The 72,089-nt window shown below is 41.0% G+C and overlaps 1 pseudogene; it reads right to left on the bottom strand.

The window, feature by feature from the left end:
- Positions 1 to 38,239: 38,239 nt before the first annotated feature.
- On the bottom strand, positions 38,240 to 39,364 carry LOC147888045 (uncharacterized; annotated as a pseudogene).
- Between the last annotated feature and the right edge of the window lie 32,725 nt (positions 39,365 to 72,089).

Below are 72,089 nucleotides of genomic sequence, written 5' to 3' on the forward strand. Positions count from 1 at the left end.
GCCATGTTGTGTTGCATGTGCTTAGGTTAAGTTTGATGTTGCTCTGAGTAGGTGATGATGTTGCCTTTTGTTAGGTTTGTTTGATGATGTTGCCTTGCTTAGGTTAAGTTTGATGTTGCTTTGAGTATGTGATGATGTCGCCTTGCTTAGGTTAAGTTTGATGTTGCCTTTTGTTAGGTTTGTTTACTCCCCATTCGGTCTCAAGCGGGAACATTGGAGAATCCCACATAGGGGGCCCGTATTTCCTAAGGTTTGTGAGGGTGTTTCAATCCAAGATTGTAATTGGACTAATGACGTGAAGACTTGGCACTTAATTGGGTGTTTTATGTGGTGTTATGGCTACCACTGCATGGCGGTTAATGTGAGTGACGACATGGTAGTCAACAGTGTAAGATTCTAGATTGGTGATCTATCTCCTATATATCCAAAAGAATGGCGGTTTTGTTCCCTCTTCTTTGGTTGCACACCTAAGTAGGATAGTAATGAAGGTAGTTGTGATGAGAGTCATGCTTATTTCCTTGGGACTAAGAGGGGAGGGCTGAGGGCAAAGGCTGAGAGGGTAGGGGATAGGAGTGGAGATTAGAGGCGAGGGGCAGAGAGGTGAGGTGGGGGTTCAGAAAGCTAAGGCAAGGCAAAGGGAGAGAAGCAGGGAGTAGGGGGGGTAGAGGAGATAAAGTCTACTAATGATCGATGGTTCTATGAGACTGATAGAAAACCTGGAACACAGAACCAAAGAGGGAGTGGGAGAGGGCAGAGCATGGACAGGGAGAGAGGGAAGCTAGAGGGAGGGGGTGATGGGGAGGAGCATTAATTCTCCCTTGCTTATTGAACCATGCATACTATTTTTCATTATCTCTACCATGGAATTCCTTTATTTGTGATTGTAACTTCTTTGTGTATCCTTTATATAAGTTTGTCATCAATAATGGTTGTTTAATAGTTGTTTTATATGTGTTGTGAATAGTAGCTCTTAAAATACCCTTATGAATCCAATTCATAGAAAAGGAAGTTTGATACCAAATTAAACACCCCTACTAGGCTACTTCGACTAACCTAGAGATACACTTTTTGATCTCTATCTCCAAGCTATTTGCAAGACGGACATAAACTCAAGGATACGCATGGTATTGATTACCCAATCATGGATCCTCCCACAATCACCTGTGAGCTAGAGGTCAAACAATTCCCGCCGACCAATGTTCTCCTAGGTAAGAAAGACTATGCATCCCATAATGCACAACTCCTACGCACATATATCTGTAGGGTGACATAGGCCTTACCATCTTAGCTAAGGAGACATTATCTAAATGGATCTACTTTTGTGATCTATGTGGATAACTCATTTAACCAAAGGATTAGGAAGGCCGAGTGGTCAAAGATAATGTAAGAACTTGACTTTAAGAATCATTAAGTATCTACCAATAACATAGCTAATGCCTTAAGTAATATTGTTATTGTGAATCAACTTACTTCACATTCAAACTTGTATGAATCTCTTATGGGACGTCATCTTGAATCTCTTATGGGATGTCATCTTATGGGCAGCAAAATTAGTAAGTATTACATTAAAAATAGTTAGCCCTAAGGGTAAGGTCTGTGTACCCAGGGTAAGGGATATAAGATGTCGCATCTTCGTTAAATGTCATGACGGTCTCAGTGTTGGATACTTGGGGATACAAAGAATTAAGAATCTAGTTGAAAGAACTTTATTTTAGCCTAAGATGTCAAATATAATGCTCGTAACTTTCAAAAGCTAAGTTAACAAGGCTGAATACTTGTGATCCAAATGTCTATGCACCACAACCTATTGGTAGCAGAGGGCCACCTTTTGGAGTGGGCTCAAAGAGTTCCTCCTTGACATAAACTCATGGACTTCAACAATCTAGAGTTTGAGGAGGACAAGCGTAATGATGCTCCCATTAGATCGTAATACATGGAGTAGTTCATCTTCATAGTTAGCGGCCACCAAGATTTGTGGGGCTAGAGGTAGAGTTGTCCAAACTCTTTAGAAGTGTCTATTGTTCATTTGTAGCTAGAGGTGGCATGAATCATGATGGCCTATTTAAGAGCATCTTGACATATTCTAAATTGGAGATTGGTCTATACACAAAGGAGGAACCACGTGTATCCTAGCCAAGATGATGATGTCGGATAATTCCCTCATAGTGCTTCATTTAGAGCAGCCCCGTCATAGACTCCCTGACAAGGCAATGCAGATCTCTGATGCCTTGTCTTATAAGAGGAGGGGCCTTAGCAGGCCATAGAAAAGATCTAGAAACAACCCATTTTGACCCCCTAGGATGAATGGTCTAGTTGGGTAGTAGGAACGATCCCAAGGAATAGCAGAGTTGCAATCAAAGACACTGCAAAGGTGGCATCCCCTTCATGAGAGAGAGAGAGAGAGAGAGAGAGAGAGAGAGAACTAATATGTGACTTGGCTTCAATAGATAAAATCAGGGAGCGAGATCCAACCTCCTATTGGCTTGCGGTTAGGTATGAGAGCACATTCCTTGACCTTCACCCACAGAGATCCATAGAATAGAGTTATATTACTACTCCTTCAAGGCATGTTGGGTCCAGTAAGGGGATACCATGACCAAATGGTTCTTTCCGACCATTGGCCATGATTAGAAGGGACCCAATTGCCAAGGGTGGCCAAATCCACTTGGACCCTTGAGAGATTTTGGACATGACCATGTCCCTTTACCACAATTGTTACAATCAGAGGAGGAGACCCTACACGTTCTCACAACCCGAGCTTTCATGTGGGCACATGACCTTTTACTCGTGTACTCAGGCATGAGTAGGTAGTTGGATACCTCGTTCACACAGATGAGGAGGTCATGGAGGCCCAAGGCCCTCCCGTTGTGCACAAGAAGAGATGACGTAACCCCGGCTTTCTTCAGGTGCTTTTGGGAGTACATTCATGCTCCCTTGTGGATGGCCTTCCAAAACAATGTTTATTCTAGTTTACTCCTCCCCAGTCACTCAGTCAAGGCTAGATTCGCCTAATCGCAAGAGTTGGAAATCATTGGTGTCACCTCCAAGTAGAGGCAGCTACCTAGACAACAACATCAGATTGAGCAACAAGTGCCCCAGAAGGTCATGTCCAATAGGCATTGGTTGTTGTCACCTCCAAGTAGAGATAGATGCCTAATCAGAAACTTTGGATTGAGCAATATGTGTTCCAGGAGGTTAGCTCTAGATTTCTATCATGATTGTGCCATCGGCCTGGAGATTACGGCGTGGAGATTACTTGCTTTTTCTAGATGGTTGCCCATGGGGGTCTACACAACCGCCCCTAGCTAGAGTAGATGCACATTGCTAGGAGGTGCTACCAATGCCCAGATAGTGACCTTGAGACCATCCCAGGATTGTCTATGGAGATGCTCTATAGCACAAAGGATTTGGAAAGGGGACCTCCAGATAGGGCCTAGGATGTAGAGGATGCACTTGGACTTCACCTAGGTTATGGCAGCTTGGTTGATGTACGGGTGTCATGCCTTCTCCATTGGCATGGTCACTCCAGCTTACATGATCCAGGTAATCTTCTAGATCAATGTCATTTCTTGACACATTTGGTTCACCCGCTACATCTTGGTCATGGGAGGCCACCAGGTGTCCCACGGTGGCTACCCGTCATTCTCATGTGGCAGGATATCATCTACACCGTGCACACCATATGGGAACGTGGAATGTCGAGATCTCATACAACCATTAAGAGGTGGACATATTTTGGCAACCTTGGCTTGCAATTGTCTTTTATGTATTCATGGAAAGGTATTTGTTGCTAGATGTATAGTCCCCCCCCCTTGTTGTTGGCTCCTATTTCAAAGATTTCTAGGCAATGAGAGGGATTCTCTAAACACAAAATGGTTTTTCTCCCTTTGGTTTTCCTAATGATTAGCATCATATAGTTTATTGGTTTGTCCAAGAATTAATAAAATGTATTTCCCCTAGAAAAAAAAGATGCAACTACACAAGGAACCTCACATATAGCAAAGCATAAGGTAAGGAGGTGAGAAGGAGAAGCTTCCTGGTGGCTTCTCATAGTGTCTTGGGCTTCACCCCCATCTTATGTGGCATATTGACACACTGTGCCAATCAAATCATTAAACACATGCCATAGATGCAATACTCACATCTGATTGGCTACCCTAGAGTGAGTGACACAGTGATTACATGCCTATGTGACATGTGGCAAGGCCACATGAGATAGACTAGTTGATTGGTGCAATCACTCATCCCCTTCATCCATGATGGATGTATGTGGGGCCTTGCCACATCAAGTGGCCCCTTGCAATTCTATAACCCATATTCATGACATACCATCATGGATGTCCTAACCTAGGACCTAAGGCTAGTAATTTTGTGAACTAACTACATAGTTCATGACTTTTCCCACCACTCCCCCTTGATAAATAATGGATCAGGCTTCACATCCATCCGGTTGGAAAGATTGTCTTGCTTAATGATGGCAAGAGGGTTGATTAGCATACTAGCCAATTGATCTTATATCAACTAATAGGTAAGTTAAATTTCATTGCTCAATACCATTTGATGTATACTGTGATGTTGCACCTTCATGTGCTTTGTCCCAGCATGAACTACCAGATCCTTGTTTGATTTGATATAGCTTTGATTATTGGTCAATAATAGAGTTGGATCTATCTGAATAATAATATCATTTAAGATCCTCATCAATCTGATAGCCTCACCATAAGCTCAATAATTGGATGATCTATATTTGTCTTCTGTGGAGGATAAAGCAATAGTACTTTGCTTCTTTTTGCGCCACAATATCTCTCTTAAGAACCCAACCCAATCACTATCAGTAAACCTTGATAGTTTTAGGTCATAGCTTCTTTCATGTTCAATTCAATGAGTCAAGGTTCCCTTGACATACCTGAGAATCCTCTTGGGAGCCTCTTGGATAACTTCTAATGGATTTCTTTTGAATTAGCTATATATTGAAATAGTTCACTAACTAGATACACTATGTCCGATGTATTGGTTGTCAAATATATCAATCTACCTACACATCGCATGTATAGGGTGCCATCTCTCCAAGGCTATCTTGAATTTTTTATCTTCTTAGACCCTTGGTTGATTTCAGGTTTCTTTTTCAGATCCAAAGACTACTCTCCAAAGACCCTTTTCCATCATGGATGCTTTTATTAAAGCTATACTTTTATATTTATATAAAATTTTGAGGAAAGTTTATCATGCTTATATTTTTAGTTTCATGATATTAAAAAAACATAGTATAATTTTATAGATTTTCTTTTGAATTTCTAAGTAAAATATGCAACTCTTGGCAAAACTTTTAAAATTTTTGCATAAATGTTTCAAATCTTGGCGAATGTTTCAAGGTTTTATTTGTATTAGTGCATATAAACTTTCAATGAGAAAGGGTTTAGGCTCGAAAAAGGAAATCCCCCCATGAATTAGGATGGTCAAACTATAGAGGTCTAATGAAAATGGGGGCCATAGTGATGCCAAACCATAGGAGATCAAGTTTCTAGTTCAATTGTAAATGGTTGATTTATCATTGATATAGGAAACGAGGAGAGGATGTAATCTGCCAGATGCTTTGAGCCCTTAAAATGAGCATGGTCTTTACAAACTATGCAATTGCTCAAAATGTAAGTAAGTAGACAATCATCCATCGACAAGAAAATAAAATGGCTATGAATTCAATATGCACAGAGCGAGTAAATAACAAGATAAACTCAAAGTTTCCTATATGAGGCCAAGAATTTACAAGCAAGATCTATGCAATTTTGACATGCGACATAGGTTATGAGCTAAGAAAAATCACATCAATGACATGTATGACTCACACACAATAAGTCACAAGAAAATATTTACTCATTTGTATGTAAGGCTAAAATTTGATAATCTAAGACAATTTTTTGAAAAAATGAGATCAACAATTGATGCAACCTGGCAATTGCATGAAACAGTAATGAAGGATGGCCATGTTTCTTAATAAAAAAGTACAATTTGATCCTCATTTGATCTTTAAAGTGGACATGGTTTAAACTCTTCTACTTCATCACTAAGTTGCCAACCCATACGCAAATTGAGAGAACAAACAAGTGATAATGAGCATGATTCATAATAGATGGCCTAATTAAACAAAATAAGAAATGAAGTGCAATACCTAGTGGTGAGAGTGTTCATAAAGCCATTTGTAATGTCACATAAAAGGTGACCAAAGATAAACAAGTGTTGCCTTGCCTATTAACTCTATTATAGACTCATTATGTGTTGCGTCTATCTTAGAGATGTGTTTTATTGGCAAAAGGTCTGATCATGCAAACTCAAAAAGGGTATTTTGTATTGCAAATGTTAAAGGAACTAGACAATAGCAAGGCCTAGGTTTCCAAACTTTTGGCACATAGGTAAATATCTGGAGTTCACTCACCTCACTTTAGTTTGGTTGCTAAATAACCCCATCTTGATAGCTATATCCCATTTGTCACATTCTTCATTTGTTGCCTTAGTTTCCTCATCATCTCCATTTGGTAGGTTTGACATTTCTATTTCCTTATCTTTCATCATGACCCATTGATGGATCACCCTCAACTATTATGCCTGCATGCATCCCCACCAAAGATTGTCCCAACACCTCAACATGAAGATCGGAGAGCAATTATGTTGGATCTGAATGGTCTACTAGTGAAGATCGTAGTGTCCTTTCATGGAGAATCACCCCCAGCATATGCATCCCTCATGAATCATTGTCAAATGTCCAAGGGACGAGCTATCTATATTAGAAAAGATGCTCTCGTGTTTTTAGATTTTTGCCTTACTTGGTTCGAAGTTTTTCTTTGGGGCACTTCTAAAGAATTAAAGTTGATAGAATTCTTTGTGCTTGTTTAGCATGCCACAAGGAAATTAAACTATTGGCTTAGGAACAGTGTCATCAAGCAAACGTTTCATTGGGAGACAATACAATTTTCTTCAACGACCTATATGGGTCAATGTTTGATTGGGTGTAGCCAATCACGAAACAATTTTTGGGGCCATTTTGGGGTCGTGACGCGATGCACTTCTAGGTGAATATTTGAATTTTGTGTGGACTTGCGCTCTCACTAAAAATTTTCCCAATGTCATGAAGGCGCACTAGCGTAATAATGGGATGCAATGTATTTTTTTTGAACACCTCATAGCTCAACACACGGCATCTTTGCACTACTTCCTATAGCATAGTCTCTGGCCTAAGCCTCCTGACTATTTATCATCGCGCAGCCTTTTGCTGCAGCTTTGCCACCTATCACTGGGCACCGCACCCATGCATATCATTAAAAGTGAAGGTTGGCTTGGAGAGACCATTGCGCTTGTTCTTGGCATAATAATTAGACACAATCTATCATTCTGAACACCGCTACAGCGCAGTCTCTGGCCTGACCACCTATCATCATGCAACCTTTTGCCGCATCTTTGCCCATAGTCCATGCAAATCATGGGTTGTCTTGGAGAGACCACCGCATTGACTTTTAGTTAGCGTAATAATGAGATGCAATCTATCATTCTGAGCATTGCCTTAGTGTAGTCTCTAGCCTAACGATCTATCATCGCCTAGAATTCAAGGTTGTCTTGGCGAGACCACTGCATTGATTCTTGGAGTTATAGCTCCGTTACCTATTTTTATGTATTACAGGAGGAGGTCTATGATGACCAGCATGCCGACAAACAGGAGGAGATCTATGATAGCCACCGCATTGGTTCTTGGAGTTATATATTTGTGTACCAAGGAAAATGTATTTCGTTGTGCAACCAAGCAGAATGCAATTGACGATATGGCCCTTGAGGGGTCCCCTTTAGGGGCAAGGGCCATATCGACATGCCATTTTTGTCCAGTGGCATCCTGGATATTGTAAAATGCATGTCGATATGGCCCTTTTCCTTGGAGGGGACGCCTCAAGGGCCATATTGTCAATTGCATTTTTTTAAAGTTTAATTGTATTTTTCTAGATGTATCTCCATGCAACCACAACGGTGGGTCATTGGAGTTATTTTAGCGCTATTTTGGTCATAAACCAAGGAAATTGTAATCCTTTTTTGGCATTTTAGTCCTCATTGCAGTAAATATAAATGAGGGCAAAAGTACAATTTATCGCATGAAAATAGAGCAAAAGAGATTACAATGTACATCTACGTCCGATAGCAGGTTATATTAAAATTAACAACTTATACCGAGCAAAAATTGAAGAGAGGATCTTACATTTATAAAAACTCGGCAATTGTTGAGAGCCTTAAAGGCCAAAAGAATACAGCTAGCAACCATAACCATTCAAAATATTAAAGTTAACAACAGTGCATACTGAGAGCCTCAAATTGAAAAAAAAAGAGATTACATAAATCTAATAAAAACTCAGCAATTGCTGAGAGCCTTAGAGACCAAAACATTGCATCCAGTGAGCCAAAAGATCATTGAGAGCCTTGTCTGAGCAAGAGGGAATTTGTACAACTCAGTTTTTTGTCAGTTTATCTTGTTGCATTAAAAATTTTTAGGGAGCCAAGGAGGATACAATGGAGAGATGGAAGACCATGCACATTGCCACAAGACTCAGATTACGGCCCCCCCAACAAGTCAAGAGTACTCTACTCTGAAAATATTGAGGCCTTCGTCGACATCTAGGGGGAACCCATACATCACAGCCATAAAGAGGCCCTCTATGAGCATGTCATCTAAGGTGGTGACATGCAGATGTGTGGGGAATCGACTGTGGGAATGAAGGGTCTCCACTAGTGCTAGCATTTCTACTCCATGTGAGTGCAATGCATTCACCTTATATGAGAAGGAAGATAACATTGGGACTCCATTGGGATCACAAAGCATTGAGGGGGGGGGGGGGTAAAATACACATGGTGAAGATGAGTGGGTGAGCAGAAGATGACCAGGGGGGCAGCTGAGTGCCAAGAGTTGGAGGAGGGAGCATGGAGCGAAGTAGAGCAGGGGCGGAAAAGAGCTGGAGGAGGGGTGTGGAGCAAAGTAGCAGAGTGTGTGGAGAAAAGTGGTAGAGAGGGGTGGATCAGAGCAATGTAGTAAAATGCCAATGGATCTTTTATATATTATAAAGTTCCAGCCACCGTGGTGGCTAGAGCCTGGGGTTCCATCCATATTAATTGTAGGCCACCATGATGGAATCTTAGGCGCCACCCCAGATGGGCTGGTAATCATGAAGTAGATGCCATGTGGTGGGTGAGAAGGCCACTCCGGTGGCTGGTAATGAATTGCCAACCCGATGGAATCTTAGCCACGACAAACGTGGCTGATGAGAGCCACCACCACCGGGCAGTAATTCCCACAAAAGGTAAATCATGAAGCTCTAATCACTCATTACCATGCACTCTAGTTCTCTACTGAGCATGCGAGCTCGGTGACTGGTAATTTTTACTGCACTTGTAGTAATCATGCATGCTTAAGCCATGTGGTGGGTGAGCAATGGCTGGTAATTTTAACTGCCAGCATGGTGGATCGTAGCCATGATAGATGTAGTTGTAATCACTCATTACCATGCACTTTAGTACTCTACTGAGCATGTGAGCCCGGTGACTAGTAATTTTTACTACACTCATAGTGATCATGCATGCTTAAGCTTGGTGGTGGGTGAGTGGTGGCTAGTAATTTTAGCTACCATCCCGGTGGAATCATAGCCACAACAAACATGGTTGATGATAGCCACCACCACTAGGCAGTAATTCCCACAAAAGTAAATCATGAAGCCTAATCACCTCTAATCCCTCATTACCATGCACTCTAGTACTCTCCTGAGCATGCAAGCCTGGTGACTGGTAACTTGCTACACTCATAGTAATCATGCACTCTAGTACTCTCCTGAGCATGCAAGCTTGGTGACTGGTAGTTTACTACACTCGTAGTAATCATGCATGCAAGCCCAATGGTGATAACTGGAAGGCGAGTAATTGCGAGCCACTATGGTGGCTCATAATTAACTGCCAACCCAGTGGGTCTTAGCCACCACCACAGACGTGGCTACGAATCTTAGATGCCACCACCTCTAATCACTCATTACCATGCCACCTTGAATGAATCAAAATTCAGGCTGACCACCGCGGTGGCTCTCACCTTGACAGTGTAGTTGGGCTACAACCACCACGGTGGCTCTCACCTTGATAGTGTAGTCGGGCTACAAATCACTATTCCATTCCCTTAACCATTTTGTCTTCTATCCCTCTTGACCGTTTTGTTCTCCCTTGCAATCGGACTGCAAACTCAATCCTCCATTGTTCCATTTCCTTCATTGTTTCATCTTCTATCCCTCTCAACCATTTCTTTCTCCCTTTCAATCCGACTGCAAACTCTAGCCTCCACTATTCCATTTCCTTCATTGTTTCACCTTCTATCCCTCTCGACCATTTCTATCTCCCTTGCACTCTTCCTGCAACGACCCTGCACAATCTGGGAGCTCCTCACACAATCTTTCCTCCCCCTCTGCAACACAATGCGAGAGCCCCTCCTCCCCTGATCTTGAAATCATGACATATGGGAGCTCCTCTCTCGCTTTTCAAAAGTCCAATTTAGATGCTCTCCAAAACTTCACCAGGTTGGTACAAGAGGTGAACGTGAAGGAGGGGCAACTAGTCTGTCAAGGTCAGAAGATTACCATCAATGAAAGCGTGTTTGAAAATTCTCTAGGAATTTCTGGAGGCAGTTTGCAAGGCTCACACTTTTTTGAGAAGTAGTGGAAGAGATAGGATATTCTAGATGTATACCCCAATGCTAAGATTAGTAAAGATGGTGAAGTCAAGATTTTGAGCTTGCCAACAGACCTCCAAGATGTGTTGAAGAAGACCATTTACTTCTTTCTTGATACGAGAGGAACCTGCAAGTTCTTGCAAGTTCAAGCAGCAGTAGAGCAACTGAAAGGACGTGATGTATCTTTCTCAAGGGAGGTCTCCAAGAATGTGTTAACCAACCTGAAGAATTACATGGATGGCAAATCCCAATTGTCATCTCAGTCTGCTGGAGTTGCAATGCACCTGATGGCATCTACCCTCAAAGGAATTTTCTAGCAATACGATAAGCAAATGTCTCAAAAGGTGACTTTTCTACAAGAGAAAGCCACCGATGTAGCAAAGGCAGTGCAACTTGAGAAAAGTCTCAAGGAAGGCACAAAAGCCAAGGTAGAGGAGGCACAAGCAAAGGCCTTGCAGGCACAAGAGCAAGCTGAGGCCGCTACAAAAATGGTTGACATGGAAAGGAATAGAAGATAAGAAGCAGAGAAGCGCATGAAGGAGCTCTGAGATAGGCTCGAAGAAGTGAGAAGTGACGGGGACATGGCGGACAAGGAGCTAGAAAAGATGTGAAAGGGAGCTTGAAGATCAGAGATCCAAAAAGGAGGGTCTTTACAAACGGCTCTGCAACATGCAAAATGCATTGAACACTGAAAAAGACCAAATGATGGAGGAGCTGAAAAGGGAGAATGCAGAAACTGGAAAGGTGATGCAGGAACTGCGAGAGAGCTTCAAGGCCAGGAAGGATGGGGAAGATACCAACCAGGTGGAGAAGATAATGAGGCAGCTCTCTAGGCCACAAAGGATGCAGAGAGAAGCCACGGCGCAGCAAGTTGTAGCAGCCACGGTGGAGCAATTTGCAGCAGCCACAGTGAGGGTTGTTTTTTTGAAACGCTGCTGGAAGTCCAAAGAGTAAGCTACAAGACCCTACAACAAGATTATGATAGGGTTGTGCATGATTTTGCCGTGGCTTTTGACCGTTATGAAAACCAGTCTATCGTCTTGAGAGATTTCCAAACTAGAGTGGAAGTCTTGGAAATAGACCATGAAGATGTTTTAAAGCAATTTAAGTAGCTTCAACATATGCTGAGGGATTCAGATGAAGCTATTACACACAGAGTGAGAAAAAAGTGGAGGAGATGAAGGAGAACATCTGCAGCCTTAGGGTGAGGGAGGAAGGAATCAAGAAGAAACTTTGTCATGTACAGAGCAAGACTGTGGTATTGATGGCTGCAATAGTTAAATCGGATGCCTATCCTGCTATGCAGTAGGGTCCAAAATGCATGGTCTACCATAACCCCATCATAGATGACTGATGTATCCAATGGCTTGCGTGCTACCACCTTGTGCACTTGTTTTTCTTTGGGGTGTTTGTGCATACAAAATCTCTATGTAGAGAATGCCATTTGCCATTACACAAGTCATGGATAGATCAAATGTGTTTGCCTGGTATAGCTATCTACGATGAGAAATAGATGCTGCAGCTCAACTTGCCATGGGAAAAAGATACAAAGACAAGGAGCTCAAATTGAATAAGGCCAAGACCGAGCCTAACTGCAAGGAAAAGGAGCCTGAAGGGGGAAACCATCCCCCTTTAGGAAAGGAGCAAGAAGGCCTAGCCTGCAACCAGGAAGCTCAAATCAAGGAAAGAGGAAGCGGCATGAAGGGGGGGGCAGGGCCCCTACAGGAAGGAACTAGCCCCATTCTGGAAAGGAGCAAGGAGGGCCGAGTCTGCAATCAAGGAGCTCAACAAGGACTCCTTGAGATGTAATCTGAAGGAAAGGAGTCTTTGAGATGTAATCTATGTAATATGTGTGTGATCTATTGAATTGTAAATCTTCTCGAGAGTTTACTTGGGCAATGTTTTCTCAGCTATGTGACTAGATAGTGTCCTTTGATCCATGCCAAGGACCATAATGTGAGATGAAATATTTCAATTTGACAAGTAATGTGAGACAAAAGATTTTGATTAGATCACTAATGTGAGACTGAAAGATTTAGATTAGTCAACTAATGTGAGATGAAAGATTTTGATTAGACAACTAATGTGAGATGAAAGATTTCGATTAGACAACTAACATGAGACTGAAGAATGAGAAGGTCGGGCTCAATGAACTCAAAGATTTCGATTACCAAACTAACATGAGATTGAAGATTGAGAAGGTCGGGCTCAATGAACTCTCTCCCTATTTAAGTGCAGTGCAGACACAACTAAGATACCATTATGAAATCTAGCCCCAAAACTCTGTACACCGATCCACCTATGTAGAACAAATATATCGCATACCCAAAAAACTTTGGAATGCTTTTGTTCTATCTGAAAATGATGTTGGATGACATCCTCGTAGAAATAGACCCAGAGAAGAAGGAGGAAAATAGCTACAAGGATTACATGCTTTGGTGGTGGGTGTATTACTTGGAGTCCACAGAGACAGTGAATATTAATTTCCCTAGCTATTGTTTTTCCTTCTCCTTTAAGGTACTTGTCAAGCTCATGATGTAGGTTTCTTTTGGTAGGACATGATAGAGGTGCAAAGATGTATAGAGCACAAAGACCAAGATGAAGAGGACCCCCAGTGAAAGGAGGAGTTACTAGGGAGAAGTCGGCAGAGTCAAGCAAGCCCGGTGGTTGAAATCTGATGGTTAATGATAACCCGGTTTTAAGTAGCCCAGTGGTTGAAATCGGATGGTTAACGATAACCAGTCTAAAGGGCATTGTTTTAGTATAGCACTCTGCAATAAATTTTAGGATAGCATGGCAGTAGTGTAGGGATCTAGCATGGTAGTAGTGCAGGATCAGTTATCACCAGCACGGTGGTTGGTTGCACTAGGATATTAACAGCCACCAGCACGATGGTTTGCTTCTATTATCACAAGATTAATGGATTTGTAGGATGTGTGGATTTGTTATGGAAAACTAGCACAGTGGTTGTTGGGATATACTAAAAGTAAGTATGGGATGAAATCTGATGGTTAACGAAACAATAACCAATGTAAAGGGGGCTGTTTTAGTATAACAATGTACAACAAATTTTAGGATAGCATAGTAGTAGTGCAAGATAAGTTATTGCTAGCATGGTACTAGGATATTAACAGCCACCAACGTGGTGGTTTGCTTCTATTATTACAAGATGAATGGATTTGTAGGATGTGTGGATTCGTTATGGGAAACCAGCTCAGTGGTTGTTGGGATCTACTAAAAACAAGCATGGGATGAAATCTGATGGTGGTTAATGAAATGATAAACAATCTAAAGGGGACTGTTTTAGTATAGCACTGTGCAACAAATTCTAGGATAGCACAGCAATAGTGTACGGATAGCACAGTAATAGTGTTGGATAAGTTATCACCAGCGTGGTACTAGGATATTAACATCCACGAGCACGGTGGTTTGCTTCTATTATTACAAGATGAATGGGGATTTGTAGGATGTGTGGATTTGTTATGGGAAACCAGTGCGGTGGTTGTTGGGATATACTAAAAACAAGCATGGGATTTACCATTTGGGATATACAAAAACAATTTAATAAAACTAGCACGATGGTTGTTTGGGATATACTAAAAAGAAGCATAGTCTCAAATACAAATTCCATTTTCTAGGACAAGTTAGTACTATCTCAGTCGTCCTCGTCCACCACTCCAAGATACCCCAAGATGTGCTCATGTGTGTCTAAATCCAATTTTAAGTCACTCTTGCCCTTCTTTCGTTGTGGCAAAGGTTGCATCTAGAACTTAATAGCTCTTACTAGATGAGAGTACACACATGTTTGTGGACTCTTATGTAGCAGTTTGTAATTGCGGCCTCTCTTGTATGTTTTTTTGTGCCAAAAAGCTCCGACTACTACATCCCACTTCTCATAGGTTGTTCCCCAATTATCCTTAAATGTTTGCTCAACCTTGTGCTTAGGTTTTGTGCACTGCAATAGAAAGTATGGGTCATCTTCCTCGTTCTCCCCAGATGCTGTGATAACTGCAAAGTTATCCCCCTCTTCCGAACAGTCAGTGAGGTTATCGGAACTCTCCCCAAACTAGGGCGAGTCATTTGTCTCTCCATTGTTTTTCACTCGATTTGAACGTAGAGGGAAAATTTGAACTCACTCCCATGTCTTCACAGTTGCAATGTTCTCACAATCGTCATGATCCCCTATGATGCATGCACTGCAAAAACAAGAAAGTTTTCTTGTTTTAAGCAGTTGGTTGTTTAAAAAGACCCATATGCTATGGAGACCATGAACTCCTTTAATTTTCTCACAATCATGCCGGCTTCTCCTTTGCACTTCATGGAACACTCTGCATACTGTAGTATTCTTAAGGCTTTGTTTACTGTATCTTGAATGCACACTTGTGGAGAGGTTGGTTGTAAGCCATGTTACAGCATCATGGGCATCATTGAGTTTTTCTTCAGGGCATGCTAATTTGTGTTTAAACAGAGCTTGCTTAATAACAACACCGCATCCATCATGTTCACCCTTGCCATGGCTAGACCCAAAGAAATTCCACATCATGTCTAGACCGGTCAAGGATTTGAACCTTGAGGCGAAGTAGAATCCATAGGCTGATTTAAATTGAGAGGCAGCAACATCTGAATTTCACCATTAGAAAATAGCAATATATTGCTTTTCATTTCTGAATTTCATAATTTCAATCACAATTTATGTTAGTAACTGCTCATTGTTTGTCGTGAACCAGCATTGGGCTGGTTTATGACAATCACATTAAGTCCAAGCCATCCCAGTCTATAAATAGTGATACGTGACCCGAATGGCAGGAAATTTTATGTACTAAGAAACACAATGATTCCAACCACTGGGCTGGTCAATAACTAATGTCTGGTCAACCACGTTGGTTCAAGACAATCACATAACTGGTGATGGAGCTGAAGCAGCCATGGTTACATGATGTTCCAACCACCGGGCTACTTTAATAAAATAACAATATATTGCTATTAATTTCTACCCAACCACGCCATCGGGCTGGACAACAACTAATGTCTTCTCAACCATGCTAATCACAGAGCTGGCGATTGAGTTGAACCAGCCTAGGGTTGCATGATGTTCCAACCACTGGCTTGTTTAGGAAAATCACATTTAGTCCAAGCCTAGTTTAAGAAATGAAACAAGTAAACTATCCCAAAGCTCAATCACAAACAACCATCGAGCTAGTTTAGGCACCACTGACCTGCATTGTATCTAGCATGTGTGTGATGTGCTCCTAAAACACTTTACATCCCGTCCGCTTCTTATAGATGTCCTTTATATTTGGAGAAACTCTCATATTTTCGTGCCAAAACGTCGTCATTGTAGCAATGCCTTCCGCACTTAGGTTGTCTCTCCTTTTCTTGTGTTTTATTGAAGCCCACAGACTTCTCAGATCGAGATGATCGTGCATTGCTTGTGCTCTACGTTCAACCACTAAGGCCATGTTGGTCCTTCTGATTGACAACATCTTTGACATTGTACGGCCAAGCCATTTCTCATTTGTTTCAAGGGACACCAACATAGCTAATGTCACCCTCTTTGTAGCCAGTAGATCTAAGCTGTGCACCCCTTTCACTTTCTGCAGACCATTTCTCAAGTTAGAGAGCATCGCCTCTTGGGCGTGCATCTCCCAAGGTGTTGGTAGGATTGTTACTCTATGAACTTTAGGGTGCAGGCTAAAGCTTGTGAAGACTTGAGACTGGTAATCATCTGAATAGCCTGATGTTCCTACCTCAAATGCTCCCACCATTCAAGACAGCACAACTCGTGTTCTTCACTCCAATGGCAATGATCAAATGTGTGCATTTGCAACCGCTTCTTGTTGCTGCTCTACAAGGAGTCTTCTTTCTTCTCGTTGTTTCTCCCTTTGCAGATGTTAGAAAAGTGTCTTTCGTTGCTGATTTGATACTGTGCCAGCACTTTCCTCGACTTGCACTCTGTTCCTTGTGCCTTGACCTAGCTTTTCAACTTTCCTGTCACAGTCTCTGTCTACTTCTCTTGCAAGCCATGGCGAGCTGCATGTTGCCATTGATGCCATGGCCACGATCAATCCAGAATAGACCCAGAGAACCTAGCTGGTGAGGCAAGCAAAGAATAGAAGACACTTACCCGAAAGAAGACAATGGCAAATCAAAGTCTGTGCAAGGTCACGTCAAGGTGTGTGCGAGTTGCAGGGCGTTTGTAGGGCAGGGGCAGGTTGCAGGTACTTAATCTTCCAAGATGTGATGGGCGGGAGGTGTGAAAATTCAAAATTTGTGGGAGTAACCGCCAGTTTTTCCCCCTCTGAGGATACACGCAGTAGAATTGGATATCCCAAACAAGTGCAATGTGGCCTAAAATGCGTCAAAACACAAATAGGCCAAAGGGCACACTATCGGGTTTGATGTGTATTATTAAATGCAATGACCTTTGGCATGCTTATGAGCCATATAGCAAGAAAGTGCATGGAAATATAAACAATTCAAAATTGTAAATAGTTTTGGATTTATTAAAATATCTTTTCACATGCACAAATTGCACTTTTCCAACTCCTTTCATTTTAGGGTGAATCTAGATACAATTACGAACAACTATCAATGTTTTAAGACCACCATGCAGTTGTCCCACTACTTTGGATTCCAAATTTTCAATCCGTTTTGGTTTTCAATAAATCCAAAAAAAGTTATGGAGCATGCCCTCAAATGGGTATGCATCACTTTAGCACAATATTGGAGGCCCATTGGTTGCATGTATGTATAGAACAAAATTTTGATGTTTTTGAATAAATTGCTATATCCTATAGTCTTCAGGATGCATGCTTCACATGCAGCATAGCACTTGTAATGCTTTAACGGTTTGTTACAAATCCTTATTCCATAATTTTTTGCTCTCATGTTCAAGTTTGGAATGTGTACTACAACTTGAAGACAAAGTTTGCCGAATTTCATTGAGCAATGCATAAATTATGGGTCATGCAAAATACCTATATACAGAAAAGTCCCTGAACCTCACCAAAAATGGCTACACCCAAGCAAACAATGACCCATATACAATATGGGATCTGCACAAGAACTTCAATGCAGCCAACACCATTATTTTGGATGATTCTTTGTATGAGGTTCACTAAAATCCGCCCAGTACATGGTGCATACTTTCCAAGTTTGAGCTGTAGGGTTCTAAATAAATGCATTCGTATTTGATGGAGGATGTACAACCATGGCTATTTGTTTGGCTTCAATTCCAAGAATGCTAGGCATACACAGCTCGGTTCAAGCATGACCTATTCAATGATGACAAGTCTATATCAAAATTTTGGAATTCATCATTAAGATGAAGGAAAGGATGCAAAGGAATAGACATAATATTATTTTGTGTACCATTTTTGTATTATCTTTCAAGCAAAAAACTTGCATTTCCACATGGATTATTTGTCATCTATGCTTATACCCACCATGGTGATGTTTATATCGGCATCTACCAATCTTTATATTTAATATTTTTACTACAAGTGTTATTGGAGTATTTGCATTTGTTCTTGGATGAAAGGATGAGGCTAGGCATAAATGCAGCACCAAATGGATGCTCTTCCGAAGGTAGCATGGCCGAGGGTTGGTTGGTACGAGAGTCACTTTTATATATTTTTGAGTTTCTTGTTGATGTGGATAGCTCTCTCCCACGACTATGGAGAGATGATGAAGACCTAAGGATGACCTCTATAGTGCCTCAAGGGAAAGGATGGAGCAAAGTAATAGACACGGAGTTGCTTAATAATATCAACCTCTATTGCATGCTTAATAGTGATGTGATGAAAAGATGGGTGACAAGATACGAGGATGCAAAGGCAAGAAGACAAGGAGAAAGGGCCCTCTTTCGTACACACCACGGATCTCGAGTGCCATACCCTCAGCATCTAAGAGCACTTCCAAAGGATATTCATGTGGATTGGCTACTTGACAAAATGGAGAGAGTAGAGAGAGATGAGGGGATGCATATCGTTCATAACTAACATCTCTATTTATCTAAAATACTAGCTTGCACTTCGATACTTATGTTGAATAAATTCTAGACTTAAATTCAAGAAATTCAATAACTTCCAAAATTGAAATGAAAATTTGGCGAACTGGTGTTGTGCAATTTTTGATGGTGCTGAAGATTCATAAGGTAGCACAAGGGGTATTGAGAATTGCTAAGGAAAGAGCCAATGTGAAGAATCCGACTATGCATGCCATGTGATTTTGAAAGGAAAATGATAGGCTTCGACACAGTATGATAAATAATATCTAGGAAAAAAGGATGCAGGCTAAAACAACTTTGCAATATATAGAATACAACTTTGCATCGAGGGGTTCCCTTTCATGTTAATATGGTCCCCTTTAGGGGCAAGGGCCATATAGATATATCACATATGTCTAGACAATGGCATGCCGATATGGCCCTTGCCCCTAAAGGGAACCCCTCAAGGGACATATCAATAACTTATGTTTGCATACTTATGTTAGCATACTTGTTAGCACACTTGTTATCATACTTGTGTTAGCATACTTGTTAGCATAATTATGTCAAGATACTGATGTTAGCATACCTACTAGCATAGTGATGTTAGCATCCTTAATAGCGTGTATATGTTAGCATACTTATGTTACCATACTGATGCTAGCATGCTTATGTTAGGATATTGATGTTAGCATGCTTATGTTAACATAATTATGTTAGCATACTTATACAGATATCATATATTTGTTAGTATACTTATGCTAGCATACTTATATTAGGATATTGAAGATAGCAACTTGCTAGCATACTTATGTTAGTGTACATATGTTAGCATGCATACATGTTGACACAGACTACCTTTTGAATGTTTCCAAACACTTCATATTGCAAAAATTCCAAACACTTCATATTGCAACTATTCCTTAAAGAATAGATTGTTACATGTCAACATCAAAGGTCATGTTGTTATATATGTCCTCATAGGTCCCTGGAGTGATTGAGAAAAGGTTTCTTTGTTTTGGGAGACTCTCCATAGGTATCTTGATGCACCATACAAGGCTCATACAAGGTGTGAGAGTATGTGGACTGTCATCTGAGTCATGAGGAGTTTAAAGGAATAGTGATCTATTTGTTTGTAGAAGAGACCATTATTGACATAACCCCTCACTATGACATAAGAACCCCAATCATCAAGATAGTCTTGATTAGATTGCTATTTTTCTGTAGTGCATTTAAGCAGATAAAAATCTGCACCCTCATTATTATTGGTCCTGTTGACTGCAAAAGTGTCACCAACATGGACAGCATTGCTTAAGCCTTCAAAAGTGTGTCTTTCTCATTTGCAGTAGGCTCTATATCTGGCAAAGATACCAAACATGTGAAAACCCCAAGGTTTCACATGTGCTTTGTTGGTACATCTGCTACAAAGCCCATGCATGCATGCATCACAAAATCATACAAGGCCTAATGGATCTTGTGGGTCACTGACCACGAAAAACATGACATAAACAATGTGAATTAGGAACAGCTTCACAATTCCATGTATTTTCCCTGTTCACATCTCCTACCTTTATCTCCCAAAATACATGAGCACACTCCCTTTGTTTATATGAATAAAAGGCTACAGCTCCCTTAGATAAGTTGGCCTGCAAGAAAGCAACAACATCGCTTGCACACTTTAAAATAGCATCATCTTTCTTTAGTTGTTCATGTGTTAAGGTGCTTTTAATAACACCCCCTGCTCCATCGTGCTCTCCTTTGTAATGCCCACTTCTAAAGAAGTTCCAAGTCATTTTCATGCGTGTCATTTTGCCATACCTAGCAACAAAATAGAAGGGCATGCAAGCCTTGAACGGGGAGGCAGCCCCATCAAACCAAATACAATGACGTTTCACTGCCACTCCTTGTTCTTTCAACCACATCTCGTGTAGCATGAAACAATGTTGTACAAATAATGTGTCATGCTTCCTATCTCCTAAAATGAAGAAGTGAATTGTTTTAATAGCTTTTCCTGCCTAATTACAAAAGTGAGTTATATGCACAAAAATTGAGAGTTTTATTGAATTCCAGTGCATTGATTGAATCTCATTTTGTTCTTTGAAAGCATAATTTTCTGAGATGTCTACAATTGAGACAACCATATCATCAAGGAATTTGAGCATACATGCCTTTGAGTTGAAGCACTAGTCAATTGAGCTATGTAGTTGTGTTTGATAAAGTGCTTCATTTTACTTTTCAAGAACTACAAAACTCCCAACATTGCATGTCTTTGTTCATGAGATCTTTCCTCTTCCATGCTTGTCTACAGTATCCACATATTCAAATACTTTCACAATGATGGTTTTCCCTTCCTTCATTCTGTCCAAGGGATAGTAGGCCAACTTCTTTATGCCACAATCCTTGCATTCACACATTACGATGGGAGGTTACATCACTACTACACACGGGCCTTATTCTGACAGTTAAGCACCGACGTTTAAGGAGCACGGGGCGCTAATCGTCGGTATGCAAAGCGGGCTTAAAAAGTGTCGCTATATAGCGACACTTGCCAGACTTGTATAAGGTCATTATATAGCGACGTTTTATAGAGATTGTTTTTCCCCATACCGACCTTTAAAGATAGTTTTACCCAATGACAAAAAAAATTCTTTTCATACATGTTTGATCCTTTGAAAGAATAAAAGTACAAGAGCATGTACATCAAGTTTGAAGCTCACATATTCATGTCCACGTTTGAGATGAAAAAAATCAATGAAGAGCATTTACATCAACGGCTCCATCCTAAGCCAAGTCTAGTGTGCCAAACAACTCTATCTCCAACTCTATACCGAGTTGATCTCTCATATCATCATCGTACTCTGGCATTGTATGTTCACCATAGACTTGATCATCTTTTTCAATAAAGTCAGGTCATTCTTGATGATCGTCATCTTCTTTCTCAATATCGTGATCTCCATCTTCCTCCCGTATGATGTCATTATGCACATCTTCCTCTTGGCTCATATTGTGATCTTCATCTTCTTTGCTAGATCCATCTGGATCAATTGGATCTGGCATTGGTAGTGGCATCTCCATATCCACATCTCTATCTTCAAAAATTTGTTTACTTCGTGGTGCAACTTGGATCACGTACCACCATCTTGGATCAGAACGATCTGGATGAAAAACCACCTATATTGGAAATGGGTGCCAAATGCCATCAATTATATGAAACTATGCTTAAGTACATGTACCAATTGATATTTAAAAACGAAAGATTCAATTAATTAAATCATTAGTATGCACCTGCTCACAATGCTCGGGAAGAACAAAGACCGTCGTAAATAGTTCTAAACCATTTTACATCAAGAATGAAAATACTAAATTGTCTGAAATCAATTTCATAGATTTTGTGCATGGTCCCACAATAATCCAACTGCGAGGAGAGAAGATTGGTATCCGAAGCACTTGCTCGGCTATCTTGTGTGAAGTTAGCCATGACTCCACAATCATACGTGACTCTCTTTCAATCAATGTGTTCCACATAAAAATGTCATTGGTATGTCTAGGAGCTCTAGAAACATCAAAGACCCGCACTCCTGTCCATAAGATCTGTAACTCCTCTATCAAATGTACCATGTACACGGCCTCAGACTCGCACATCACACCAGCTATGCCATAGCTTTATAGAGCAAAAAAACACACTACATTTGATGCACTAGGAAAACATATGAGGATTCATACATAAACTATCTCCACACCCAAAAGTCTTTGGCGTCATCTACTCAATTGAAGTTGGTTGTCTCCTACCCCCTAGAGCTTGAAATAACTCAACCTTTGTCAAAGCTGCCTGGTGCATAAATTGATGCACTTTGTCACTCAATCCCAATACTACAGTGAACACAAAGTAAATGTGCTTGCAAGGCATGTAAGGTTTTTTACTTGCCTCCCTCTGTGTGAAGTTAAGGCATGTGAAACGTGGAAATTTTGAAATTGGCATAGAGTATGTCAGGCCCTTTAAGATTGAACCAGAGGTACGAACATGAAACACATGTACCTCATTTGGAATTATAATATTCTCTCTAACAACCTCCCCTTTCTCCATAAGTGCCTTGTCAATCCTTTCAATGAACTGTTTATTCAATTTGCTTCTCCATGACATGATCTTATCATCACATTGACGATGAACATGGCTTGGTGTATGTATTTTTTCCAAGCAAGACGAGGGTCCCATGTTGCCAACTACGTCATTAGCCTCAAACACAAACCCTGCCTTCATGAGGTTCTCCCTCTCTTCCATAGTAATAGATGTCCCGCTTGCAATCTTCCAAACACCTAGGGCATTACTAGGAACACCTTGAATGGACATATCAACCTTCCAAGTGTGGGTCACAGAAGTGCTGCAAAACCAAACAAACTACTCCATCACTCCATTAGGGTGTTCTCTTCTTCCCTTGAAGCATGGAGCTAGCACACCATGGCTAGAATTTCTTCCAAGTGCATTGATCATTGATCCACATCATCATGGAGTTTCCTGCACATATCCTAAGCATGTGACAAGCTTCCACTCGTCCCTTTCATCTGTACACCTCCAAAATTAAAACACAAAATGCAAGGAAATCCATTAAGATAGCCACCCATAAGCTCCTTCTCTCTCTTCTTAGATCAAGTGCCCTGAACCTTCGCTATATAGCGATGCTTTGCCCTGTTTCATCGCTATATAGCAACGCTTTTAGGGTATGAGTATATAGCGACACTTTTTGGGTATAAGTATCGCTATATAATGACTGACTAATGTCAGTATATAATGACTTACTAGTGTCACTATATAACGACGCTAGGGGACAAACTCGAAACCCCGCGCGACGCCGTCTTTCACAACTCTATTGCAAGAAAAGCAAAAATTTCTCCTCCCACATTATATTCGGCGACCTTGCTTTCCTCCTCTATTACCCACACTCCTCACCCCTACCAAGCCCCTCTCCCATTGACACTTGTGCTCCCTCTCCACCCTTCTCCCTCTCTACTTGTGTGAAAGGGAGTTTTTCAAGAAGGTGTGTCTCTTTAAGCAATGTAGGTTCATTTTTTGTGAGATTTCATTTTGTGAGTGTTGAAGCATGTTTCTTCTTGCATTGCTAAGCCTATGTGCTAATTTTCATGCTTGATTTTCAGAGATTAAGGACAAAAAACGAGATTTGGTGAAAGAAAGAAGAGTTACCTCTTCTCTTTTTGGTATTTCTCTTCCTCCTCTTCCCCTTTCTTTCGTGCTTTCTCCTTGTTTGTAGGCTTATGCTTGTCCCCTCAATCCAATCCCTTTGGAAAGTTGCTTCTCCAAACTCCTCCTTCCTCTAACTAGTTATCTGAAAAATGGTATGTTTCCTCTCTTTTGTAGGGCCACAGTCCACGAAACACCGAGCGAGACTTTTCCAGGTAAGAAAGTGCTTTCTCTTTTTTCCTTTTTTTGTTTCCGTTATTTGCATTGGCATGCAGCTAGTGCTTTAAGCACTAGCTATAGTGATGGGCATAGGAACCCTTTTTTCCCCTCTCTTCTCTTATTCCCTCTTCTTCCCCTCTTTTCCTCTTTTCCCTCCTCTTTCCCCCCGCTTTCCTTCCCTCTCTTATTTCCTCTTCTTCCTCTCTTTTTTTCTTTTCCCCTCTCTTTTTTCATTCTCTTTTTTCCCTCTTCGTTCCTCTTCCTTCTCTTCTTTTTCCCTCTCTTATTTCCTCTCTTTCATCCTCTTTTCTCTTCTTTTCATAAGCATATGCATTTGCCTATGCTTATGCTCATATGCTTATGCTTATGCGAGGCTTATGCATGAGCATATGCTCATATGCTCATATGCTTTTCCCCTCTCTTTTTTCCTTCTGTTTTTCCCTCTTCCTTCTCTTCTTTTCCCCTCTCTTATTTCCTCTCTTTCATCATCTTTTCTCCTCTTTTCATAAGCATATGCATTTGCCTATGCTTATGCATGAGCATATGCTCATATGCTCATGCATAAGCATAAGCATATGCTTTCTCTCTTTTTCTCTTTTTTCCTCTCTTTTCTTCTTTTTCCCTCTCTTTTTTCCTTCTCTTTTCCCCTCTTTCTTTCTCTTCTTTCTCTGCTTTTCCCCTCTCTTATTTCCTCTCTTTCATCCACTTTTCTCTTATTTTCATAAGCATATTCATTTGTCTATGTATCTCTCTCATAAGCTTATGCTTATATTTGAGCATATGCTCATATGCTCATGCATAAGCATAAGCATATGCTTTCTCTCTTTTTCTCTTTTTTCCCCTCTTTTCTTCTTTTCTCCTCTCTTTTCTTATTTTCCCCTCTTGTTTTTCCTTCTCTTATGCTTATGCTCTTTTCCCCTCTTCTTTTTCCCTCTCTTTTTTCATTCTTTTTCCCCCTCTTCCTTCCTCTTCCTTCTCTTCTTTTCCCCTCTCTTATTTCCTCTCTTTCATCCTCTTTTCTCTTCTTTTCATAAGCATATGCATTTGCCTATGCTTATGCATGAGCATATGCTCATATGCTCATATGCTTTTCCCCTCTCTTTTTTCCTTCTCTTTTCTCATCTTCCTTTCTCTTCCTTCTCTTCTTTTCCCCTCTCTTATTTCCTCTCTTTCATCATCTCTTCTATTCTTTTCATAAGCATATGCATTTGCTTATGCTTATGCTCATATGCTTATGCTTATTCATGAGCATATGCTCATATGCTCATATGCTTTTTCCCTCTCTTTTTTCCTTCTCTTTTCCCCTCTTCCTTTCTCTTCTTTTTCCCTCTCTTATTTCCTCTTTTTCATTCTCTTTTCTCTTCTTTTCATAAGCATATGCTTTCTCTCTTTTTCTCTTTGTTTCCCTCTTTTCGTCTTTTCTCCTCTCTTTCGAAAGAGTAATTTTGTAACAAACAATGTTGTATATCTTCGACATGTATATGCTTCTGTCACTTGGCTTGTTTGAGCGATTTTGTATCACCCTTTTCACAAAGGAAATTTTGTAACAAACAACATTCTTTTGTAATTACTTTAAAAAGAACATTAGTGGGGCAAAACAGGGCTTGTTGTGGCCCTGTTTAGCCCCACTAATGTTTTTTTAAAGCTTCTATTAATCGTTGCTATAAAGCGATGTTTACCAGTGTTGCTATATAGCGCGCTTATATAGCGATCGTTCTTTTTTGACGCTAATATCGACGTAAATACCGACCTTTGCGCTCGTCAAAAAAAAACTTTTGTGTAAAAAAGGTCGGTATTTCCGTCGGAAAAGGGCCTGTGCCTTGTAGTGCATCAATTTGTGTTGGGTAGGACCTTTGTAAGTGTGTAGAAAAGAAGAAGATATGTTGCTTGTGTCATCACTAGTACAAACACTGCATTTGCATAGACAATTCAAATGAATGCCAAGCTTATGATTATATGCATCGAGTTCAGCACATCTTTCAAAAAGGACATCTACACATGGTTTTCACAGCAACATGTGTAGCAATCCTTAACTTGTACACAAATAGAGGATTCAAATATTCAAATGACAGTAATTGAATCCTGCACTCTTGATTTTTCTACTTAGAGCGGTGAAAGAGCTCAACCTACCATCAAAAGGAATGCGCAGTTATTTATTAGAAATTGTAGGTGCTAACGACTGATCGAGGAGTCGACTAACAAGCATTGCATAGACCAACTACCATTACAAGTGCTAACAGGTAGTGCAGGTGCTAATAGGTAGTGCAGGTGCTAACAGGTAGTGTAGGTGCTAATCATTAGGAAAGAAGGAAACTCATTTTGGGGCCCTCTAAGAAATTCACTATTTACCTATTTTTGTTGCACTCAAAATATGGGAAATGCCATAAAACACGGAATATACTTACTGCAAAAATGTCAATCTAGTACTCAGCCTTCACATTAAATGCATATATAAGATCTTTGATTTTCTATGCAGTATTTGATGATTCTGACATCGCCAACGTGTGCGGAGCGGGCCAAAACCCTCAAAGCAACCGTGGAGACACCGGAAACTGACGCCCGGAGGCCTGGAAAAGGGCAAAAATGATCGGAATGGGGGATTTGCACAAAAACGCGATTTAGCCAATTGGAAAATGCTCGGAATGGGGGATTTGCACAAAAATGCGATTTGGCCAGCTAGACAATTCTAGCTGGATAAATCGTGTTTTTGTGCAAATCCCCCATTCCTGGCATTTTTGCCCTTTTTCGAGCCTCCGAGCATCGGTTTTCGATGTCTCCAGGGTCGCTATGAGGGTTTTGGCCCGCTCCAGACGCGCCGGAAATGTAAGAATCATCAAATACTGCACAAAAAATCAACTTTTGAAGATCACGTATGTCAGACATAATAAAAGAAAAAGATTTTGAATATGACTTATTTTATATTTTTACATGGTTTTTGGTATTTTTACAAAGTTACGTTGGCCCTGTTCTGATTGGTCGAGAGCCTATTTTTCTAAACCCTAAAAGGTCCCAAAATGAGCTCCCTTTTTTCCTAATGTAACATAGCTAGTAGGTGCAACAACAAGCATTGTAGATGCTAACAAGAATTCTAGGTGCTAATAGTCATAGTAGGCGCTAATTAGCATAATTGGTAGGTGTAATAACATGTATTGCATGTGCTAGCTAGCATCTATTAGTGGTAGATGAGAGTGTTAATAAGCATTGCACTTGAGCTAACAAGGATTGCACGTGCTAACAAACATTGCAGATGCTAGCAACCACAAGTGGTGCTAGCAGGAAATATAGGTGCTAACAAGCACTGCATGTTCTAACCAACATATGGAAGTGGTAAATGAGAGAGAGTGCTAACAAGGATTGCAGGTGCTAACAAGCATTGCATGTGCTAGCAACTACAGGTGGTGCTAGCAAGAAGTGTATGTGCTAATAACCACAAGCATTTCTTGCCAGCACGTGCTAACAAGTACATGCTTGAGTGGGATTCACACATCTCCCATTTTCCAAGACAGGATCGTGCAAGAGTTATTCTGTTGAGACCCACAACAATTTCTTGCTTATATAGTTTCTCCAGCGAAACTAGAGTTTTGCTCTAATTTGCTATCTTGCAAACTGCATGTGAAATGGCCTCCCAGCAAAACTATAGTTCCAATGCTTCTTGTTACCTTGCATGTGAAATGGCCTCCTCATATAGTTTTGCCAATGAAACTATAGTTTCTCTGCTTTTGGTGAACTTGCAAACTCCAGTTTTAAATGGCCTCCAGTGTAGTTTCATCAACAAAATTATAGTTTTACTACTTCTAGCAAACTCAACATAAGATGTTTTTTGTTACCTCCCACATAGTTTCGCTAGCGAAACTATAGTTTTTCTACTTCTTGTTACCTCCCACATAGTTTCACCAGCGAAACTATAGTTGTGAACTCCAAATGAAATGGCCTCCAATAGTGTTTTGCCAGCGAAACTATGATGTCTCTACTTTTTGCTACCACCTTCAATCCATTAACCTTCTTGAGCTCTATTATTTCATTAGATCTAATGATGGCATCATGTCCATGATTTTTCTCTCACAACTATTCCATCCTTTGGTATGATTGTTTTTAGAGTAAAAATTATACTAGGGATACACACCCATTTAAGGCCTCTTCGACAAAGGTATCCTAAAGATTATGTTTTCCATTGTTTAAAGTAAAGTACTGACATTGTGATATTTTTCATTGCTCAAAACATTGGGCATGAGATTTCAAAATATTATATGATTGAGAGCCCTAATTTGGCCCTTATTCCTTTGGGCATTGGATACTACTCGGTGCATCTAGTACTTGTCAATCTCAAAGAGTCATTAGCCTTAGCCTACACAATCTATTAACATAATTGATTAGAACACACATAGCATACATCCCTTTAGTGCTATTCAAAATGGTTAAAAAAATGCCCATAGCGTACTACTTAAATTTTGTCGCTGAAACTATAAGAGATATAAGCAACAGCTCCCATAAACTTGAAACTTGCTAGTGTAGTGAAATTGACAAACCCTCCATCCAAGCTTCCGTCAGCACTTCCCATCCATTCTTTGAGCTAGTTGCATCTGCTAATATAGTTTCACCAGCAAAACTAATTTGTAGTGGTACTTTTTCGTGTGCATTAGTCTTGGAAAGCTCAACCTTGAGTAACATGACTCTTTTATGACTCCCCATCCTCTCCATCCTAGAGAAAGTTTCAATGAATGATGAATGGGGTGCCAACTTGAGTGCTTGGAACGTGGGCAGTTAGACTGAATGTTGTGAATTGATTATATGAGTAGATCCTTCTGAATTGGCGGTTACAAGGACTTGTGTGCTTGGGACGTGGCGGTGGAAATGAATGTGGTTATATTATGAGTTTGATCTTCTAGCTGATTTAGTATCAAAGAACAATGATGGCCTCTTTCTATGCTTTTGCACTGCAAGTGCAGAGTTGGGTGGCACATGGTCATGCCCTGCCACCTCAACCCTGGGCCCTATGCACACCATATTTTATTATACTATTGCCACACATACAAGCACACACACATATTTATGCTTTTTTTCATTGGTCAAATTTATCCATAACAGTTCCCCCCCCCAGGTAGGGAATGCACAGCATTTCATGCATGGGAAAAAAAGCTTGAGATCCCTTTTGTTGAACATCTTCCTCTCATGTAGTTTCTGGAAATGACCTTGGACCTTAATAGATCCAAGAGTCTGTGTCCATTTACCATTATACTTTCCTCGATCAAAAATAATTTGTGGTGTCACTGCCATCTCCTCATGCCCTCGATCAAATACAAACCGGTTACTACTCAAAAGGGCCACAAAACCTAGATGCTGCATCAAAGCACACACAAGCGGGTCACTCCCCCCAGTTTGGGATGGAAGGACCTCCAAAACATACTCCCCCCCATATTGAGGGAAATCTATCATTTGATAGAAAACACCATCCCACATTGACTCTTGCAAGAATAGTTTGGAGCTCCTTTCCAAATCAATCATGGGATCATACCTTGTGAAATCATCAAGAGATACCACCAAGACCTTTTCAACATGCATCACATCCATCAACTTCTTGGCCTCAACTTGATCCTTACTTCTCAACACTTCATCTAACACCATGACTTTCTTATCAATAAGCTCAGCCCATAGTTGGTTGCATTGTTCTTCAATATCCATCAAAGCATCTTTTGAGAACATTTCAAACATCTCTACCATGCTATCACCACATATAATCACATCAAGTTCCAAGAGACTCACAACATCAAGGGGAGAGGAAGGGGTGAGGATTTCACCGTTGTCGGCCCCTACTTTCAAGACTTCGAGCTCATTGATGCTTTCATCATCGAACAGTTCAAGACCCTCGAATTCTTTATCATAAGAAAAATCCAAAGGAGGAGAAAGAGAACCTGAAGGATTCAATGCAATCTAGTAGGGTATGTGAAGTCCATATGGCTCATTATCATCTGCGGATTCACTATAGCTTTCAGAGGGAATTGATTCACTATCATTGTCACATTCAATCTCATCATTGTCTGACCCCCCAGTAGCTGTTCTGGAAGTCTCCATGAGATGCACTTGAGGAACATTTGGACACTCTGAGCGGTAGTGCCCCTTTTGATTGCAACTGTCACAAACCAACTGGGACTTATCATGTGGAGCAGGAGTAGCCTTACTTTTTAATTCCATCAATTCAATGCGGAGTTCATCAATAATTTTCACAATATCAGGAGTTGGAGGTACACCAATAGGGGCAGGCGATACATATCGCAGAGGAGGGGGAGAAGATGGGGGAGGAAGAGGTTTTGCTAAGATGGATCCACCATGAGACACCTTGACTGTCGTTGCAAAAGGGAAAGGAGGAATGATGACTAAATCACTAGACATTCTATCAAACTTCACTACAATTTCCTCTGCATGCTCCATGGTCTTTGGGTCCTCCCACTTCAACTTGAGATGAAACTCATCAGCTGAACCAGACACCATATGGCTCAACACATATTGAGTCATTCCAGCAACAAACCCCTCATTATCTGGATGCATAGCAACTAGGCAATCTAAGAGCCCAACCGCTCGATCCACATATCGACGCGATGTCTCTCCTTCTTCTTGCCTCAACCTCGCTATCAACAGATGAACATTCTCAGGCTCCTCTTCTTTGCCAAAATACTCGACCAATGCTGTAATCAAACGAGGCCAGCTTTCTTGAACTTCATCAGTCTACCTCTCGTACCACACCTTGGCAAAATCATCTAAGAATGTGGGAAGAACCAACAACCATCTATCTTCTTAAGAGAAACACAACAGTGCTTAAAGGCCACAAGATACTCATTTGGATTTTCTTCAACCCGTCCACAAAACACGGAATGTCAGCCATGCTTGGAAAATGGAAAAGAGAGAAACAAAATGAGGCTTATCTATGGGCAAACAATGGAAAGAGGTAGCTTGAACTGAAAATCAGGTGAAGATACATCCACAAAGCACACATAGGCTGGGTAGGGTGTGACTGGTGTATTGTGAAATACTACATGGGACGAATCTTCAGCATAGAATAGCTCATAGACAATCTTAAAAGGATCAACACTCATGATATCACATCCATCTTTACAAACGAGGGTTAGAGACACGGTGCTGCATGAGGTTGTTCATCAAGGCAAACAAGAATGCCATGACAAATGTCAACAGTTGGAGAGCTTGCACATCACCTTTAGCTTCTTCCAATTCTTGTAATCGCCACGCTATTTCTTCAAGGGGTGTGCAGTCTAGCATCCTTCTTTTGAGCAATGTTCTTGAGGACCTTTCTGATGATCTTCTGAAGTCGGTAAACTCGTATCAAATATGCCCAACACTTAGTTTCATGATGACCACTACCTTTGCATTCCTTAGAAATGATCACCCTCATTCATGGCTTGCAGCTTTGTTGGAGTGGTGCTTCCACTTGCATCATGCGTGATTGAAGTACAAGCTTCACGTGCCGAGAAATCAGCAACTAGATTTTGAGCTCGAGGGATATGCTGAATTTTTACCCCTTCAAATTGGTTGCAAAGTTCCAATGCTTGTTGATGTCATGGAACCAAGCCTTTGTTCCGCACCTTCCACCTTCCACTAACTTGTTCACACACTAGTTGAGAATCTCCTTGCACCTCAAGTTGCTTGACGTGATGTTCTTGTGCCTTTTGTAGCCCAAAAATGAGTGCCGAGTACTTAGCTTGGTTGCAAGTACTTCCAGGTGCAGACTTACTGTAAGAATACTCCTCACAATCTGGTGAAGTCAGCTTAGACTAAAATTTGAACATCCCAAGTTTCTCGGTAGTCCAAGATAGGTAGAAGGAGAGGGTGGGGAGAATTCAATACTTGAGCCAAACGTTCAGCACCAAATAAACTTGCAATCCTTTGTTTATAGTTTATCTTTAGACCAAAAAGAATTACAACTTGAAGCTCAAAATGAGGCACAAAAGGTTGATTAGGTACAAAGGGATTCCTTGGTCGAAACATTACCAACCATAGCTGAGCCTTAGAAACCTTTGTAGTGAGATTGAGAATAAACCATTCAAGGCAAGCTTATCCACAGGAATTAATAAGAAGATGTGCCAAATCTCCCCCCAAGCTTGGGAAGCATCCCACCCTTCGAAGAAGAACACCCTTTTAATTACCTCCGAAGCAGCAAGTAGCTCGATCACCACACAATGAGTAGAATTGAAATCAAAGTCCTCCCAGCGTATCACTAGTCCTTCACCTTGAATCATCCATCGTGTATCATCCCACCCGTCGTCTCCTTGAGCAATGCACTGTACAATCAGTTGTTGAAGATCGACATGAAGATCAAGAAAGAGATCTCGCCCATTGGTAGCCGTAAAGTGCGGAGGACCAGGCACCAAATCCTTAAACTCGTCGAGAAGTGACATAAATATCCACCCTCCTCGTGTGGTGTGCGTCCATGAAGTGAACTTGAAAAAGTTCAGAATCTGCAATCTAGTAGGAGATATGAGTAGAGCACATGAAGTGAAGTACTTTTGCTTTTTACATCATGTGAAAACTCCCTACGGTTAGAGAGTTACAGTTCCCGAGATTTTTATTGGTTCATGCCATGATGTTATTGTATTATTGCCAGGGTGACATAGTTGGTATGCAAGGTATCATGGTGTCATACAGGATATGTGCACTTGTATGCCATGCAGTGACATGATCCTTTTGGTGTCATTGTATGTATTTCAGATGCCTATGCATGTGGCAGTGTATGTTGAGGTGATTTATGATGATTGGTGATGTTGTATCATGCTATTGGATGATACTATGTGTCATTCATGCCTTGGATGTCATGAATGTATATGTATTTGATGACATTGATCCTAAGTGGGCATGATGTTATAGGTTGGAGTGCTATTTTTAGCATGTTGGGCTTGTATGCCATGACAAATGGATCCATGTGATGGGGCTTTTGATATAGTGTTGTGTGGTTCAATGCGGGCTATGATGTTGTTTTTTATGGCATCTTATTCTGATACCATGGGTGAGAGATGCAATCGGATTTGTAGCAGAAAATGGTGCTGCGATCATGACTTCTTTTATTCGATAGCGGTGGGATTATTGCCATATCAGTGGTTCTAGTGATGGGGCTTTTGTGGTAGCAGTCTCGTGCATGCAGAGTACTAGAGATCCCCTTTTGATGGCATCCCAATCTGCTCTACGGTTCCTATTTTGTGACCGGATCTTCCATGCCTGTGGCACACATGTCGATTCTCATTTTTTTGACTAGTTTTTTTTTATGTATATGGTACTTATGGAGGTGCCAGGGTGATGATGTATATCACAGGGATGTGACTTTTATTTTGAGTATTTACTATTTCTAGGTATGCCAAAATATCATCACCGTGGAGTATGGGCTGGCTCAGGGGTGTTGGATAGCGATGTCACGGAAGTTTTTTATTGACGAAGTAGTCACTATCCTGTGGGGCTACGCGTGGGCCACAAAGCTGCGCAAAATGCATTTGTTCATGTTGTATTTCAAGGTGAAAAGGAGGGCAAAAATGTACATGGATAAGGGGATAAGGGGGGTGCCACATGTCGAATGGAGGTTTTATCCCAAAATTGGTGGTTTGGTGGATTTCTTGGGTGGTTTAGAAGCTTTTGGGGGGTTTTTCATGGAAAAAACGTATCTGCTCTTCTTCAAGATGATTTTCAGCTTGTAGATGATGGAAGGAGGTTGCAGACTAGCTTGCTAAGATTGGAAGGAGATTGCTAACACCTATAGCTTGACATCAAACACCCCAAGGAGGAGGAGCAGCCAATCATACCGACGTATCCACGCTTGAAGGAGGTAGGAATTGCTGCTTCCATGGCTGAATGAGAGCTAAAATGTGTTCGTTCTGTATGCAGGGGAGAGAGGGTACAGCCACTATGAAGCAAAAAATTGACTCTTTCTCCATTTCGTATTCTTTGCTATATAACAAACATGAAAGAGCTTCATTTCTTTGTTTCTTTTCAGCCTTGGCTTTTGCATTTGCTAAGGTTGTGTCCCAAAGTTGTGTGTGAAGAGTCTTTAGCCTATAGGCATGGAAATATGCCCCTTTGTTGAGTGTTTTTTTGAGCTCCTTGTGACTCGGTATGGCAGCCATTTGTGGGTAGTTGTTGGTTGAACTGTTGATGGTTTCAAGTGTGATTTCAGCCCCGATTGAGACTTAGAATTGAAGCACGGGCATGATCTTCATAGAGGTCAAATTCGTAATTTTTTATTATGAAGTATGCAATTGATGGGTGGACATGCCGCGGTCCTGGTTGGTTTACGACATAGTCAAAGTGTTGTTTTCAGTGAAAGAAAAATGGAATGGATTGCTTTAATCATGTCTTAGTCTTTTTCCAGAATATTCATTTGCTTTGGTATTTGTCATGATATGGACATGAAAGCATGCATGTAATGGTGTTTTAATAGTGGTAAAGGTGCAATTGCATACTCTTTAGAGTGGTGATATGATTCCTTTTATGAAATTTGGATTCAAATGGGATGATTTGAAGGAAAAGATCATAGTACTTGCACTTGGTTGTGAGAGAATAATCCATCTCATTGGGTAATAGTGATCCTTTTATAAAATTTACGGCAAGCATGGATATTCACCTTATTGACAAGCGGTTAAAATCAAGAGTTGCACTTTATGTTGTTTCCTTTCTGTTGGGTTGAAGGCATGAATGTTATTCTCACCTTTGTTTGCTAGTCCATTGATATGCTTAGGACCAAGGGATAGTGGACATGTGGGGTGGTCTTGTGTCAGGTGTGCATTTCTTTATTAGTTGCAAATGGATTACACCATGGATTTGTTTCCATAGGATCTTAATTTGGAAAAAACCTCTCATTATGAATTATGTTTTCAAGGGTTAGGCTTGATGAATTTCTCTCACTAACCAATTCCATAAGTATGTCCTTGCCATGAATTGACATGTTCATGCCATTTTAGCAAAAAGGGTGTTTTGTGTCTACTTGGAGGGTAGAGGATTGGATGTATTGGTGGGAATAGTACTACAATGATGACTTATTTTGTACCTTGCATCTATGGGATATACTTTCCCCTCCCTCAAGAACCCGGCTTGTACTTGTGTGGTTCTAGCTCGGCTAGCCCTAGCCCTCCATAGTCTTGAAGAAGAATGGTGAAATTAAGGTATGTTTGGACTATCAAATGTTGAGATATCAAGCTCCACCCCTAATGTATATCCTAGGTGACTATCATTTATGTCATTGTCTTTTATTAGGTATACTTGTGGCATAATTAGATAGCCACATATGTTTGGATTGGGTTTAGATATGAACCGTGTATTCTAGGGTTACACATATAGTGTATACCCATCTTTCACTATATTGTTGTTGTGTGCTAAAGTGAAGATAGGCTTTAGCCTCCAACCTCATGTCCTCTCTCTTTTGTGAGTTGTGAAGAAAGTTGCAGTAGAGTCTCCTCCCTCTCTCCCTACTTCTTTACATGGTATTAGAGCTTGGTTCATGGTGAGGAGCTCAGACAGCAAGTAGAGGCAAGCAGAGATTGTGAAACCCTAGTAAGAGGATCATCATCTCCTTTCTTTTGAGCTTTTGGGAGCATACTACTACAAGTACACAGCCGTGAGTGCAAAGTGCCAAACCTCAAATTGAGGCGCCCTTCATTGTGGAGCACGAGAGCATTGCTTGGAAAAATTAGACTCGAAAGGATTTCTGTCACAAAAATTTCCATCTTGAGATTGTTTCATCCTTCATTTTGGCATTGTGAAGTTTCAATAGGCACTCAGGAAAAGTGGCCGTTTTTGACTGTGTATGTCCATTTTTTGCTATTGAGTGAAGTTACAACAGAAAGGTTGCTGTGTGCCCCATTGCAGAGATTCTGAGAAACGCAGGCCAATTTTGGGCTATTGTGTTTATGCATTTTGGTCACTTGGTGTGACTCATGGTTGCTTGCCACCGCCCTTGTGAGGCATAATTTTTGGTGTTGTAGAATTGTTGCTGTTAGTTCTTGTGAGGCAGAACTCTCTTCTTTTCTCTTGCAGTCACAGTTTTTGACTTTGCAAAATGTTTGAGAATATGTCAACTATTGTCAGTGAGAAACTTGAGAAGGACAACTTCCAAGCATGAAAGTTTAGGATGACAAACCTCCTTATGGGAAAGGGAGTATGGCCATTTATCAATAGTGATGAGCAGGAACCAATTTTGGATGCTGCTCCTATTGCTCCAGATCTGAAGACCTTTAAAGAGTGGCATGAAAAGGATAGGAAGGTCATGTACTGGTTGTCAGTTAGTGTTTCAAACTCACTGATTGTGCATATACAGGATGCAAAGATGCTGAAGGAGGCATGGGATACATTGGTGAAGATGTACAACACCAATACCATTACACAGAAGATGTAGCTCAAACAGGAGTTCATAATGTGCAGAGGAATAAGGGAAACATAAATGAGTATTCCATGAAGGTTAAAGGCCTTGCAGATTCTCTTGGCTCAATTGGAGCACCTGTTTATGATGAGGACTTAGTGTCTGTGACCTTGAATGGTCTTGGGAGAGAATATGCACAATTTCAAACATCATTGGAGTCCGTGAGACCTTTCCTTATTTTCAGGAACTTGTTGCTCTCTTGTTAAGTGAAGAGCAAAGGAATGGTGGTTCAGCCACAACATTATAAGACACACAGCTCAAATTAATAGCATATTCACCTTCCCCTTTCCTCATCCTCAAGCTGTTGAGCAAGACACTAATGTTTTAATAACATAATTTCTCGAATCAAATCTTCAAACTTTTAGAACAACTACAAAAAATAATGGGATTCATAGATAAACTAAATAACCAAGTGCACCCCACAACAATGTAAATCTTCATGTGTATAACTTTGTGTCAACATATTATAACATATGTAAAGAAGTAGGGAGAGAGGTAGGAGACTCAACTGCAGATTTCTTCATAACACACAAAAGAGAGAGGACACAAGGTTGGAGGCTGAAGCCTATCTTCACTTTAGCACACAACAACAATACAATGAAAGATGGGTATACACTATATGTGTAACCCTAGAATACACGGTTCATATGTGAACCCGATCCAAACATACGTGGCTATCTAACTATGCCACAAGTATACCTAACACAAGACGGTGACATAAATGATAGTCACCCATGATATACATTAGGGGTGGAGCTTGATATCTCAACACTCCCCCTCAAGCTCAAATCCATCTCGAGTACACCAAGTAAGCTCCTAAATCTGCGAAGCTTCTCTGTACCCAAGGCCTTCGTGAAGACGTCAGCCACCTACTCCTCAGTGCTGACATATACTAGATCAACCTCCCCAGCTAGAACCTTCTCTCTCACAAAGTGGTAATGCACCTCAATGTGCTTTGTTCTAGCATGATAAATTGGGTTATTAGCAAGCATAATACTGCTAATGTTTTCACAATAAATGACAACTGCATCATGTACTGACTGGCCCAAATCAGCAAGTAGCTTCTGTAACCAAGCTACCTCACATGCAGCCATAGCTGCACCCCTGTACTCAGCCTCTGTGCTTGATAAGGCAACTGTTGGCTGCTTCTTGCTGCTCCAACTGATGGCAGTACTCCCAAGGGAAAACATAAATCCACTAATAGATCTCCTATCAGAGATACTACTAGCCCAATCAGCATCTGTGTACCCATGTACCTGTATCAGACACCCAGCCTCATAAAAAAGTCCATACTGTAAAGTGCACTTCACATATCTCAATATGTGCCTAGCCGCATCCAAATGTGGCTTCCTCGGTGCCTGCATAATCTGACTCACTAGTCCAACAGCATAGCTCAAATTTGGCCTGGTGATAGTCATGTATATCAGACTCCCAACTATGCATCTATATACAGTGACATCTTCAAGAAGCTCTCCTTTTTCTGCACTGAGCTTCACATTCTATTCCAATGGAACAAAGATGGGCTTACAACCTGTCATCCCATACCTAGACAGCATATCCAAACCATACTGCCTCTGTAACAACCATATCCCTCCAGGGGACCTAATAACTTCAATGCCCAGGAAGTAATGCAGCTCTCCCAAATCCTTCATTTCAAACTTCTGCTTTAAAAGCAGCTTCACATCATCAATGTCTGTGTCACTATCACCTGTAACAATTAAGTCATCCACATAGATGACTACCAGCACAATCCCTCCATCTGTTCTTTTCACATAAAGTGAAAAATCTGCATTAGAAATCTGAAATCCAATGGTAACAAGATACTGGCCTATTTTGTCTAACCATGCCTTGGGCGCCTATTTTAAGCCATACAAGGCTTTGCACAACCTGCAAACAAAATGGGGCTGTGCATCATCTTGATAACCTTTTGGTTGCATCATATAGACCTCTTCTTGCAAATCACCATGCAAGAAGGCATTCTTCACATCCATTTGATGCAAAGACCATCCTTTTGTAGCAGCCATAGCAATTACTGCTCTCACAGTTGCCATCCTTGCAACTGGACTGAAGGTTTCCTCATAATCAATGCCATATGTCTGTGCATATCCTTTGGCAACTAACCTTGCCTTATACGTGCTCACAGACCCATCGGCATTGTGCTTCACCTTATATGCCCACTTGCAGCCAATCACCTTCTTATCATGAGGCAAAGGCATCAATTCCCAAGTGTAGTTTGCATCCAAGGCTGCCATCTCCTCATCCATGGCTGCCTCCCAATTTTTCTTTCCAACTGCTTCCTTGAAGCAAGTTGGCTCTGGTTCTTCTAGGATTTTGACCATATATGCATAATGATGGGCTGAAAAACCATCATATCTCAGCCTATCAACAGGATACTTAACACGTGTGGACCTACGTGTACCTGTATCACCTCCAGGAGTCTTAATTACATTCCTGCTTTTTCTTACACCTAGAGTAACCACTGAAGGAATCCCAAGTTCCTCATCAAGGCTCATTTCTGATCCACTTGACTCTCCATCAATATGAGAGTGTCTACATGAGACATCAAAGATAGGTGGAGGGTCCACCTTCTCCTTTCCTTTACGTGGCACCACTATCTGGACTGCCATCAGTAGAACCACTAGATCGCAGTCTCCCTGTCTATGCATTGGATCCATTAGCTGAGGACTCACCAAGTCCACTCAGACTTTGTGATTGCTGTTCTACATTCACAACAGCATTGCCATTTCCTACATCTGCATCTTCTGTAACTTTTGTTGGACCATACCAACAACTCATTTCATCAAAAACAACATCTTTGCTCACTTGCATCCTACGAGTGGAAGGGTTATAACAGCGGTACCCTTTCTGCTGCAGAGAATATCCAATGAAGATGCATTTTTCTGCCTTTGGATCTAGCTTAGTTCTCCTCTCATCAGGGATATGAACATAAGCAATGCAACCAAATACTTTAAAATGTGAAATATCTGGTTTTCTGCCTGTATACTTTTCCTCAGGCATCATGCCATGGACAGCTGCAGTGGGGGTTCTATTCATAATATAGATAGCAGTTGCTACTTCTTCAGCCCAAAAATAATCAGGCATCTTCTTTTCACTTTCTTGAATCTGCAACCCCATTCTGCTGAGGGGTAGATCTGCATGAGTATTTTCTCTGAATGTCCTGCTCTTTCAAATAGTCACTGAATTCTTCTAAAAAATACTCTCCCCCTCCATCAGATCTTAGCACTTTTATTTGCATGCCCTTTTCTTTCTCAACCATAGCCCTAAAGCTTTGAAGTGGCTGAACACTTCACTTTTATGCTTCATAAAATAGACCCACACTTTCCTTGTGTGATGATCAATGAAGCTCACATAATAATGGCATCCACCAAGAGAAGCAGCTTTGGTTGTCCACACATCAGAGTGGATCACTTCCAAAGCCTTGTTGCTTACTTCAGCATTGTGTGGAAATGCATGTCTGGCTTGCTTGCCCATTTGGCATGCTTCACATACCTTTTGCATTCCATCCACTTTGAATTTTGGCAAACCTGCAACAATACCATGTGTTTGCATAGATTTCAGCCTTTGTATGTTCACGTGCCCAATGCGCTTGTGCCATATTTCAATATCTACAATGACACCTCTTCCATGTGCAAACATAGCAGCCTGCACCTTTGGGATATCCTCATCCAAGGTAAACATTCTGCCATTTCTTTTGCCTTTTGCAACCAAGCGGCACTGATTTTTCAAATCCTCAACAAAGCACCCATTAGGGTTAAATCTGACCTGCAAACCCTACTCTACCATTTGGCCAACTGAGACCAAGTTCTTGGTGATGTTTGGAACATGAAGTACATCTGACAAGTACTTTTTTCTTCCATTCCACATAGCCAATGGCACCTTACCAACTTGTGCAATTGGATGATCAGTATCATCACTTGTTTCAACATAACCTGGCTTTTCCAGGTTTTTGACATCACTGAACCACTCACCATGACTGGTCATGTGGTTAGAAGCCCCTGAATCAACAAACCATACATTTTCTTCCTAACATCTTAGGTTAGGTGATGACTACATTCCAACCAAGTCAAAAGGATAGAGAAAATGAGAAACAATATTTTCTTGAAATGGTGACAACCTTAAATGTAACATGAAAAATGACATTCAGAAACCCATATGTACATTTATACCTACTATGAATAGAACACTTCAAGAAGCAAGGGCTAGGTTTCAACAATCTTTGAATTTTCATATTTGCCAAATGACTAAACCATAATGATGTCTTCCTAACACCTCTTATCTTAACAACAATTTCCACATTCTTTGTTTTGGGTTTCAACCTTGTACAATGAATTCTCTAGCCATCATACTTAATTATCAAAATATTGTCTTGTTGAAAAATAATATCAAATCTTTCAAAAACAACCATTTTTCCCAAAAAATTTAGCATCACCTCTTCCAATTTTCTTACTATGCATTACACTACAAATGAACCCCAAAAATCTCTCTAGGTGCCTTGAATTCCCACATATACATCAAACAGCTTATCTAATCATCATATCAAACTACTTCCAACACATTAGTCCACATATCATATTGGTAGCTAAATATCACCATCATCTTTACAGAGACAAAAGAATTTCCCACTTTAGTTAGGTGTATGATGTATTTGCAATTGGAAATTTAAGAAAATAGCCAAATGAAGGATAAAGCAAAATACAAAAAGAAAGGATGAGAATAAATCAACCTCCTACCTGTTAGGAAAAGATGGCAATAGTGCAATCATTCAAAAGTACATGTGAATTTTACATTCATATTGAGATATGTTGTAAATATGTATTAAAGTGCAATTAAGATGCTCATGTGATCAAGAAAAAAACAATTCTCCAAAAGAAAGAACGAACCAAAAAACAAGTCTACATCCATCTCCAAACAATAATAGCACTTTTTTGTACCCACTTCCCAAAAGTCATATTCAAGGCCTTGAGTCTTGGTTTCTCTATGAGCAACAACCGCTTTTCTAAGGCAACAATTGTCCCTTAATTTGCATAATGTTTGACTTGGTATTGTTTAGTGCAGGTTGACTTGCCATCCTCTTCTTTATTTATGCATTCTTGTTCATAAACACTTTCTCCACATACGTAGCAATTTCTCACTAGTTTTAGAAAGGAATTCCAATCTCATCTATAAAATCCTTGGAAATCTAATTCCTTTTCTAACAGATTGCACTTATTCCTCACTAGTACCTTGTTTACATTCTCACTAGCATAAATATCAGTCTCATTCTAGCCATTGTTTCACATTGTTTTGTCTTATTTCCCACTGTACGTGTCTTGTCATTTGTAGTTTTCAAGCAATAGATGGTGCTTGTAGCCTTGAACTGCAATTGAAATGCAACAACCCTCCCTCTCCAAAGAGACTCTTTATCTATCTCAGTCATGGCAGAGGCAACATGCCTTGATAAAAAATTACGCTCCTACAATAATACTCTATTAAGATTGTGATCTCTAGGGAATGATCTACAAATTAAGGTCCAAAAGACGGATGGGACCCCCTCAAGAGGCTTCTTACATAGATTTGAATTCCCCCTTCACCCAATTGGTATTTAAGTACACTTAAAGAAATGGCATCCTAAAAAGCTTCCACATTTGTACAGCATGCATTCAATGCCAATTGAAAAAGAAGGATAAGAGTAGGAACTTGTATACTTCTATGTGAATGATGATAGTGGACCCATATGCTTGTCAATATGGCCCTTGAGGAGTTCCATTTTGGGGCAAGGTCCATATTGACAAGCACGAGAGGATGAGAGTATGCATGAGAGGGCATATGCCCCCTCATGCATAGGCATGAGAGAAGAAGGGAAGAGGAAGAGGGAATGAGGGAATGGGGATGGGGGAAGAGGGATGACAGAAGAGGAATGGGGGAAGAAGAATGGGAATGGGGAAGAGAGAGGGAATGAGGATGAATATGCAAAGACAGGGAACTCAAGGGATGGGGAAGGAGGGAAGAGGAAGAGGGATGGAGAGAGAATATGCATTGCATATGCATAAGAGGGCATTTGCACCCTCTTCATGCATAAAGGGGAAGAGTTTAGGAATGGGGGAAGGCAACGAGGGAAGGGGAGAAGAGGCCATACGCATATGCATGAGAGGTGGATATGCATGACGTGGATACGTGATTTAAAAAAAACATTTTGTGCAAATGATAGCAAGTCATACATAATCTAAAAATAAAGAACATTGCAAAATACATCATTTGAAAATACAAAATGCTAATATTAACATAATTTTAAACTAAAAACATTGCAATTCAATAATATGATTTGATAATGCAAAACATGGCATGTTAATATAATTGAAAAATAAAAAGCTTGGGTTAGGGATGATTACTTGTTGCCTAGAGGGGATGAGGAATGAAGTGGAATTCTGCAAATAAGAATCATATAGCAACAAAAGGATGGATTTCCTGAGAAGGCATATGCACATGCATATGGAACGGAAGAGGAAGAGGGAATTGGAGAAGAGGAATGAGGGAAGAGGAATGGGAATGGAGGAAGAGGAAGAGGGAATGAGGGAGCATATGCATATGCATGAGAGTGCATATGCACCCTCTCATGCATATGCATAAGAGAAGTGATGGTTTAGAAGAGGGAAGAAGTGGGGGAAGTAGAGGAGCATATGCATGAGGGAAGGAAAGGGAATAAAAGAAATGGAATGGGATGGGGAATGAGGGATGATGAAAAGGAAGAGGGATGGGGAAAAAGGCATATGCATATGAGGAAATAAGGGATGGGGGAAGAGTCATATGCATATATGAGGGAATGGACAAAGAGGTATGGGGGAAGAAGGCTAGGAACAAGAGGGAGGAGCATATGCATATGCATGAGAGGGCATCACCCTCTCATGCATATGCATGAGGGAAGGAGGAAGAGGGATGGGGGAAGGGAATGGAGGAAGAGGAAGAGGGATGGGGGAAGAGGGGTGGGGGAAGAGTTGAAATGGAATGAGGAGCATATGCATGAGGGAAGGATGAAGAGAAATGGGGGAAGGGATTGGAGGAAGACGAAGAAGGATGGGGAAATGAAGGAGCATATGTATATGCAGATGCATCAGGGGGAAGGGAAGGAAATGGAATGAGGGGAGGGAAGGGAATGATGGAATGAGAGGGCATATAAACCCTCTCATGCATATGCATTTATATATGCATATGCACATGCATAAGCAAGATGGAAGGCAATCAGGGAAGGGAAGGGAAGCTCGAATTAAATTAAACATATGCTAGTACCATATGCATATCCATGAGGGTTGCTCACAAGAACTTGAACAATTAAAAGTGCAAGGTAATACAAGGTTTTAAGGTGCTTACTTGGAAGTCAAATTGAGGTAGAAGATTGTAAAGACTAAAAACCAACCGCTTTTTAGAGAGGAGTAAAGCATGGAGGTGTCAAAGGAAGTAGAAAAGTGCAACACAAATTAGCATCTTGTCGCGAGCTAGGGTGAACCTAACCCATGCACAAAGATCCGAGATCTTGAAGGGGGGAAAGTATATCCCACTAATGCACCTATGCCACTTGTTATCATCATCATAGTGTGTACCTATCTCTATCACTCAACTTCCATAATAATTGCCTAGCTATCACCTAAGCTCATCAACTCTTTCAAGTGAGGTTTCATTGCCAGTCTAGGCATGAGACTTTTGTGTTCCATGATAAGTTTTGTGCATACTGCCAATGAGTGTACTGTTTTGATATCTATGCACAAACAAGTGTATGGATGTAATAATCAAATGATGCAATGGTATTTTTATGCATTCCAAGCACTCTTTAATCCCCTAGACCTCAATTCCTTCTCATGTACATGCCATCTCAACTCAAGACCGTAGCTAGAACCAAGTATAGTAGATCAGTAGGGTCAAAGTTAGTGTGCGGGCTCATTTTCCAAAGCAACCCCTACCCCAATAGGCCTAAACTAAAATCTAATGCTATAGGCCTGAAGAACACTTAAAAATAAGGTCCCTTTGTGTTCGGATCATTTCTATTTGCCATCATACACGAGATCTTTTTAATGGTCAAGTTCACTGCAGAAATCATCTCGCAGGATCTAGTCATGGCTAAATATTTGGAAACTGACCATTCCAAGCTCTGTTTGGGGCATATGACCACTCGTTTCAAAGTTCTTGAGATGTTAGGAATGCTACTAAGGCCCATCATGCCAATATACAGCTGCAACCATGCGGTGTTCCTATGGCACTAAAACTCTCTCCACATTATCAAAGAGACTATTTCTATTTTGGTCACCTCTCCTGGTCACGCTCTACCCTGCTCCTTTGAGTCAGAACTAGCATTAAAGTAGACCTAAATATCCTAAATACAAGTGCCCTTACATCCTAATTCCCATGTAGAAGCATCTCGAGGTACAAACGTTGCTTCTGTATTAGTGCCTCTGGGTAGATAGGAGTTGGAACCTCCAACTACAAACTAACTACACGGCTTCCACGCATTTGTGGGACTATGTTGCAAGCCTTGACACCTATCTTAACACTCCATGTAGAGCTAAACCATCTACATACGTAATCTATCACTCTAGGTCGTTCTAATTCTCTATTCTAGGGGCTACCCCCACACAACCAAATCAATTGTAGCTTTGTTTTAGCTCTAGCCATAGCTCGAAAGCAAAAAAAAGTAGCAAATTTCAAAATTCTATTAGCCCTAAGCAACCACATTCGTTACAGACTCCATATCAATGAAATACATGAAATATGGCTACCCTCAAAGCTTTCTATAGACGACCCTCTTCACGGATGGTTCTAGAACTTTGTTACAACAGCAAAAATCAAATTTTTTTGAAATTCCTCAATTCTATTCTTCCCTATAGCAAGAACTGACTGAAAGCAATAAAAAACAAGCAAAATTTATGTTTTTTTCATTGTTTATGCACAAATAGGAGCACCCAAGGCAAAAAAGACTTCATGAACAGTATTCATATAAGCTGCGAACCTCCTTGAAGCAGGGCGACCTATTCTAGAGTAGATACGAGCAGTTCCAGATCAGTTTTACCCACCAATAGTAGTAAACAAGGCAAAAAATTTTAATTTCCTTTCTCCTATAGTAGCCTACTGATTGAAACATTCACCCACATCCAATATTCAGTCCCATCTAGCATCTTTCCAAGCCTCCTTTATTAGGGCGACCTCAAGAAGAGTAGCCAACAAGCGAGAAACCAATGAAATTAGACACCAACACCTACATCGAAGACCCTAGGTCATTGTGGCAGCCCTAGCAGGTGTTGTCCACATATCCTTAGCTCTGCAAGCTCCCGTCTCCTTCTCCACGAGCTGCAACTCCTCTGGTTCAGCCCCCCCATATCGTAGACAACTCCCTTCTTTTGTTTTTCTCGAAACCCTAGGGTTTCCTACATCTGTGATTCCCACCATCGAATTTGAAGCCTTGGATGAGTGCCATGTGTCACAAACCCTAGCCTCTCTCACCCTTCATCTTATCCATGATCTGGCTATACTTAGAACCATGTATATGTATACAAGACCACAACTACCATATAAAAACCACACTCCAAGATCGTAACTGCAACTCTAAAGAAAACTAATAATTGATCCCGTCACGGCATCTTAAACCACAAAAGACTATCATGGCAATCCAAATGGCACAAAAATAATAACAACTAATCCACATCATCATTGATACTATCATATCACCCACCAGCCCTAATAACAATGGCATAAATCCAATGACCGTAGGCATAAAAATCCATCAAAAATGGCATCAAAACACCATCTCGGCATGCCTGTGCATATCCAATGCACACTGATGAGACCAGGCTATCCCATCCTATCACCATAATCAACCGCTCGATGCCACTACAATGGAATGATACTACCACCTACCTCAGCAAACCGCAATCATGGTTTGCTAACCCACTTGTCGTACCATCCAATGACATAAAACATTGGCTTCATGTAAATATATAATCAACAACATCCATACCGTATCAACCTGAATATCAGAACCACAGTGCATCATCCGCTATCCTTATAGCCAATCCATGCGAAGAACCCTGAATGAAAATCTGCTCATAGCATCTGACATCACCGAAATAAACAAGGCATAAATTCTCCTAATACAACCCAAGGCATATACAGTCATCATGGACTAGCTCAAAACCACTAGATCATGCATAGAAATCCACAACAAACCAATGGAAATAAGAGGTCTTGCCACCGCATCGTATCATAGTAGATATAACCTGCATAATCCAAGATCTAATCCATAACACTCTGCATCAAGCATACCAAAGCATCATCACATCAATCCCATATGTTCCCTGATCCAAGATCCAGTACTGTCAACACCAAAATCTCGCGGCAACATGTCATGACACACAAATCATGAAATCCCAAAATCACAACATCATGATAAAATCAACTAAATCATTCCCTCACATTAGAGACCTACACCATAACATCATCTTGCAAGAAGACTCATAGAATACATGTACCAGTAACATGGCATATGGCACAAAAACATAACCATAGCATCATAATATATAAACACCCCCATGTCCATAAAATCAAATGATCTAAATGCTCAACAGCATCACTAAAAGTCACGTAGTTTCTAAGTACTACAACAAGATACAGAACATCAATATAAATCCATATGACAATGCATCATGCATAGTAAGAATCCAATGACATGATCAAAATGCCATATCATCACATGGCCTAGGTCACCAAGGCATAGATACCATGAAAACTATCATCATAAACCATGTGTCACTAGGATCCAATTCTCTGCATGGATGACATAACTAGTAAAATCAATCTAGGTTACCAACATAGATTTGTCCTGGTACCAATACCAAGCAGCACTACCATAGCCACATGCTAGTGCACCTAACTCTGCATATCCATCTAACTGCAACATCTCTAACCAAAGCAAGAGTCTCGATCACCTATCAAAAAGAATACAATCCACAAAGAATACAACCTATGCATACTATGAAATAATCTTGCTACACATAAGATCTGGAAATGCCCAGCTAAATGATAGGAAACCCAAAATCATGATGTGTGAGAGGCAAAGAGACTATGCAATACAAGGGAAATGGAATGCAGCCACAGTCAAAGTGCCTAAATGCAATGAACAAGTTAGTGCATATGCAAACATAAAGCTAACAGCCAATGTTGACAAAAGATAGAAAGTCAATCCGCTCACTCACCACTCTCGGCTGCATATGATCTTGGATGTCTCAAGGTCTCACCACACCCCTACCATCTCTCAGCTAGTAGGTTACGACAATTCCCAATGCACACCCACAACTCACTATCTCATTCAGGCAAGATGAGACCTAAACAACAAATATCTATAGATCAGAATAAGAGCTCAAAAAATAACAAAAGTGCATGTGAAAAAGATGTGAGTGCAAAGGCAAAGTGATTGTTAGGTAATGGGCCTAACATGGACCAAGCCTAGGCCCACCATGTCTCTCCCATCCGGCGATGTCCCAGCAACTACCACCACGCAAGTGCAATGCACAAAACAAACACAAAAAATCCCAACCAAAAAGCTCCCAATCTAATCCTAGATGTCGCATGGCCAGAATGATGTCGGAGTAGCCAATGGTCCATCCACTCAACTTGACAATGTCCTCATAGATATTTGATAGAGTGAACTGACTCACCGACCACTTGACACCATCCCACTCAACTCCTTGAAGGTTCGAAAGATAAAACATTGTACCCTAGCCTTAGGAAATACTTGTTGATAGGTAATAATAAACATCCATTGGCCAACACCAAAACAAGACCAAAACACATCAAACCTCACAAAATCAAACAACAACCACACCAAAAAGGAGCAATCAAAGCAAAAAATCAGAGAATGATCCCAACTAGGCTAACCCTAGCTATCAAATATATTCCCCCAAAACAATAATGCGTGCCCTCACGAATCACACAAGCAAACAAATGACTTTTTTGGCATAGAGCTTACATAGTTCAAAGGCTACAAGCAGCATGACCACACAAAGACTCAGAGGCACTATAGAAAAATGAAAAATAACAATAGCATCACATACTATCAAGCAAAAGAAAAACTAACAAATGTTGGCCACCATAACATGAAGAAGATATCAAGATACCCTCACCAATTGGTTCATGCCAATATAACAAATTGAACCATGATCACACACTGACACACCAAACCTCAATTATACAACACACAACAAAGCAAAACAACAATGGTGTGTACCTAATCCTCGATGTGAAATCCATCGCATTGAAAAACACCCTAAACACAAACCTGTAAGCCCTAAAGTTATATGCCTGCTTTTTTGTTCCAAGTAGCATTTCTTGACAAAGATTTTGAAATGCAACATCCGGATCATAAAATGCAACAAATTGCAAATCATCCTGTCTCAATGGCAACTGTGCCATCAAGCTATAATAGGGCATAAAGACTCTCAACAAGCTTGGAAAATAGTGACCCACTAGATGAGAATCAAGCCACACATCAAGATCATCCCTGAAAGAACATGTCACAATCATGTTCATGCATTGTAATTCTCTTATGTGACATTATCTCTCTTGGTGGCATGTTTGTTCGAGCCTAAGGATTCTCAATTGGTCTTCACCTCTTTTTGGTGAATACAAACTGTCCACATTGTGTCGCTAGTAAGTGACACCTACCATGGATTGAGCCACAATAATTCCATATCGTCGAAAATAAGTGCAATAATGCCATCACATGTTACTAGCAGCCTACAGCATAATAGTCTCACGCTGCCTACATGGAGAACCTGTATGAAACTTTTAAAAAAAGAGAGTGAAAAAGTCTCGGCCACAACATAGCCATCCACGTCAAGCATAAAAGTACCTAGAGTGGGTCTGAAGTGGCAGAAGGCTAAAAGGGCCATAGTGGTATAGATTAGGAATATCGTTATCTTCTATAGGTTGATTCTGATAATGCAATAATTCCATATCGTCGAAAATAAGTGCAATAATGCCATCACATGTTACTAGCAGCCTACAACATAATAGTCTCACGCTGCCTACATGGAGAACCTGTATGAAACTTTAAAAAAAAGAGAGTGAAAAAGTCTCGGCCACAACATAGCCATCCACGTCAAGCATAAAAGTACCTAGAGTGGGTCTGAAGTGGCAGAAGGCTAAAAGGGCCATAGTGGTATAGGTTAGGAATATCGTTATCTTCTATAGGTTGATTCTGATAATGTGAATTAAAATCTCTATTTAATGCCATCCTATCATAGATATTGACATTAGTATCCAAGTGCATTGTAGAAAACTAACTACTGAAGAAGTAAAAAGCATGTAACACATCCAAAACACACACAAACACTAGTCTACAACACTCTTTTGCCACAGAGGTTTAAGGGCTTAAAGATCACAACCTCTAAGATGAGACTCTATCAAAAAGAAATCTTCGTGGTGTCTTTTTCTTGAGAACCCATATGAATGAACTGATGATATTCCATGCTAGGATTGAATTAACCACTCAGAAAAAAAAGAGGATTCTTGTCCTTCCAAATTGTTTCTTGAAGCTCGGTTGCATCCTAATAGGCTAGTTTATGGACTTCCTTCTGCATTAGATAGATCAAAGCTACCAACTTTGTCCATCAAGTCCACCAATGCAACTGCCTATTGGTTCTCATCACTTGCATTGTCCCATACTACAAAACCATACACATAGCAAAACACACAAATAACGCACACACAAACACACAATTTTTGTTTCATGTTTTTTGTTTCTTTATATTGGACTGACTTGTGTAGTAGGTCCCCCTAACATGAAGGGAAACCTAAGGGCATCCTCATTAATTGGATCATCCCTTCACACAAAAGCCAACTACGTATAAAGTTAAAGGTTTAATGCATTCCAACTCGTAGTGCCGATGGAAAGCTTGTGCTTCTACATCCAAACTCGGAAGGATATATGGAAACTATCCGTTAGTGGATCGAGTCTAAAATTGTGTTCCATTTTCTTTCTTGAAATGCATGACCCCATTTGACTTGTCGTGGAGTCCCCACAGGTTGGATGGCATGTTTCTCCCTCTTGTAAGCAAATCAATAGGAATGCCCCAACGACTTGGTCTGATGTGAAGATATGGCTTGTTGGTTTTAGTATCTCTCCTTGTTTCTATGAGAACACCATCTACTAGTACTAGGGGTTTTGGTGTAGGGCTTCCATTAGATCTATCCTCAATATCACTGCATAGATAAGCCATCCAATCATCATCCATACCACTGAAGGATATTAGAAATCAAATCATTTGGTGCATGCAAGCACTTGCGGCATATATGGATGATATTCTTGAAAAAGTCCATTAACCATTTGAATAAGGAAAATGACTGTGTCAAGATGAAGAATGTGAATAATCTCACCTTCATACATGTACACACTACAACCATTTCAAACTTTGCTCAACCTATATGGCATCTCCTCTATGGGAACATATGAAATGATGTCCATAATTAGGTCAAGTGGTAGTTTCCAATGATGTTCTATGATAAACCAACCCATTGTATTTGACCCCTCGTCATACCTATCTTGAAATGTAACGCCATGTGCTCTAACCAAAAGTTTTGTTGGCTGGTCTATAGAGGTGGTCTTTCTCCATTGGTGTTTAAGTGAAAATGTGTCTATAGAAAGCATTGGATGCTCCATCAGGATCCTCATGAGAATTAGAATCCCCTAACTAGGCTATACTACCTTTATCATTCAGAGGATCCTCTAAATCACTTAAAAATTCAGAAGATGCACACGATTTCTCATGGTCTAATACCTCTTTACCTTTCTGCTCTCGGGAGTATTGCCCCATTGACTTGGTTATGCCTGATCCAAAACACAATAATTCAATCTTCAATGCACACAATTACACACTGCTAATTTACTACACACCAGACACTAGTGTTCTACTGTCAAACCAAGAAGATTCTAAAAAACCTATTGCTACAATCATGATTCTTTCATGTATTTGAGGTTGGGAAGTAGCATTTCAATTGTATCCCATTGACTAGGTTGGTAATTTTTCATCTTTGAGACTCGCCAACTATATAGAGCCATTGTCAAAGACTTGTACAACTTGATAAGGACCCATCCAACACATCTTCAATTTTCTTAGATGCTTTCTGTATCTACTATCATAAAGCGGCACTAGGTCACCTTGTTTGAATGATTTCTTCTTGTCTTTTAAGTGAGAGTCGTACCATTCTATATGACGCTTTTGAATCGCTTCTTGAGTTTGAAATGCCCAAAGATGGATTTCATCCATCTCATTTAGCACTATCATCCGTTCTTTCAACGATTGTTTCATGGGCATTTTCAATAGTGCTACAACTCGAAGAGATTGCAATTCTAACTCAATTGGGATAATTGCTTCTTGACCATACACTAGCTTGAAAGGCGTAGCATTGGTTGTTACTTTGTGAGCCATTTAGTATGCCCACAATGTGGAGTGTAATCTTTTATCCCAGTTGGTAGGATGTGCATTGCATGTTTTTGTGAGGATGTCACAGATGACTCTATTAACTCTCTCTACTTGCTCATTACTTTGTGGATGATACGGGGTGGTCTTTCTATGTTTGATCTTGCACGTGTCCATAAGATGTTCAATTGCTTCATTGATGAAATGGGTACCTTTGTTAGAAACCAATTCAATTGGACAACTGAATCGCACTATTATGTTCTCATAAAGAAATGTGGTCGACGACATTTTTAGCATCATCTATCTTGATTGCTCTAGCTTCAGCCCACTTTGTTACATAGTCCATAGCCACCAATATGTATTTGTTACACATGCCTGCTGATTGGGCCAACAAAGTCAATATCCCACTTCTCAAAAGGTCTCAATGGAACTATTGGTTGTAAGGCCATATCATCTCTAGACACTAGTTTTCCCATTCGTTCACAAGCATTGCATCGTCTAACATATGCTTTGCAATCTCTGAAAATATGAGGCCACCAAAATCCAACTTGCAACACCTTTCGTCTAGTACTCAAGCTAGTGAAGTGTCCACCACATGCTTCATTATGACAACTTTGTATAATGGAATGAACTTCATGAAGCATCACATATCTTCGAAGCACCTCATCGTGATACAACTTTTATAACATACCCTTCATTATCATAAAAGATGATGCTTGGATTATTAACCTTTTCATTTGAGCTTTGTTAAGATCTGTTGGTAATTTGCCACTGTAGATATATACTCTACCACACCAAAGTACCTACCACTCTGGCACCGCATCTACCATAAACAACATCACATTTGAAAATTCATCATCTACATCAATATCAGATTCTTCATTGGAAATGTGCGACATATGGTCGGCTAGCAATTGAGATTTACCCGCTTACAATCCAAAACTCAAATTCTTGTAGAAGCAATAGACATCTTGTAATTCTTCCAGTCAAGCATGGTTTAACTATCAAATATTTCAAGGCTTAATCTTCTATGTAGAAGACAAATGGGTTGGCAAGCTCATGGGGTTCACTTAGTAGTATATGTGACTATCAAGTGAATTCAATATAAGGACAATGTTAATACCATTTTTCTCATATTTTCACCGACAGAAGGATTCCATAAAAACATTTGGAAAAAAAATTATAGATTGAATAGGAAAAGTTTTCATATAATTAATGAAAAATTCACAGATAAGGGGTTTTACAAATAGGTCTTGAATGCACATGATACATAGGTTTTATACATAGTGAACCCCCCAAGTTGGCAAGTAAAGGATCATAACTCAAACATGTGAACACCCATAGGTATCTCAATCAACCTTAACTTACAAACCCTTACCATGTTTACGGTCGCATCCCATTCTCCATACTTTGAGATGTGATTGAGTGTAATCCTGCGTGCACGATACATGTTTCCTCGACATCGATCACACATACATTTGATTTTTTGGTCCAACCACATTTCGCGATGGTGGATACGGAGGGATTCATCCTCACTGGAGCTACTTGTTGAAGATGAAGACATCCTACAAACAAACAACCCAAAAAAATTTGCTTTTCTTCAAATATTTAATTTTAAACTATGTGGCGCATCTAAAGGCGCATCTAAAACCGCGTCTGTTTGTTCTATGGTGCAACAAAACTTTGAGTCAAAAGGTAAGATTTTAAAAAATCAAATTAGAAAAAATGATGTGACATGTTATTAAAACTAGAGTACATTAAAAAAAGAGGACATCACATTGTTAAAAGAGACAAAAAGTAAGATTTTAAAAAATCAAATTAGAAAAAATGGCGTGACGTGTTATTAAAACTAGAGTACATTTTAAAAAAAGCATGACACATTTGTACAAGAAGTAGATCATATAACTCAAAGCCATATGGTGTTAAAAAACACCTTCCATTAGCTCAACCTAGAAGATCTCATCTTTGTCTCTCTTGTCTATCACAACTTTACATTAGAGAACTAAAAAGTCTTTGTGGAACTTTAGTTTCATTTCTTGTCTATTACAGTTACTTTAGAAAACACATAACTCTCTATGGAATTAAATTTCCATCACTTGACTATTAAGTCATTAGAGAGAGCATATGTCCTCAAAAGTGCCTACTATGGCATTGGCTTCATGAAAACAAGTAGACTTTAAACTTGTAGGCCATGTGTAACCAGGGCTGGCATCACAAATCTCCTCACAGACTCTCCTCACAACTTGTTTCGAATCTTCTGCCGACTTGTAAGCATTCAACAACTCTTCTTTTCTCTCTTGGCTTTCCTCATCTTCACCATTTTTTTCAATACAGCTTCTAGCCACCGCCATATCCTGTACAAAAATTTAACTCGTTAGCATTAGAAGTACGTGATTAAAAGAAGTGAAAAAGAAAGCTAGGGATATTCACCTCTTCTGCTGAGTTCAAATCAAGCAACCATGTGCGTAACATATCCTCCTCGAATGATTTTCCCTTCATTGGTCCATACAAAAGAGATCTAAGACAGAATTTGAGTTCAATAAATGAAGTCAGGTAGTAACTAGTCATTGTCTTAGAGGGAAAGTGGGAGAAGGAGAGTGAGGGAGTGATAGCGAGGGATGCACAGTGAACTGCCCCTCCTTCAAGAGTGATAGAAAGTGAGGGAAGACATAAAGTGAAAGACGAATACAAGTTAATCAGAAGGACTAGGATGTAAGAAATAAGAGAGTGTTTGTGGAAGGACTACGATGGAAGAATACAAGTGCACTAAGGCACGATTTGTTCGCTATGATAAGGATAAAAGTGAGAGAAGCATTGGAAATACTCTACTTTAAGTGAGTGGAGACTGTCCAACTGAATAAAATTTTGCAAAGCATTGGGAATGTTGTACTTTAAGTTTCCAATTCATTTGTGGTGTATTTCTTTTCTACAACAAAAAGTTGTCAACTTGCATAATAGATCAAATGGTCAAAACACTTTTCATCAGGTTGGCACAACATGCACATGGAATTCTTTTTTCCAATTGAGTGTTACCAAAACAAGTGCTTCTGTCAAAGCCTTCTTTAAATCTAGAAAGGCGTCGTGACACAAATTATCTCGATTGAAATCAAAGTGCTTTTAAAGTAACCTTGTCATAGGGGCTGCCTTTCTTGCATAATGTCATATGATCTCCTATAAAATCCCACATCCTAGGAATGACTGAAGTTTCGTAACCGTTGTGGGTGGTTTCAATTGCAAAATTTTGAGAGACTTTGTTTATATCTAACATTAGTCCTTTTGATGGCTCAACATATCCAAGTAACAGGTCATATGGTACCACAAAGATACACGTCTTTGGATTTAAAGACATGTTGTATGCTACGCACCTCATTAAGCATTGGCGTAAGCAATCAAGATGGTTCTTTTCCTAGCTATCCACACAAAAGTCATCAAGGAATATTTCCATGAAATCAAGTAGAAAGTCTTGTAAGGCTTAGGTAACCACTCTTTGAAAGGTTATCGATGCATTGCATAAACCAAAAGGCATTACTCGATACACATAAGCACTCCATTTTGTAACAAAGGTAGTCTTCGCTTGATCATCAGGGTGTATGCTGACTTGATTGTAGCCACTAAATGCATCGAGAAAAGAGTAAAGTTGTTGATCGGCCACATTGTCAAGTACAATGTCAATGAACGGAAGTGGAAAATGATCTCTCTTAGTTGCTGCATTTAGCTTCTGGTGTAAAGAAGTAGGGAGAGAGGGACAAGACTCAATTGTAGCTTTCTTCACAACTCATAAAAGAGAGAGGACACGAGGTTGGAGGCTGAAGCCTATCTTCACTTTAGCACACAACAACAATACAATGAAAGATGGGTATACACTATATGTATAACCCTAGAATACACGATTCATATGTGAAACCAATCCAAACATATGTGGCTATCTAACTATGCCACAAGTATACCTAACAAAAGATGGTGACATAAATGATAGTCACCCAAGATATACATCAAGGGTGGAGCTTGATATCTCAACACTCCCCCTGCAGCTCAAATCCATCTCGAGTACACCAAGCAAGCTCCTAAATCTGCGAAGCTTCTCTGTACCCAAGGCCTTCGTGAAGATGTCAGCCACCTACTCCTTAGTGTTGACATATACTAGATCAACCTCTCTAGCTAGAACCTTCTCTCTCACAAAGTGGTAATGCACCTCAATGTGCTTTGTTCTAGCATGATAGACTGGGTTATTAGCAAGCATAATGCTGCTAATCTTGTCATAATAAATGACAACTACACCATGTACTAACTAGCCTAAATTAGCAAGTACCTTCTATAATCAAGCTACCTCACATGCAGCCATAGCTGCACCCCTATACTCATCCTTTGTGCTTGACAAGGCAACTATCGGCTGCTTCTTGCTGCTCCAATTAACAGCACTCCCAAGGGAAAACACAAATCCACTAGTAGATCTCCTATCAGAGATACTATCAGCCCAATCAACATCCATGTACCCATGTACTTGTATCAAACACCCATCCTCATAAAAAAGTCCATACTACAAAGTGGACTTCACATATCTCAATATGTGCCTAGCTGCATCCAAATGTGGCTTCCTCGATGCGTGCATAAACTGACTCACCAGCCCAACAACATGTTAAAGTATGCAAGCTTAATACTATCTCTTTGCATAGGTTGATTGAGCAAAGTCAAGGTTGATACCTTGATGGTGATATGTTGTAATGTACATGCCTAAGGCCATAGAATTGAATTTGGATGTACATTTGATAGCACACATCACGTGTGCATGGTTGGTGAAAGAGACTCCTTCAATCAAGGAGAAATTTCTGGATGCTAACTTTGTTGTATGCAGGTTTGAAGTATTAATCTCTCTCAATCCCACAGTTAACTTTTGGAACAGTCAAAAGATGAATCTCTTTACGGATAACAACCTCACTTTTGGGATCTTCCAGATTAGATTTCTAGGATGATATATACAGCCTGCAAGTTAGCTATCTACCTACCTGCAGAATTCTGGCCTGCACCTACCTACCTACTTGGCGACCTCAATAACTAAAGAAGATTGATCCTCCAGCTTATGGAGCATGAAGAATAGTTGTTCCCCATATTATGGAGCATCTACTTCTAAAGTATTGGTCATGGTTCACTCACAAATGTGAGATACATCAGTTCTTCTATAGTTGCAGTTTCTAGTCCTGGACATAGTTGGAGAGTGAGACACACACAAACTGTGTAGTATTGAGAGCGTAGTGTGGTGCTAATTGTAGCCAACACTCTTGCTATTGTATGCATTGACATATCAAAGCTTATTGAGCCTCTTGGTATCAGTTTTGGGTTTGGGGATTAGCCCATGATTTGTACATAGTAGTCACTGCTACTCTACTCCATTGAATAAAAGTGCAGTATTGTTTCTTCCATGTTGGAATTGTGTTGTTGATTGAGAACGTGTCTCATTTCCTCTCCATCTCCAATTCTTTTCATGGTATCAGAGCAGGCATCTTACAGTCTTGCCTTATGTGATCTTGGTGTGAGTGAAAATCCCCATTCATTACTTTGTTTACTTGAAGTTGAGAATGGCACCTAGTCTGCACAGTCTACACTTGGAAGGAGCTGAGAAGCTCAATGGAACCAACTATGCCACTTGGAAAGTGAATATGGAATCACTCCTATTCTTTCAAGATTGTTGGGAGATAGTTTCTATGGATAGACCGGATGGAGCTGAGGATGATGAAGAAGCTGATGAGGAAGCATTGGCAAAATGGGACAAGAAGGCCATGTTTACAGTCCATATGATGAAGCTGAGTGTCAAGGATGATATTCTCAGCCATCTAATGGATGTGAAGGCTCCTAAGAACGCTTGGGAGACCTTGAAGAACATCTATGAGTCAAAGAGTATGTCAAGCAAATTACTTTGAGATCGGAGCTTACCAATACAAAGAGGAATAAAGGAGAGTGTGGAGGACGACTAGGATTGACTGACCTAACCAACCACAAGGACGGGGTCTTGAGATGGGGAAAGTATATCCCACTATGAAGGTCACCACCTTATTGCAAATTGTCGTTATAGTTCAAGTATTCCTACCGCCTCTCCCTCATACAGTGGCTGTTACTCACAAGCATATACCACACGACACAGGCCTCGACCTAAAACTGTAGGGGTTCAGAGTGAAGAGTGAATGTTTTGCATTGTTGATTTACAAGTTATTGTTTCTCATGTTGGTGCAAGAAGTCTCAAAGCCACGTTCGGCAAGGTGTGAGTGTGTCATTTCCTCTTCGTGTGCAGATATGCATGTGAGTGCTATTTCATTCCAATTAATGCATGCTCACCTGTGTACATCCCTATACCCTAGGTGTTCCCAATGTCCAAGTGCTAACCGAGTTCCTTGCATGCATTAATGCCTTACTACCATGCACATACACACATCAATCAAGCAACAAGCAGTTAAAAATTACACTTTTCTCATTGAAATTGCCGGCTGATGTATACCGACTCATGCTCTACCATTATACACATGGAGTTTTCAATATGTTTTCAGGTCTAGGTTTCTCAGAATAGCTATCGGTCATGGGTTCCTAGGCCAAAACACTCGTACCACGTGGAAAACCATCATTTGCGAGTTCACTTTACAAAGCAAGTGCTCCACGGTTACGTCCGAATAAGGTTCTGATGTTACCGAGAGTTTAAGTATAGAAAATGAACATAACTTCCTTTTTGAATGATTCAATTCCAACGTCGTCGCTTGTCCAACGAGCTAAGATTTCATTTTTCGTAATTTGGCCAAATTAACAAAGCAAGTGCCCTAATTAAATTCCAAAATGAAAATCAGATGCTGCAGGCACGATCGGCATGAAAAAATAATATAAGTTACTTTTTGTATTTTTCGTTTCGGCATTCGTACGGTCAATTACAATGGGCAGAATACAAAAAGTTTTGAATTTTTAACCATGGCAACCAGAACCAAAAGAAATCACGCGAACAAAGCAATTTCCAACCAATTTTCCAAAGAATATTCCCTAGAATATACCATGAATATTCTCAAAAGATTCCATGCTAACTGGGTTATACAATCGAACTGGGTGTGAACTGCCAGTTGGGTCCAACCAAACCAGTCAAAGTCAATTGGCCAAACTGTTGACTAGACTGTTGACTGCCACGTGTCACTACCACGTCACCTCTACCATGTCATCAGCCATGTGTCAACATCATAGGCTACCATGTGTCCTCACCAGAACTATCCATGTGTCGCGAGCTGACTGGAGGGGATCTTAACAAAGGTGTATTCAAGGTTTCATGCAAAAACAACGATTGCTGGACATATCTACCAACGGAACACGACGAACTTCGACGAAATCCGAAATGGATGGAAATTTGGACCGGAATGCGATGGAAACACAGCATGACTCGATGAAATCAACAAAGTTGATGATGGGCTGATCAACAGAAGTTCGCACGAAGCCGCGATGTAATGTATGCCAACGATGATGATCAATGATGAAATCTCACGAGCAACAGTCGATGTCGAGCTGATGTCTGATAAGTTGTTGGCAGACCACAAAGGCTGCCCGAATGTCACTGGAATGTGACGAATTTCTGACGAAAACACCACAGAACTGTCAATGAAATGTAGCTGAAACTGATGACAAACTGCCGACGGAGTTGCAACCCACAAACCGACGGAATGCTGATCAACAAAGTGCTGACAGGATACGACGAGGAGCAGCAATCGACGACGAAGGGGGGGAGTGACCAACAGGAAAGAACCGAGAGGAGAGGGAACTGTGGGTAGGGAAGATGGAAGGGAAGGGAGAGAAGGTATGGGTGGAGGGGAATCACACGAAGAAGTCGATGCAGATGGCGGACAGTTGTGCACAACAATGGCGGACCTTCAGAGAGAAGAAGGATGCATATAGAAGGACTGAAGGGGAAGGAAATACGTGTGGAGAAGAGGAAGGAGATTCTAGGAAGGAAAAGGAGAGTGATTGATGGGCATCAACCTACACAAACATGAAATGTAATGGAGGGGAAAGATAGTACCGAGTAAGGGGAAGAGGGATAATCAAGTAGGGAAGGGAGGGCAAGCTTGAGGGTAGCACACGTGGTACGAGAGGGGTGGTGAGGATGGGTTTGGGTGGTGGTGAGTGAATAGTGAGGAGGGGTGATTAGGGAGGATAAGTTAGTGGATAAGAGGGTTTTTTCTCCCCTCTCTCCAAAATAGATTTAAAAAAGTGTTTTCTTCCAAGCAAGGATGCCAGTTGGTGTAATGGATTGGAAGCACCTCGTTAATGTCCGAGAGGTCACATACGAAAAGTACTACCAAGGAAGCCTTGAAAAGTATGTGATGCGACCATCGAATCTATGTGGGAGTGTCGCATATGTCACAACCAAACCACAATATAATCCACATATGTCACATACGAGCTCGAATCAAAGTGCCATAAAAAATGAAAATGTAGCCTACATCCCATCTGACCAACATCGTACCAAGTACCCCCACATCGGAACTGATCCGGTGCCCATAACGACGACATCAGCTAAAAATAACAACATCGAATGCTCACATAAACCCCTAAAAATCTCGGCACCATCAACTCGGATCAAGATGCACTAAAAAGGAAAAGCATGCACCTCAATGAGACCCACATGAAAGTAGCAAAAGCCCCATGATCAGGATCCATCTGTCATGTCAAATAAAATAAAATAAATAAATGACACTGAGACAGATACTACCATGCCCATCTTGATCCACTGATACCCAATCATAGGCGTACGGCATCCGACCAAAATGAATGCAAGTGCCCTTGTGGTAGCTGGGGTTACCCTAGCTAGGCTAACCCCAGCTACCACTAGGGCTAGCCAAGCCAGAACCACACAAGTACAAGTCGGGTTCTTGAGGGAGGGGAAAGTATATCCCGCAGATGCAAGGTACAAAACAAGTCATCGTCATTGTAGTACTGCACTCCTACCGTCATACCCCTAGCTACCATATAAGCCTAGCTGTCACCTAAGCACGGCCACAACAGAAAGAGGGAGGGGAGAAGGGTCTCAATACCACATTCGGCATGTAAGTGGATGTACTCTTTCCATTCAGGTGCATGCATTCATGTGGGTACTTAATGTGTCCTATCAAGTGACATGTATGGTGGACGAAGGTCCCAATTCAAGCAAATGTTTCCTTTCCATTTCTAATGCCTAAATGCATGCAGTCCCCTGGTGTGTCATGCCTTGTTTTCCATTTCAATGCACAATAAACTTTCTTTTTATCCATAGACCCATAATGCCCTTAAATTCAGCATTTGTTTCCCATTCCAATTTCCAATTTATCACAAAAATATGATCATTGCCATGTCACTAGCCTGCATACACCCTTACTACTAGTCCAAAATACTAAACAAGTACCACATAATCATTTTATTTTTTGAATCAAAGAAAATGAAGTTTTTGAGCTCGAAAAAATAGCAACACTTCCATTTCACTATTTCCCATTCTAACATTCCAAGCATAAGATAATTACGGTCAACGAAATAGTCAAACTGATCATTTTACAAAGAAACCACCATTCCATCACCTCAAAGGTTCAAAATGACTACATAGTCAGAAAGAACACATGAAAATAATGGGGGTTTGTGTTGAGAATTTCTAGAATGGATCTGAGATTAGGAAGATTTTTACGGTCAAAGGTGCGGTCAACATGGCCGGTTTACAAAGATGCACCCTTCCAAACACATCCAATCGAAAAACAAATCATACATGTGCGAAGAGCATGAAAATATATTGGGACTCTTTTTTCGGTTCATGTCAATCTGATCAATCCAGTGAAATATTTTTAATGAAAACCAAAACCGTAAAACCGTAAAAAAATAAGGTAAGTCAATAGAGACATTTGTGGGGGTTCAAGGTCATGAGACACTCTCAACATTGCAAAAACTAATAAAACATGAAACTTTCAAAAAAATACAAAGGAAAACAGCTGCCACGTGTCAATTTCTGGTGTAGTCTGGATATGGCTGAATGGAATGGCGACTTTTGGACTGGAAAGATGTAGTTTTTGCTCATGGGGACTAAGTGCATTCACACATGGACTTGTGACATGAACCTTAGGAAATTCATTAACCAAGGTGTTGAAAAAGTATGAAAAAACAAATGCTCTTCTCTGTCACGACAACAGAAACACGATTTGGAGAAGAGAAGTCAATTTGGAGCCTTCGTTTCGATTCTGCCATCCTTTTCCCTCACCCACGGACACACCAGGCTGCCTACAGAGTTCCAAAGCAATGAATTAAAGCTTCCTTCAGCCATAGCATCGACATTCTTACCTTCTGTGAGTGCTTTCCACAATGAAGTCGCCCAAATGGATTGCCTCTCCTCCCCGGGGTGATTTGTGGCTGATTTGAAGCCTCCCACACGTGCAGCTGAAGATTGCTAAGCCCCAGAACAACTCCAAGCAACCACGAAATGCATACAGGAAGCCTTCTCTTCAAGAAATCGTCAATTGGTTGAGCAAATGGCTGAAGACATGAAAAAAAACGATTTTTGGGTGATAGGCAAGCCTAGACATGGCAAAGATCTCCCCGGGCACTTAGCTTTCAGCATCCTGACTTCCCAAGCAAGCCTGCATCCCCCCAGCTCCCATTCGCAAGCTCCACGAACTCTCCAAGAAGAAGAATACGTATATCCTCCATGAAAACCACCCAAAAGCTTGTAAACCACTCCAAAAACCACCCAAAAAATCCACCAAACCACCAACTTTGGGATGAAACCTCCATTCGACATGTGGCACCCCCCTTATCCCCTTATCCATGTACATTTTTGCCCTCTCAAACCACCCCAAATGATGACATTTTGATCACCCAATTGGCCCCGATAACCATGAGTAATCACGGGTAACCATTACCAATTCCGCAAGCACCAAATGCGACAAAAAAAACTAGTGGTACGACATGTATGCCGCAGGCCTAGAAGATCCTGTCCTAAAATCGGAACCATAGCTCAAAACGAGATGCCGTCAAAAGGGAATCTCTAGTACTCTGCATGCACAAGACCGCTACCATGAAAGCCCCATCAATGGAACCACCGGCACAACAATAATCCCACTGCTATCGAATAAAAAATTCATGGTTGTGACACCATTTTTCGCTACAAATCCCAGCAAATCTCCATACCACCAACTCTGATCCAAATGCTAAAAACACAATAAATGATGCCCTCAGCATGCTCCACAAGGCCATCTGAAAAGTTCCATCACATGGACCCATTTGTCATGGCATACAAGCCCAACCTGCTAAAAATAGCACTGCAACCTATAACATCATGCCCACTTAGGATCAACGCCATCAAATACATATACATTCATGACATCCAAGGCATGAATGACCCATAGTATCATCAAGTAGCATGATACAACATCACCAATCATCATAAATCACCTCAACATGCACTGCCACATGCATAGGCATCCGAAATACATACAATGACACCAAAAGGATCATGTCACTGCATGGCATACAAGTGCACATATCCTGTATGACACCATCATACCTTGCATACCAACTATGTCACCCTGGCAATAATACAATAACATCATGGCATGAACCAATAAACACATCTGCTGCCCAACATAGCATCAACCCACTGGCATAGGCATCAAATCAAGATTGAATCCAACATCACATCACTGCAGATAAACCATTGCATCCATGGCCTAACTGATCCATAAGCATAACATTCTCAACATCATCAGCATAGCCCTGTAAGACATATCCAAGCATATCCATGAAGCAACGTGCCTCTTGCACTGCCAAATATCATTGCATCTCCCCTAGCCACATGCTAGGTGCTCGATCCACCTTGGTGAAAAGGTAACCACATCCTGTCATGATACCTATGTGCTCACCAAAACTCCAAAACAAACAAGATTAGTAGCAGAGAGCACTAAAAATCCACAAAAACACACTGCATCCCATCAATCAAAAGAAAAAATAAAAAATTGACCCTAGCTAGGCTAACCCCAGCTACCATAGCCCTCCAATAGCAAGCCAAGATATCAGTATCACCATGAAACATGTGTAAACACTGCCGTAGATATAATGTCACTGACAGATCCAATGAAATTCTCATGCATGCCACAACATAGCAACCAGTCCAATACAATCCATTGACATGGCTCTCATACACATTAAGAGTACAACGCTATACCAAGAGCACTGTATCCAACTGACTGTCTCGACACATAGGTACACTAATACCTGCTGCATAGGTAGGAATCCCAAAAAAAATCAATACATCGGCATGACCTCCAAATCAAGTAGTGTATGTCAAATTCAGCACTAACCATACCACATCCAACTGACAATAGTCCAAACAAGAAATAAATTCACACACCCAACACAAAATCAACCAAAAATCATACCAATCACTGACAAACAAAACAAAAAAATCAAAAAATGCACTGAGTTAGACTGAACTTAGCTACCACATATATTCTCCCCCAAAAGATTAATTCGCATCCCCACGAATCATCATAGGCATATCAACTCACTCGGCATGGACTCGCGTAGTTCAGAGGCTACAACAGCATGACCACACAAAGACTTAGAGGCACCACCCAAAAAAAACAAAGAGAAGCGCATGCAAAAAATCATACCCAGGGATCAAACAGTCACAGACACACAATTAAAAAATTTAAGTGTGTAATACGATCACCATAACTCAACAAGGATGCTGGAGTACCCTCACCAATTAGGTCATCCCATATCCAAAAAAATAAAAGATAGGAAAAAAATACCACACCTTTTTTAGTTGATTTTCTCATTGTTCCACACAATCACACTAACACACAACACACATAGCATAACCACAATGTAAGAAATCCAAAAAAAATAAAAATAATGACAATGCGTACTTGATCCTTGCTGAGAATGTCCTCGCACTGTCAACATCCTAGACACCAACCTCTAGGCCGTAAAATTATTTGCCTGCTCTTCTATTCCAGGTAGCAGTACTTGACTGAGTTTTTGAAATGCAGGATTAGGGTCATCAAATGCTGCAAATCGCAGATCATCTCGTCTCAGTGGCAACTGTGCCATCAAGCTGAAATAACGTCTGGCAAGGTGGGAAAATACTGACTCACTGGACGAGAATGGAACCACGTGTCAAGCTCATCTCGAAAATAGCAATTTGCAGTCATATCCATGCATCGTAATTCTCTGATGCGACGTTGCCTTTCCTGGTGGCATGTCTGTTCAGGTCCAGGAATTCTAGCTTGGTCTCCACCTCTTTCCGATGAATATAAACTATCTGTATCGTGGCGCTGGTAAGTGACACCTACCATCTCTTGCGCCACTATATTTCCATATCGACGGAAATAAGTCCGGTACTGCCAGCACATGTTGCTAGTAGCCTGCAGCATAGCGAACTCACATGGACTACATAGAGATCCCATATGAAACTGGAAACAGAAAAGCGTAAAGAGATCTCTACCACAACATAGAAATCTGCGTCGAGCATACAAACATCTCAAGTGGGTCTGAAGTGGTGGCAAACTAAAAGGGCCACGATGGTACAGGTCAAGACTATCCTCGTCTTCTATTGGTTGATTGTGATAATACGAGCTAAAATCCCTATTTAGCGCCATCTTGGTTGAGGTCTCACATCAGTATTCAATACACGGTAGAAAAATAACTAATGCTAAAAAATAAAACACAACAATTATACAAACCACACATAACTCTAGTCTACACTTCCTCATTTGGCGGAATACAAAGATAGTCCAGCACAGTGCTTCTAGCCGTACTAGAGAGCTTTCATACCCCAATGATCTTGAAAGACTCTGTAAACGAATTTACTACAAAGACTCAAATTCTGTGTTCTTCTGATGTGTTGGATATTCTTCAGAGAATACCTGAAACCACTTCCCCATATGCATTACATGCCTATATATACACATGCATATGCCTATCCCCTTGCCTACTGACCCTATATGCATATGCATATATATACATATGCATCCTATGCATATGCCTATCCCCCTGCCTACCTTCCCCATTTTGCATCATCTAACCATCATCTTGTTGTGCAGGCGAGATGGAGGCCCACTTCTTCTTGTATTTGGTAGTTGGGGTCATTGTCTTGCAGGGTTTAGATACATTGCCTGAAAAGAGTGGCACGGTATAATACACTGGCAAAAAAATGGGGGTTGGACATGATAGAGTGGCAAGGGAGATACAATGCCAAAAAAGAGAAAGAAGATAGGGATACAACGCCAAAAAAGGGCAAGAGGATATAAATACAATGCCAAAAAGGAGAAGAGAAGAGAGAAAGAGGTCTCTCCTCAATGACGCTCTCTCCGAGCAGCACGTGGGGCATGCTCTCCTAGCAAGACAACAGAGGGATCTCCGCACGAGGAAATATGAGTGGTCCGAGGTGTTAGGCGACCACCATCTTGCTCTGGGTCCCAGGGGGTATGCATGCGCTCACAAAGACACTGCACAAGCTTGCCTGCAGCACACGAAGTTTCTTCAAGGTTGGTCCATGATTCACGTGACCTTTTTCACATACATGACAAAATCGGAGATGAGTCTTGGTCTCCGATTTTGTCTTGTATGTGAAAAAGGTCACGTGAATCATGGACTGGAAAGTTTCTTCAACAGGTTCCAAGGGTGGTACATTTGTCTTGCTATGTATGTATGTGTGTGTGTGTGAGAGAGATTTTGAAAAGGTGGTGGTACATTTGTTCCATGTGTGTGTGTGATGACTGCCAATCAATCACTACCTACCTGCAGCCTACACCACCAACACCTTTCCTCATCAAGCAGGTGTGTGCGCTCTCGCCACAGACCAAACTCTTCCCAGGTGCTCCTTGCTCGCATACCTTTGCCTCATTGGTTTCTTACACCAATGCAGGATGAACCCAGTTTTCGATCGTTGTCCACCATGTGGGTCGTACAAGTTTTGTTGTCCAAACATTTGATTCTTGCTTGCATTCAGCTGTTGTCTCATCATGATAACGGAATGCTAATGGAGCTCATTGCGTACTAGTCGACGAACACCTCTGTTTGATTTGCAGCCTCATCTCCCCAATGACAATGCATTCACTCTGAATGTAACGAGTTTTCAATACTGGAGCTCATTTTCTACATCGTGGTCATAGTCAACCAGCTAAAGTGCTGTACAGTTCAACTGCGGTGAGGGAGAGTAGTAGTGAAGTCCATTTCGAAATAAGTCAGTCGACAACCACACCGCATTGTTTTGATCTGTGCGTTTCTGATTCAACTCTTGCTTTCCTTCTCAACGTGCCTCATTCCGAACACTTCGAACGTGAATTTTAGACGTTCAGCATTCCATGTATGCCGAGCTACTTCTGGCTGCTCTAGAATATTGTTTGAATCGGGTCGACAGAATAACTAGCCGTGAAAGGAAGGTCTCCATGCTCATTCAGATGTTCGACATAGACACCTAATTCCCTGCTTGGCAAGCTTCTCTCTGCAGTCCAGCTTATCTGCCAACGATTTCAAACCTTTTAGAATACCCAACATGCCTCAATCTAACCGTGAAAAAGTCAAATAAAATGTTTCACTAGTGGAACATCAGGACAATTAGTGGTACTTTGCTAGACAAGGTAGATGTGCACGAGGACATCGGTGGCAATGTGTGTGGCGTACCGTTGGACCCCGATCGAACCCAGCCTCCCTTGCTCTAGTGTTGCACACTGCAATTTCTTAAATCCTTGAAGCTGCACCTTAGCATCTAGTTTGGAGAGGAATATCGCTGTTGTCTTTCCAACAAGCAGGTCCAAACTTTTCTTGCTTATTGGAAGCGTATTAGTTGAATAGTAGCAGAGGTGGTGCTGCAAAGCCCATTGGAGGTTGTGCAAGGATAAAAAAGACAGCTGGGCTCAAGGTAGGCACACTGTCCTTAGTCATTGGTGCCAAGTGTATGGTACACAACAAGTTTCACGTCTGCCAGCAGATGGCTTTATCTGCGAGAGCAGGTTCTGTCTTGGTTGGCAGTAGGTGTTTGTTCTCGTCCCAGTTATGGAAAGCATGCAGAAATGGGTACATCTTGGGGCTGAAATGCAATTCCGGGACCTTAGACATCCTAAAGAACCGCTACTGATATGAAATGACTTGTTTCAGCCCCATCCCGAAGTGTTTGACTGTGAAATACTACATTTCTAGATAAGACTTTCCTGTTGCTGATATTTGGCTTATGGGTGGCCGAAGCGCATTCTATATGGTCATGTCAAAGCAACAGAGATAAGGATGGATGATAAAGCTTTTAAGTGCATATTTTGTATCTACAATAAGCAATTAGGGCCTATAGACTCCATGACATTATCACACAGAAATTCCTAATCAGTGGGATGTAATCTTTAGATAGACAGAGTAACAAGTTGAAGATGCATGCCTATTTGTTACAATCCCATTGAGCCAGCTTTAGTGCAACCATTGGCTCTTGTACCTTCACCATAGTCACGAGATGATTTCCTGTTGATCTGCAGGCAAGGGTAGGAAATACAGATATCCTCTACTTATTTTTTAAAGTTTACCATAAAAGGTACTGCTCTGCCAGAACGTAGTACTGAGTTCAGAAAATCAGCAACAAAAACAATACAAAATCAGTGCATCGAGCATGCTAATTCAGCTCATATGACATATGTCATATGTAGCCAGGATCATAAAAGCTTTGAGATAGCGCATAGGGACAGACATTGGGTGGATTATAGGAAATAAGGGTAGATTTGAGGTAGATCCCAATCTTCCTCCCACATATGAGCCCATAGGAGGGGACAAGGGGAGGGAATCAGGGTTAAATTTAAGTTAATTTTTGGGATAGTGTAGGGCAGCGCCGTGGGGGGCCACCTCTGGCCTGTTAACCCATGCTGCCCCCATGCTGCCCCCATCCAAGCACCCTTGCTGCTCCTGATCAAAGACTTGTGGCTGCCCTTGATCATCATTCTTCTGCTGCTCCAGAGTTGCTTCTGACTGACATCCAGTCTGCTTCGCGGATCATTCTCCCCTATCAAGGATGAAGAGGACAAGGAATACACAGTTTTTAGAAGAGTTCGTTAGTTTTCGAATATGGAGTGAGTAGCTAAAAGCAGAAGTACTCCTCCATCTCAAACTTCTCGTTGTCATACTTCTCTTTCTTCGGTAAAACATCCACAAGACCTTGTATTCAATCCGGAAGGAGGTGCACAACGTTTCGAGCTTGTTGTTGGTAACAGTCAAGAACTCCTAGACGAAAGAGGCCGGGTTGACATGGGGACTATAAGATAATAAGCTATTCGAAGATGTCCATCCCACAAGGATCGGCGAGAGGTACTCACGTTACCATTCCCTCTTTTACTAATCCTTCTGTTGTGCAGGTCTTGGGAACGAGTAATAATGAAGACCCAGACCCATACCAATATGTGAATACTCGCAAGGGAGATAGAAGGTCAGGTATTGATCCTCAATCTCATGCTGTTACCAATGAAATTGTTTTCGGTGCTTCACATTTATTCCTGCCCATCCCACCCTTTTCTTCCCTTGCCATTTCTCCTTCCGTGGCTCTTGTTTCTTCTTCCCTTCTTTCTAGGAATCCTTTTGCGCCACGCAGTAGTGGTGCCTTGGCTTTAGGGATCTTACAATCCCCTCCCAAGCACCACCGGGAATATACATGCCAGGGTATCCCCCATGCGTGTCTACCCCTCCCCCCATCTTTGCGGTGGCTCTGAAGTTGGCACATGTATCTCTAGCTAGTGGGCCCATTCCTATGCCTTAATGTGCTTCAGCCCCACTCCCACCTATACCCGTGTTGAGCTATCCTATTATGTCCTTTGCTCACAGTCTGTTTCCATCCATTTATTACCCACCTCCCACCTCACATTACTCATGTGTGTCGGCCAAGCATGCATTCTCAGATAAGACTCGCTTTAATGGGTCTAATTAGACATCTTGGTCGAATCTTATGTGGCATGTGTTGGATTCACGGGATTTGTGGAAACTTGTTCAAGGACTTGAACCCCAACTTGATCCGCAATGGTATCCTTATGTGGTGGTTCGATCCTGGAAGCATTGCAATGCTACAGCCATAGTTGAGTTGATGCAAGGTCTTCTGCCTGAATACCACTCTCAATTACAGCATTTTGACCTTACCTCCTTATGGTGGGCACATCTCATTGATAGCTATGCGGCATGAGATCGTACTCGATGCATAAATCTTTACCACGAGCTTCAGGAATTCAAAATCACTAAGCATGATGACCTTAAGGTTAAGATGGCTGAATATCGATGATTAGTTGCTGAATTTGCCACAATTGGCACCTTGAAATCTGAGGATGACCAAGTTATGCTCTTCTTGAATAAAATTCCACCAAAATACTTCAATTTTATGCAGCAAATGATTTCCCAACCACATCTACATACATTATATGGATTTGAGTGCCAACTGTTGTGCTACTCACGGTTGTATAATTTGGTTCATACCCAAAGTTTCTCATCCCCATGGACAACCCTCTTCAGAGGGGGGCCTTCTTTCTGGCCTCAAGAAAGAGAACCTAGGGTCTAGAAAGAATCAACCCATACCACCCACCATGGATCGAGCCACCTCTTCATCTGGTCTAAAGCCCAATTGATAGATCGTTTCCAAGAAGAAACGTTTTTGTCAGCATTGTCAAAAAGTTGGGCACTTTGATGGGGAATGTCAATTCAAGGCAAAGGGCACTCCACCCAAACCTCCTCCACCTCCACAGGCACCAGCCCCACCTCGTGTGGGCAATCCCCCTCAATGGAGGCCTCGAGGTGGTCCTCCTCCTCTAGGTCTCGGCCCTTGGAGACCCCAAGGCCATGTGATTACCGGACAACCAACCCAGTCTCCTCCCTTCTCTACACTTGAAGGGCTGTCAGATTGGTCTACCGGTGATCTTCTAGACTTTAGCCCTTAGGCATTGGTTCACATTACTGAGTTGCCTCCTGCTATTGCCTCTAACACAGCCTATCATACTCTTCCATGTGGCCATAAAGCCCCGTGGATAGTGGAGCAACCCATCATATGACTCCACATCGAGATCTCTTCATCTCGCAAAAACCTGCGGGTGGGGGAGTTGGTTGTGGTAACAATTCTGTCGCCCACATATGAGGCGTTGGGACAGTCACCGATCAAGGGCCAAATCTCACCAAGATAGACCAAGTTTATCATGTTTCCTAATGAAGTGAAAATCTCATGTCCGCCTACCAGCTATGCCTGTCTGATCGAGATGTCTTATTCATGAAGAAACATGTCGAAGTCATCGATGAGACCCTGGTTCTAGTGATCGCTTGTGGGGAGGTTCAACCTAACAGACTATACCTCAAAACTCAATTCCTAACGAAGCCCACAATTGAAGTCTCTAAATTTCACCAGCTTCATAGCTTAGCTGTCATCAAAGCACCTTATGATACAGAGTGTCTTTGGTATTACCAACTGGAACATAGAACATCTCTCTTATGACTTGCTTTATGAGATGTCGAGAGACCAATTGGTCAAGGGCGTCCCTCGGTTGTAATTGGCAAAGGATGTTTGTCAGCCATGCCAATTGGGTAAGCAAACCAAGACCCCATTTCCACCAGCATCCACTGATAGGGTAGATGGAATATTACAACTGATGCATCTTGACATTGTGGTAAATCTCCCACTACATCCCTCAATGGTTCTCTATATTATATCCTGATCGTGGATGGCTTTTCCTGTTATCAATGGGTGTATTTCATGAACGAAAAATCTGAAACCTTTTCCTATTTTGCTACCTGGGCTAAAAATTGGTAATGAATCAGATGGGTGTCCGTATTGGGACCACTCAGAGTGACAACGGTGGCGAATTTGTTTCCCACAAGTATACCCAGTTCCTTTAGGAACAGATTAAGTTTCAGTTCCTGATCTTCCCGATTGCTGCTCCCGTGCTGCCCCATCCGAGTACCCCTGCTGCTCTTGATCATCATTCTGCCGCTGCTCCAGAGTTGCTCCTGACTGACATCCAGTTGCTGCTCAGATCTGCTCCAAACTTGCTCCAGATTTAATACAAATTTGGCACGTGACACTGCTTCTGGAGTCTGCACTCACAGGACACCATGTGGAGGAC

This window comes from Dipteris shenzhenensis, chromosome 22 (assembly GCF_047967505.1).
Source record: "Dipteris shenzhenensis isolate YYH24624 ecotype China chromosome 22, Dip_SZ_1.0, whole genome shotgun sequence".
In the NCBI taxonomy this organism is placed as follows: domain Eukaryota; kingdom Viridiplantae; phylum Streptophyta; class Polypodiopsida; order Gleicheniales; family Dipteridaceae; genus Dipteris; species Dipteris shenzhenensis.